Source organism: Nycticebus coucang, chromosome 20 (genome assembly GCF_027406575.1).
Source record: "Nycticebus coucang isolate mNycCou1 chromosome 20, mNycCou1.pri, whole genome shotgun sequence".
In the NCBI taxonomy this organism is placed as follows: Eukaryota; Metazoa; Chordata; class Mammalia; order Primates; family Lorisidae; genus Nycticebus; species Nycticebus coucang.
Window position 1 is genome coordinate 27,643,889 of NC_069799.1, and position 72,089 is coordinate 27,715,977.

The following is a 72,089-nucleotide window of genomic DNA, read 5'->3' on the forward strand; positions in this document are numbered from 1 at the left end:
AGAGGGGAGAGAAACTGGAAAGTACAGGTGTAGTAAGTGGCTGCAAAAGGGGATAAGTACATGGAGGGGAAACAGAGACAGGTATTGTGCTTCAAATAACCTTATCACAAGTTTATTAGCATGTGATAAGGAGCCTATGTGAAACTTAGTAAATGTGGAATGTAAATGTCTTAGCACAATAACTAAGAAAATGCCAGGAAGGCTATGTTAACCAGTATGATGAAAATGTGTCAAACGGTCTATGAAACTAGTGTATGGTGCCCCATTATCACATTAATGTACACAGCTATGATTTAATAAAAAAAAAAAAAAAAAAGACAGAGGAAAGTCTTTGTTTAAAGTTTCCTGATTATGGCTCGGCTCAAGCGGCTAAGGTGCCAGCCACATACACCAGAGCTGGCAGGTTGGAATCCAGCCCGGGCCTGCCAAACAACAATGACAACTACAACCAAAAAATAGCCGGGTGTTGTGGTCGGCACCTGCGGTCCCTACTTGGGAGACTGAGGCAAGAGAATCGCTTAAAACCCAAGAGTTGGAGGTTGCTGTGAGCAGTGATGCCACAGGCACTGCCATTGCCACAGGGTGACAGCTTGAGGCTCTGTCCCAAAAAATAAAAATAAATAAAAATAAATTTCCCTGATTATGAACAACCTTTAATTTAAAATAATCTTTATACCAAGGAATCACATTTCGGGGTGAAATTCTCTTAGCTCCTTCACCCTCCCTCTGCCTTCCTGATGGTGGGACAGGGACTTACAAAGACAAAAGGTCTTCCCACCTTCCTCTCTGCCTTTCCCGCCTGAGGACAGGTTCCTTCATGACCCTGCTCAGCAGCTCAAAGACAGCAGTACCAGATTCAGGAAGGGGCTTGCAGTTCCTCTGAATTTACCTTCCCACCATCTATCCACTTTCAAAAGCCCAAATGACTCTTTACTTTGTTTTGTCACTTCATGGGACTTACGGTTCTTTGTTAAAATACTATGTAAGCAAGGCCCCTGAGCCACTGCTTCCAGAGAGTTGCTTTCCTGAGGCAGTTGCTTTCTCCAGTGGCATGATGAACATGACAAGTATAAATAAAAATGCATATTTTTATCGTGTTAGTCTGTGTTTCATTACTAGTAATATGTTTCAGCAATGAATTTGTTGAGAAAAGAAAGTATTTTTCTCCCCTTCACAGGTATTATGTCCTCTTCATCCCAAGCCCTATTCTGCTGAACCATTTTCTGGGCATTCCACCTGGCTGGTTTTCTCTCCCTTTGCAAAAGACAAAACAGAGAAGAATAGGTATAGATGCTCTTCTGTTTTCCAAATACTGCCTGCACTCCCCACTTGGAGGGTGTGGTCTCTCTCAGTCACCCCTGTTCCTCTGCTTCCTTGCTCACTTGAATCCCCCGCAATCAGGATTTTTCTCTCACTGCTCCCCCAAAACTGCTCTGTCATGTCCTCGTGGCCTTCCAATCATCTGTCCTCATTCCTAATCACCTTGATCTGTCAGCAGTATCACACAGTTGATCCCTCCCTCCTCCTGGATTGACTCTTGTCACTTAACATCCACCACTCTGATACATACATGCTTTCTGAGTTCAACCACAACCCTGGCTTTTCACATTTGTGTAGCCTCAGGCTGAGCATCTCTTGGGCCTCTGGCAGCTCCTTCACGGTTTCAGGCAGTCTCTTGATTTTAACTGTGCTGTCAATCCTCAAATTTGTGTATCAAGCTTGAATATCAGCTGTGTGCAAAAAAATTGCCCATTTGAAATGTGCATGCCCTCATGTAGCCAGCATGTGAAATTTAATGTGACCCAACTTACCCGAACAGCATTCCTGACTTACCCACCAACTTTATAGAGTAAACAAGTTGGTTAGACATGAGCAGGAGGGGTGGCAAGCAACCCCAGGGCATAAAAAAGCCTACAAAACTTTACTGAGAAACTTTTTTTGAACAGGAGGAGGGGAGACAAACAGCCTGAGTGCAGATAGGCGTGAGATCCCAGGACACCAAGAAGGAAGCTGAGATAGAGACAGACACTCCAGTGGGCACCTCAGATGGCAGGCTCCTTCCTCACCAGGTGCAAATGATCAAAGCCAGGGGTCTCCCCTGCGGAAGGCATTTCCATTTCCTCCTAGCTTCCAGTAACATTTTTTTGCTTTTCTTTTACTTCCACTTTGTTGGCCTTTTCTACTTTTTGCCTTGTCACCCCCTATAGTTCTTACAGGCTGGTACACAAGAACCAAGAGGGATTTGGGACCCGGCTGTAACAAATTTCCCTTAGTGTAGTCTCTCCCATCCATCCTTCCACTTGCCCTGGCTGGAAACCTTCATTTGACTTTTATCCCTTTCAGTTCCCATATCTGACTTACTTTTCAGCAAAATCGTCTGACTCTCCCTGAAAATATATCCAGAATCTTATGCAATTACTCTTCATCACCAGCATTGTTTGTTCCTGAGGAGGAACAAACAAAAAGTGCTGCTATCTTTCACCCAGATTGTTGTAACGGTCTCTGTGTAGCCCATCCATGTCCTCCCTGCCCTATTCAACAAAGCTTCCAAAGTGAAATTGTTAGAAAATATAGCAGTTTACACATGGAACACAGATGTACTGTGAATTGTTCCTGTAAGGGAACACAACACTGTGATCCAACAACCAGCAGATTCACCTCTGCTGATTTTTACCGAATAGGATCAATTACTCTGCTAGCTTGCTGCTGCTGTTTTCCATCTCTGCTGTAGTTGATTGATTTTGCTTTGTGCTGTGTTCTCTCATTCTTGGGAAAAATCATTGAGATTATTATCTTAAAGCAACCGGGAGATATTTAATATCAACTGAAAATGATATCTTTTTCTTTTTTGTAGAAACAGCGTCTCACTTTGTCACCCTCGGTAGAGTGCTGTGGTGTCACACAGCTCACAGCAACCTCCAACTCCTGGGTTTAGGCGAATCTCTTGCCTCAGCCTCCCGAGTAGCTGGGACTACAGGCGCCCACAACAATACCCAGCTTTTTTTTGTTGTAGTTGTTGCAGTTGTCATTGCTGTTTTAGCTGTCTGGGGCCAGGTTCGAACCCACCACCCTCGGTATATGGGGTTGGTGCCCTACCCACTGAGCCACAGGCGCTGCCCTGAAAATGATTTCTTAAGAAAATGTTTGTACTTGCTGCCAGGAACACAGTACTGGGTGTGTCACATATATTGAACTGTATAGTACTTGATTTCCTAAATAAAGATAAGAAATAAAAAGAAAAGCCAAAGCCTTGGTGGTTTTCCCAGCCCTGCTTGTACTCTCCTCCCATTTGTTTCCAAACTCTTGGTCTACTTACCTTCTGTCCACTCTGGCTCCTTAGAATTCTTCAAACTATCTGGGAATTCAGTTCTATTCTGCTTAGCACGTTTGTAACTGTCTCCATGAACATTATATATTTTTTATAAACTCCTCCCTTAACTGACTACTTGAATGGTGGATTTGCTGCAGACTCAAGAGTCCAGATTAATAGAAGAAGGCTTTAGGAAAATACACATATATTGGTTCAATAAAAGGAAGAACATTCTAAAACTCAGGCTTGAAGTTGTTTGGAATATTATCACTTGGTTAGAGATTATACACATATAAGAGAATAATGCTTTGATAGGTGAAGTAGCTATCCATGTGTTTTCTAAACTTTAATTAGCTGGAGTAGCTATCCTTGTGTTTTCTTACCTTTAATTCAAGGCCAGGCTCTGTGGCTCATGCCTGTAATATTAACAATCTAGGAAGACAAGGAGGGTGGATCGCTTAAACTCAGGAGTTCAAGACCAGCCTGAGCAAGAGCGAGACCCCATCTCTACTAAAAATAGAAAAACTAGCAGGGACTTGTGGTGGGCACCTGTAGTCCCAGCTACTTGGAAGACTGAAGCAAGAGGATTGCTTGAGCCCAGGAGTTTGAGGTTGCTGGGAGCTACGATGCCACAGCACTCTACCCAGGGTGATAGAGTGAGACTCTGTCTTAAAAAAATAAATAAAAAATAAAATTTAATTCAAAGATTTTGTAGGCAAAAATTATTTTGAACTAACTTAGGGGCAAGCTTTTTAACAAAATGTAAATTCATTTCTTTTTCAGTATAAGTATTGCCTCTGCCCAGGGACAAAGAGGAGTGAATTTTCCAAGATGCCTTAATGAAGGCTTTACTTCCAAAAAGCTACCAACTCTTTCAAAACCCACTCAAATAATACATCATTGCTTACATATGGTGAGGATTTGTTATATGAGAGACTGAGTAATCTACAGAGTCCAAGAATTCTAAACCAACAATATAAATGTTTGGAAGAGTTATCATCAAATATATTATCTTTATTTTAAATTTCTTAGACAGTAAGAATGGAGATCACTCAAACCTTATATCTCATTGCTTGCTGTGTTCTCCATGTATTTACATGGTGTGAATTGGGGCCATTTACATGCGGTCATTATTAATAATAATTTTCAATGTATTTCTAGTAAATTGACAGGTGATTTAGTACTTCTTAGAATTTATCAATGTCCAAGGGTAACCTTGGGCAAAATGATTGTTTTTAATTTAGAACCAATCTTTGGACTCAAGGTACTGTTGAATTGTTTGAAACAACAAGCCACAAAACCAAATAACCAATCTAGCAATATATAATTATTCCTTTCAAGTCAGACACATATTAAAATTGGCAGATATTTTGTTACTATCTTCATAAGCATCCTTCAGAATTGCAGAGAAATCCCTCACTTGTGAATATTGTCAAGTTGAACACACAATGGAGATAAGGAAGCTTCAGAACAGTTAGCACCTGCAGACAATTGAACAAAATGTCTCCCAAGATTTGGCCTGCCTTATCTTTCTTCCAGGTGCATTTTGTGATTGGGGAGCTGAAGGTTTGGATGAGCACTTTTTGTGTACCTATCAGGTTCCAGACACTCCATGTATAAAATCCCATATAAGCCTTATAAAAGAACCATTTCAACACGCAAGGCACAGGCAGAGAGGCTGACATAAGTCCAGAATCACAGGTCTATTTCAGCTTCAAACCATTGTCTTTCACCTTAATTCACTGCTTTCAGGATAGTTATAGAAACTGCAAGTGTTTATTAGTAGAGTCAAACTGCAGAACATCAAAAGAAATAGGAAAATATTAGTTATAGGAATGATGAAAGGTTTCTAGCCCTGTAACTCAGGAGATCCTGACAGAAACAGATGAGGAAGAGACCTGATAGCTGAGTTGAAGAGAACTCCCTCCACCTACCTAAGTTGTAAGGCAGGGCCAGGTGGAGGTGGTTGCTCAGGAAAGCAGGGGGATGGGGAGAGTGCTGGGCATGTAGCAACTTGGACTGATACTTCTTACCAGCATATTCATCTAGAAGACCTGCTTTAAGATAAATTTTATGTCAACATTTTTTTTTTTTTAATTCTCATTTCTAAAAGACCCAACTCAGACTGGGTGCAGTGGCTCACACTTGTAATCCTAGTACTCTAGGAGGCCAAAGTGGGTGGATTTCAGGGATTAGACAGGAGCCTGAGCAAGAGCCAGTCCCTGTCTCTACTAAAAACAGAAAAACTAGCCAGACTTTGTGGTGGGTGCCTATAGTCCCACTTATAGGGAAGATGAAGCAAGAGGATCGCATGAGCCCAAGAGTTTGAGGTTGCTGTGAGCTATAATGCCACAGCATTCTACCCAGGGCTATAGATTGAGAATCTGTCACATAAAATTAAATTAAATTAAAATAAAATAAAATAAAAACCCTGTTCAAATCATATTATGTTCTTTACTTCCACATTTTAAAAAATTTGTTCTTTTTTAATATAAAATTGAGGTTAAACTTTGTAATTTTTTGAATGCTTTGCCTCTTTTTGTATGCACTATTGGAACCTCTCCCTCTTCAAGTATCACCATGAATTGTTTTTTTCTGCTTTTCCTTCCACCTTGCCACCATTTAATACAATAAACATGCCTCTCATTTTTCTTTAAATCTTATACAAAGCAGAAAACAATACCCCTTCATGAATCTCACGTTTTTTTTCTTTTCTTTTTTTTTCCCTCTCATGGTATAATGTAGTGTTTGTATAAGACCCTTGAATTCACAGATATTCTTATCACGGGCATATATATATACAAGGACTAGGTGCCAGTACATAGTTTCAAATCAACTTGGTTTATTACACTAGCACAATATGAAACACTGGGTCTATACTAAGTCACTCACTGTGAGGGTGTGGAGGTCTGTGTACTGGGAAAAATGCCCCCTGTGCCTTTCTCCTGTGCATTTGACAGAGAATAGAGACAGAATAGGGGTTTTGAGATATCCCTGAAAACTCACCGGAGAACTTTTGATAGGCCTTCCTTGAAGGAGAGGCCAGAGAAGCCTAGGAGGTGTGTTTTTACATTAATTAATTAGAACAATGGAATCCATGTATTGAATGACTTGTAGAGTCTGAGCTGCCTGTATAGTTGGCAGAAACCCCCACAATTTTGCTATCTCACCCCACCCAACTTCAGCCACCTAGAGAATACCACAGGATAGACAGACTTCCTAACTCATAGTGATCCACAGGGCTTCATACAGAAAGAACATGCATGAAAGAACAGCAAGATCTAGATATCATATCCACTGATGACAACCATAAAAGTCTGGCACTGATGCCCACTGCCCAACAATAAAAATTAAACTTTTTAGCATAGCATGCAAAGTTAGCCATTATCTGGTCTCCCTCAACTGACATCTAACTATGGGCAGTTCTAAGACACATCAAGGTCTTTCATCTTCTGCTGAACTTTGCATGTGCTATTTTCTCCGACCAGATTCTTTTAGAACTATAGAAGTATCCAGGGAATCTCAGGCCTCCTGAGGACTAAATTCCAACAGAAGTTCGTTGGTGAATTTTCCTAGACCTCTCTCCGCCATGCTTATATGTGTCTTCATTCTGGTTCTTCCCTGGTACTTGTAACTGGTAATACATGTACGGGTCTTCTCTGCATTATTACTGTGCCCATGAGCCACTTCTTTCTTTCAGCAGGACATGAGCTCCAGGCTCTTCTTCTTTTTTTTTTTTTTTAATTTTTTAAAAGTGCTTTTTTTTTTTTTTCCGTAGAGACAGATTTTCACTTTATCACCCTCGGAAAAGTGCCGTGGCATCACACAGCTCACAGTAACCTCCAACTCCTGGGCTTAGGTGATTCCTTTGCCTCAGCCTCCCGAGTAGCTGGGACTACAGGCACCCACAACAACGCCCAGCTATTTTCTTGTTGCAGTTTGGCCAGGGCTGGGTTTGAACCCACCACCCTTGGTATATGGGACCAGCGTGCTACCGGCTGAGCCACAGGTTCCTCTTCTTAAATGGCTCTGTGTCTTTCACCCCATACCTGATTTCTGGCTCCTAAAACTGTTTACAAAACAAGTAAATAGATAACTGTGGCCAGCCTGCAGAGCACACGAGGAGCATCCTCCAACAGTAGACCTAGAGTGATAGACAAGATCTATTCACTATGTTTGCTCGGGTCTCAAATTTCCCATGTCTAAAATACAGTGGGGTTTATGCCACTTCTTTCAGAGAGTATAAATATTAGTTGGGACATGGCATTATTAATTTATTACTGTAATAAGTTAGAAGCAGGCCAGTTGTGAAGGGACTTTAGAATAAAAATAATAACAGGAAACATTTTTCTCCTGAATCAATCAAACTATGTTTAAAATGTAAATCACTCTTTAAAAACATTATTACATACACATATATATCTGTTAAAATGCATAGTGCTACTCAGATCTTTTGTACATAGAAAGCAGGACAAGGTCCAGTATTTATTTCTCTGTATTACTTTCTTGTAGGCCTCTTGGTCCCCTCTCACTGTCACGAGTCACCAGGAGCTGTCACTGCACTTTCACTCTGAATTCCTCCCATGGAAGCACAGAGGTGCACTAAGCCCAGTGCCCCTTTACCCAGTAGAGAAAACAGGCCATGCCCATGGGGAACATTACATAATGTTAGTTCAACCTTACTTCAGTATAGTCTCTGGGGAAAAAATAAAACAATAATTGCAAGTTGTACCCTTCCCACACATCAATAGTTGGATGGCTACTACCGATGTTGCAGGAAAATAGTGAATTAAAACAGACAGACACTTAGACCAAAAATATAGAGGAAGGAACCTTTAATTGCCAGTGAGAACTCAGGTGTTTCAATGCATACAATGCTGAATTCTGGGGAACAGTTCTTTCCAGACTCTTGTAAACCTTTTTTTCTTCAGCTCATTATCAGTTGCTTAGTTATATTTACAGATGTCAGAACAAAATAAAAGTTTTTAAGTAGCAGGAAAAATCACTAAGAGTATAAAGAGTTAATGATTGTATTTCTCAAGAAACCAGGGTGCTGCTATTAGTTACAGAGTCTCTCTTTTTCTTTTCAAGTTATTTTAGCTCAAAGTTTGTTCTTATCTTTGGAGGAGTTCTTCTGCAGCTACCTGTTGCTTTCTCAGGATCATTAAGAAGTATGGGATTTATTTCTCTTTCCTCACTGAAAAACCAAAAAATAATAAATGTTGGTGAGGATGTAGAGAAATTGAATTATAGACTTAAAAATGGTTAAGATGTTAACTTTTTTGGTTATGTGCATCTTATCACAATTTTTTTAATGGGAGAAAAAAGTGCAAAATATAATTACTAAAATTGCTAAAAACAGAGGGCTTTTTGAAAACCACAAGCAGAGAGGAAAATGCTGAGTCATTGGCTGTTGCTTTTGAGGTTTACAAAGACTTCTTTTTTTTCTCCATTGTGAAGTGGACTGAATTTCTGGTTGTGGGTCTGGGAGATTGTGAATCCCCAACACTGAGGCAAAGGGTGTGGCCATAGAGAGCTGAGAGCCTCTGTGAAAAGGGTTCAAGGTAGGGAAAAAAATATTGCTTCCTAAAGGAACAGTTTCAGGAACCCAAAGCCGTGACGCCAGAGAAGTTATGAACAAGAGCAGGGAGGAATGGTCAGAGGATGGTAGCTTCCATATTTCAATGCATTCATAGGATGCCAGAGAAGGCAGGACACAAATGAAGAGGAATATTAGAGAAGGATGGTGGAGAGGCAGGTGCTTAGCTGGAAAATTTGGAACTCAGCAATCTGTAAGAATCAGAGGGTGGAGGCAGGCTAAGGATTAAGGAGAAGGGTGATCAGAAAGTGATTATATCAGCATAAATAAAAAGGTACATTATTCACTCCTAAAAGAAAGACACAAGAAAGTATAAATTTAAGTTAGATCATCACTATTAAACAAGAAAGTGCCCAGGGAGGCAGTGCACACAGGATGTGTAAACACAGTGCAGTGACATTTACTTGCTGTATGGATGTGCTGTTAGGGAAAAGTATTGTTCTAGGAACAGTGGTACAGGCCTTGTCCCTGACCTATCAGCGTGAGAGACAAAAAAGCTCAATATGAGCAACTCTGAAACCAATGAGAGGAGAAGTGAGCTCACTTCTTCCACCTCACCTTCTCAGAAAACACTACAACCCCCACACCATGACTTTTCCTTTTCTTCCTAAGAAGTCCTAGGAAGTCTGAATTCATGTGATACTGGTTACCAGTTTTCCCATACATGGGAGCAAATATATTGCTTTATTATGTCTCAAGATAAAGGCTTGTAACATTATGTATGTAAAATGAAGAGAAGAGGAAAAATAAGGATCTCACATTTAACGAAGTTATCAGAATCAGTACCATTTATCATAGAGCTAATGGAGGAGAGAATTTCAAAGGTGATCATACTATGTTAAATGTGAGATCCTTATTTTTCATTTTGGCACTGAAAGTACCTATCAAATGGCTTAAGCTCTCTTTAATAAAAAAAAAAAAACTTATTTAAAATCATAAAACAGATAACAAGGACTTGTGAGGTATGTCAGAGAAACAATCCTTCAAATCACCATGTAGCTCCCCCAGCTATACAGAAACAAGATAAATATCCAGATGAACATTGGCAAATGAATTTCACTTATCTCCCTAAAGTACATGGTATGCAATATTTGCTGGTATTTGTAGATACATTTACCAATTGGGTTGAGGCATTCCCTTGCAGGACAGAAAAGGCCAAGGAAGTGATAAAGGCTTTTGAACATGAGATTATCCCTAGGTTTGGACTCCCTCGGAGTTTGCAAAGTGATAATGGGCCGGCCTTTAAAGCAGCTGTTACACAGGGAATGTCTAAAGCCCTGGGCATAAAATGTCATCTACACTTCCCTTGGAGGCCCCAATCTTTTGGGATGGTAGAAAAAAATGAATGATAAAATCAAAGGACAGTTATGAAAGCTAACTCAAGAGACTCATCTCCATTGAACTAAATTACTTTCCATTGTTCTCCTTAGAATAAGAAATTTACCTCAGAAACTCAGTTATAGCCCATTTGAATTATGATAAGGAAGACCCTTTTTAACTAATGATTTATTATTAGATCAAGAAACTACAGAATTAGTAAAACACATTACTTCTTTAGCTAAATTTCAACAAATCCTTAAGAACCTCCCAACTACATTCTCACATTCAATACTAAAAGAGCTATTCTCTCCTGGAGATCTAGTCATGATCAAAACTCTTTCCTCCAATATTAACTTCCCTAACCCCAACTTGGGAAGGTCCATTTTCTATTATCTTGTTTTCTTCTATAGCTGTTAAAGTTATGGGAATAGATTCCTGGGTACATCATTCATGAGTAAACTCCTAGAACCCACTACCTCCTATAGAAGCAGACCATTAAGAGAATCACCACAGCCCACCTACACTTATGAGCCTAAAGAAAATCTGAAGTTATTGTTTAGAAACCAGCAGGGAAAATGTTAATATAATTTTCTCTTGAATGCACTGACTTTATTATTTCCAACCTGACACCAATAGCACTGTAATTAACTCCCTCCCCTCACTGTTCTACCCTTACCTTTTAATATGCTAACCAGATTTGTGTCTTGCAGAGATGATGTCATCAGGCCACAAACAGTAATGATGATTCCAGTCCAAGACCTGATTCTATTATGGACCCCTGGATTGCCCTCCCTCTGGAGAAACCCTAACTGTCCCTTAGATCATCACCCGGTCCAGCAGGAAGCAGTTAGATTGAATCTAGCAACAGTTAGGTTGCTAGCAACAGTTTTTCCCTAGCAACAGTTAGAGTTTCTACTTGGAGAGGGAGGATTGATATAGGGTTCAACCCACCCCCCATTCAAGCCTGGACAGGGGACCCCAGTTTTTCTAGGCTTGGGCAAGTTCATGAAGGGAGCACCCTGACCTTTTACCCTGAGCTGGAGGGTCTGCATTCATTCCTTTGTCAATAACACTCATTAACAATGAAAACGTGTTTCTATTTGCCAAGTCCTGACCAAGTGTAATTCTCAAGACCTTATACCCCAAAGAACCCACATAGAGACTCCTCGGTTAGTTAGTTCTTTTCCCCAGCCAGAAGCTCTGGTGCCTTTTATTTCTTCTATATTCCTTTCTAATTTCTAATAAAAATCCTTGCCGCTGATCTGTGGTCTGTGGCTTCATTCCTTCAATCCCCAATACCAAGGACCTACTGAAGAGAGAAATTCTGGTATCAGTTACATAGTTTTATTTTACGTATTTTAATCCAGAAAATGTGCATTGTATTTGTTAGGTGTGAGTTTACCTATTCCTTCCCCACCTCACCTACTTAAATTCTGTTGAGTTTTGCTTCCATATGAGCACACAGATGTTCATCAAACAGTTCAAATTAGTACTGAGTAGGTGTGGTGTTCGTTTTTCTATTCTTGTGATACTTTACTTAGGAAAATGGTCTCCAATTCCATCAGGTTGTTACAAAAGATACTATGTTACCATGTTGTATGGCTGAATGGTATTCCACAGTATGTTTACAGCACATTTTATTATTCCATTCATCTATTTATGGGTTGTTTTCACATCTTTGTAATTGTGAATTGTGCTGTAATAAACATTTGAGCGCAAGTGTCTTTATGATAAAATATTCCACCCACTTTGGGTAAAAACCTAGTGGTGAGATGGTTGGATCAATCGTTAAGCCTACTTTTAGTTCTTTAAGATATCACCTAACTCTAGTGAGAATGGCACACATCAATAGATGCTGGTAAGGATGCAGAGAGAAAGGAACGCTCTCATGGTGTAAACTAGGACAGCTTCTATGGAAAGTAGTATGCTATTTCTTCCTTTTTATGTTTTCAATTAAATATATCTGCTACATGCCAGGACTTATATCAGTCACGTATGTTACCCATGTATCTATTAGCTGATTTAGTTCTCTGAGCAGCCTTGTAAGAGTGGCATTAACAGCATCCTCATTGCAGGTCAGAGGAAAGGCAGCACACAAAGGTGGCACAGCTTGTCTCAAGCCTCTTAGGAAGTGACACAGCCTTTAGCTTGTAGCCAGGGTCTATTTTTCTATTGCTAAGCCCTCTGCTCTTTTGCTTCTTTTCCTAATGTCCAATCTTTCATATTTTTCTTACACAGACCTGTTTTTTCTCAAAGAATCTATTTTAGTCATCCACTTAACCTATAAGCAGAAGGCCTTAAAGTTCTTTAGACTCTGGCTGCCACCAAAGCTTGATGCTGAGACTCTGTCCTAAGGACCCACAAACCTCACAGGAGCCACAAGGGCCTCAGTCATCCAGCCCCACCTCTAACTGCAACCACATCTGCTGCCACTAGTCAGGCCCCACCTTCCAGCCACCTGGCCTCCTCCATGTCATCTTTGTATATATGAGTCCCCTTTCCCCCATCTAAGTTCACTTTGTGCCCTTTGTGCCCTCTGCCCGGCTGCACAGCCTTGCAGGGGCTCCTTCCTGCTCACCAGTTTGTGTTCACTCACCAGATGTTAGTTCAGAGCACCTCAGAAGTCTGACCTTGTCCCTAAGACTAGTTCAGAGTCCTATGTTTTATTCCTGCAGGACTGATGAATGACAGTCCTCACAGTTACTAGTTTGCATGATTTACTAGCATGGTTCCACGACACTCTCTCTCAGCTGATTTTTTTTTTTTTGTTTTGTTTGTTTTTTGGTGTTGTTGAGACAAGATTTACTCTGTCACTCTTGGTAGAGTGCCATGTTATCATAGCTCACAGCAACCTCAAACTCTTGGGCTCAAGTGATCCTCTTGCCTCAGCCTCTCAAGTAACTGGGAGTAGAGGCACCACCACAACATCAGGCTAATTTTTCTCCTTTTAATAGAGATGGGGGGGGGTGTCTCACTCTTATTCAGGCTGGTCTCAAACTCTTGAGCTCAAGTGATCCACTAGTCTTTGCCTCCCAGTGTGCTGGGATTAGAGGTGTGAGCCACTGCACCTGGCCTGCTACTTGATCTTAAGGCTCCTTGAGAGATGGGGCCATGTCTTTTTGCCTTACCCAACTGCCTTCTGTACCCAGCACAGCATCTAGGACACAGTGGCTACCAGCGCACAAAAATGTGTAGTGAGAAACAGGCTGAATAATTTCCCACACACCTCACCCTCATTTTAACCCACCCATACTGAAATTATTTATGTATTTATTTATTTATTTTTTATTGTTGGGGGTTCATCGAATACTGAAATTATTTTGCTGAAGCCACAGGCACTGCCAGACACTTGTCTACTGGCTAGATGACCTTAATCACCTCCCAGTACTCATCCTGATTCAGCCTCCCCTCCAGGGATTTGACATCCCCTCTAATCATCTTGCTGCTGCCTCAGCCCCTACAGGTGCAGGACTGAGGGGCTTAGCTTGGATTATTCTTTTAAATGACTATCATAGTCTACAACTTTGTCACTTCCAAGATATGCATTACAAGAGTATAACCATGCATGTGTTTGTTATAAGGCTCTCACTGACTTGTCCATATAGTTAAATACTCATAATTGTCACTGGGCTATAGGCCTATCATTATTATACACACGACTATATAGGCATATCCCATCAGGTAAATGTCATTCCTTTATCATGAGCTAATTAGTGTAAGAGGAAACAAATGAAGTTTGAAAAAAAATATTTTTTTAAATATTATCATGCCATATAAACAAAAAATATTTTAAAATAATGTACATGGAGTAGTTCAGTGAACCATAGAAGGAAGAAGCTCAGGAATTCTCCAAACATACTGACAGAGAATATAAGGGATTGCCAGCACTTTTAACGCACAAGAGGGATTCCAGTTGGAAATGCTGTTTCCTAAGGCCTGAGGTTAATAGTGTTAATTTCACCCTCAAAGTGAAAAGTGCCAGAGTTGTAACTTTTCCCAGGGAGTGGCACCTTTGAACTTTTGAACCCCAGCCAGCAGACGACAGCCATCCTGCTTGTCTGAGACTGCGGGGACTCCTTCCTTCCCTGCCAGACCACTAGGGACGATAGCGCGAGCGGCAGGGAAGGTCGCACTCTTATCTTCGGGGCCAGGCGAGGCCAGGAGAGGCCAGGCTGGCCATGGCCTCGGCGGCGCCCGAGGAGCGGCTGCAGCAGGAGGCCAGATGCCCCGTGTGCCTGGATTTCCTACAGGACCCGGTCAGCGTCGACTGCGGCCACAGCTTCTGCCTCAGGTGCATCTCGGAGTTCTGTGAGAAGTCCGAGGGTGCGCAGGGCGACATCCACGCCTGTCCGCAGTGCCGTGCCCCCTTCCGGCCCACGGGCTTCCGGCCCAACCGGCAGCTGGGCAGCCTAGTGGACAGCGTGCGGCGGCTGGGGCTGGGCGCGGGGTCCGCAGGGGCGCGCCAGTGCCCGCGGCACGGTGAGGACTTGAGCCATTTCTGCGAGGAAGATCAGGCGGCGCTGTGCCGGGTCTGTGTTACCTCCCCAGAGCACAAGAGCCACCGCACCGCGCAGCTGCAAGAGGCCGCGAGATGTTACCGGGTGAGAGCCCCCTCTGCGCTCCTTCGGTGGGCGCGCCTGAAGAGGTGCCTGCCATTGGGGATCTGGAAACGCTGCTGTGACAGAGGAGTGGGCTGAGCTAGAGTTGTTAAGTGAGCTGCCCAGAGACAGAGCCCAGTGATACCACGCAGGACTCCTGAATGACCCTCTTCTCCTCCACCCTCCCCGCCACCTGCCTCACATCTCACAACTCAGATTGGGGTCTCCTGGCCTTTGCTCCTGGTAACCCTGTCAGGGGACCTCTGCTCAGGAACCCAAATACACTTATTATGTAGACTTTCTACCTATCCCCTAAAGCCCTTCCTGATCTTTTAATTGGTGCGGGTTTTATTTTTTCTGATGCTGACAGTCTGGGTCTCACAGCTAGAGGTCTGGTGGGGGAGGGCTATGTGGCCCAATTGATTCTTGGTGAGAATTACGCATCTTTATTGTAAACTTTCCTATTAATTCTCATTTGTACAATGTTTTGCTTTTTCATGTTTCTCTCCCTTTGATTAATATCATCACCAAAACACCCTTTAGGTTTGGGCCTTTGTTCAGAGGAGCATCAGGTTGGGCCTCTGATCACCTTTTGAAGCTTTGGGCAGGCACCTATCCCCTGGTTGTAGGAATCGAGTAGCCCACAGGCCACTGTATTGAACGGATATTTGGGGACTAATGATTTGAGCATCGTTCATGAAGAGGTGTGTCGGTGTATTTGACCCCCCCAAAGTGGCAGTTGTGGAACTTTGTGTGTAGAATTCTTCCTACTGGAGCTCTTTAAGAGTTCTTGGACATATTCTGAACGCATTTAACTTCCCAACATCTAGAATAGCTACTAGCACAAAGGAGGTCAAATTCATCTTTTGTTTTTAAATTCATCTTTAATCTACTGACGTATTTTACCAAAGAATTATCGCACTGTGATACATTGCAAATGCTAGCTAACTTCCTTAAAGTTGTTATTTACTTACATAGCTTGATTATTTTAAGTTAAGATTTAGGATAATTTCCTCTCAACTTCTCCCTTGATCTCTCTGAAAATCTCTCTCTTGAATTTTCTTCTTGATTTTGGTTGTCATCTACAATATTCAGGTACTCAATACTTTCTATAAAGACTTTTACATTATCCCCCCCTTTAATAAAGAAAGTACTACATAGAGCATGGCTAGTGTAACAACTTCTAACGATGTTATGTATATTTTCAGTAATTCTTCAATTAAATACCAAATAAATATCATCTAACCTCTTCTGACTGTCAACCAAGACTTCTGGGGCCCTAAGTTATGTTTCTGTAGCTCTAGTCTTAACCAATCATGAGATCCAGCAAAATTAGCCTAATCACTGTTGTCCCCAAACATGCCACATTTGTTTTTTCATCTCCTTGCATTTGCTCAGTCTGAGTTTCTTTGGGCTCCAGTCTTTGTGAACATCAAAAAATAACCACTTTCTACTCTTTGTCACATGCCATCATGAATGCTGTTGCTATTCTAAGAACAGCATTGTGCTATTCTCCTTTAAAAACAATTGATGTACAATGAATAACTTTGGGAATAGATTTTTTGTAATTACTAAAAGCCTATTTATGTGTATATCCTTGTGGATATTCTCAGTAGACTAAATACATATATTTACCTCCAGCAAGGGTCTTATTTTTCTTATTTTAAAATATATCTTATTTTATTGAGATAGAGTTTTACTCTGTTCCTCCAGGCTACAGTGCTATGGCATCAGCCTGACTCATAGCAACCTCAAACTCCTGGGTTCAAACCATCTTCCTGCCTCAGCCTCCCAAGTAGTTAGAATATAGGTACCTACCAAATGCCTGACTACTTTTTGTTTGTTTGTTTTTTAGTGGAAACAAGATCTCCCTTTTGTACAGGATGGTCTCAAACTCCTGAGCTGAAGGGGTCCTCCCCACTCAGCCTCCCAGAGTGCTAGAATTAGAGGCATGAGCCACCCTACTTTGCCAAGAGTCTTACTATTAAAGAGGAATTTAGTTTTTATTGTATTATATGTGTACTCATTGTAAGATTTACAGCTTACAGTATTTTTTTTCCATTTAAAATATGTTCACCTACATATTGTTTCTTCTGGCTCAGTAATAGTATTGATGCTACTAATTATAAATCCCTTTATCTTCATAAAATAATAAATAATTTTAAGAAGCAAAATATACAGAGATATAAGAAATATTGTCACTCATCAACCTACAACCATTACATGAGATTTCTTCTAATAACATTTTCTTATAACTCTACCTGCTTTTTCTACATTCATTACAAGCACATTTATTTCCAAAATTGGTGTTACGTTTTATAAGATATACTTGTTTGTTTGACATTATCAATAATCGATATTTCTTGTCATTATTCTGCACCACCTTATTTTAATTAATCCAGTTAATATAAAACAATTTTCTCACTACCCTATTTTTAACATTTTGGTTAATTACATTTATAATTTTGTGAATAATGATGCAATGAACAACTTTTTAAATTTTTCTTATTTCAAATTAATATGACAGAACAAATTTTTAGGTTACATTGTTCTCACTTTCAAGGTAAAGTTCAAGTTGTAGGAGAGCCCCTCACCTAGGGGGATGTGCTAAATAATTTCACATTGTGCACATTAGGTGACATACCATTAAATGTCCTACCTCCTCTGCCATTCAATGTCCTCCCTTCCCCTCCCCTCTTCCTTCTCACCACTCCCCCTTGCTAGACTATATTTGTGATCTATCATTCATATGGGTGTGTAAGTGTTTGCATATTGGTTTCATATTAGTATTGAGTCCACTGGATACTGTTTTTACTCCATTCTTGAGATACTTTACTAAGAAGAATGTGTTTCAGCTCAAAATATATCCAGGTAAATATAAAAGACGTAAAGTCTCTATCTTTTATATGGCTGAAGAGTATTCCAAGGTATACATATACTACAATTTGTTAATCCATTCATGGGTTGATGGGCACTTGGGCTGCTTCCATGACTTTGGAATTGAGCTGCAATAAGCATTCTTGTGCAAATGTCTTTGTGGTAAAATGATTTTTGTTCTTCTGGGTAGATACCTAGTAATGGGATTGCAGGATCAAATGGAAGGTTGACTTTTAGTTCTTTGAGGATTCTCCATACTTCTTCCCATTAAGTTGTATTAGTTTGCAGCCTCACCTGCATGCAAAAGTATTTCCTTCTCTTCACACCCATGCCAGAATCTGCAGTTTTGTGAGTTTGTGATGTGGACAGATCTTACTGGAGATAGGTAATATATCAGAGTGTTTTTTATTTACATTTCTCTAATGATTAAAGGTGATGAAAATTTTCTTCTTTTATTTGTTGACCATTCATCTTCTTCAGAGAAGTTTCTGTTCAAATATCTTGCTCACATAGAAATGGAGTTATTTGCTCTTTTCATAATGATTAATTTGACTTTGCTGTAGATTCTAGTTATCTAGAAAACAGTATCCTGTCAGATTTAAAACATGTGAAATCTCCTATTCTGAAGGCTGTCTGTTTGCTTTGGTTGTAGTACCCTTAGCTGTGTGAAGTTTTTTAGCTTGATCAAATTCTAGTTATTTGTTTTTGGTGTTGCTGCAATTGCTAGAGGGGGTCTTCCTCAAAATATATTTTCCCAGGCCAATATCTTCAAGCATTTCCCCCCCATTCTCTTCTAGAATTTTTATTGTTTCATGTCTTAATTTTAAATCTTTTATTCAGTGAGAGTCAATTTTTGTCAACAGTGAGAGGTATGGGTCCAGTTTTAGTCTTCTACAAGTGGCTAACCAATTCTGTATGCACCATTTGTTAAATACGGATTCTTTCCCATAATGTATGTTTTTGTTAGGCTTATCAAAAACGAAATGACCATATTTGGCTGGGTTCATCTCTAGATTATCTATTCTATTCCATAGATCTATGTCTCTATTTTTGTGCCAGTACCATGCTATTTTGATCACTATAGATCTGTAGTATAACTGAAGTCTGGTAACATGATGCCTCCAGATTTATTTTTCTTTCTGAGGAATATATTGGCTATTCAGGTTTTTTTCTGGTTCCATATGAAATAAAGTACTATTTTTAAAAATTATTTAAAGTATGACATTGGTGCTTTGATAGGGATTACATTAAATCTATAGATTTCTTTGAGTAGTATGGACATTTTAACAATGTTGATTTCTCCCAGTCCTGAGCATGGTATGTTCTTCCATTTGTTAACATCTTCTGCTATTTCATTTCTTAGGGTTGGACTGGCTCTAGCTCAGCAGTTCCTTCATCTATTCAGTGCATCTTTCATTTCTTAGGGTTTCATAGTTATTTTTTATAGAGATCTTTCACGTCCTTTGTTAGATATATTCCCAGGTATTTAATCTTCTTTGGCATTACTGTAAAAGCAATAGATTATTCAGTTTTCTTCTGGGCTTAACTGTTGGTATATATGAAGGGTACTGATTTGTGGGTATTGATTTTGTGATCCATGACACTGCTGTATTCCTTGATCACTTGTAAGAGCTTTGTAGTCGATTCTCTGGAGTTTTTCAAATATAAGATCATGTTATTCCCAAAGAGCAAGTGTTTGACTTCCTTTGTTCCCATTTGAATACCCTTGATCTTCTTCTTTGCTTGATTGCAATGGCTAAGACTTCCAGAACTATGTTGAATATCACCGAATGGGCATCCTTGTCTAGTTCCAGTTGTGCATGGAAAGGCTTTCAGTTTTACTCCATTTAATATGAAATTGGCCGTGAGTTTGCTGTTGATAGCCTTTATCAGTTTAAGAAACATCCCACCTAACCTGTTAAGTGTTCTTATCAGGAAAATAAGTTTTATATATCGAAACTCTTTTCTGCATCAATTAAAAGAATCAAAATGCTCATTGTTTTTGATTTTATTTATGTGGTGAATTATATTTATTGATTTAATATGTTGAACCAATCTGTAACTCTTGGATAAAGCCAATTCGGTGGTGGTGTATAACTTTTTTAATGTGTCACAGTAGTCTGCTTGCTAAGATCTTATTGTATTAATATTCATCAATGATATTGATCAGTGTTTTCTTTCTTTGTTGGGTCCTTTCCTGGTTTGGGAATCAGGATGATATATGGTTCATAGAATGTGTTGGGAAGGATTCCTTCCTTTTTCTGTGCTTTAGAATAGATTATGTTATATAGGTACTAGTTCTACTTTGAAGGTTTGGTTGAATTCTGTTATGAAACCATTTGATCCCAGGTTTTTCTTTTTGGGGAAATTTTATATAGTTAATATCATTTCAGGGCTTGATACAGGTCTAATTTAAAATTTTTATTCTTTCTGGTTGAGTTTAGGAAGATAGCTTGCTTCCAGGTATCAGTCTCTTTCCTCTACATTTTCATATTTCTGAGAATAGAGTTTTTTTTTTTTTTGTAGTAATTGTTGAGGATCTTTAGTATTTCTGTGGTATCTACTGTTATTTCCCCTTTATTGTTTCTGATTGAAGTTATCAGAGATCTTACTTTTCTGTTTCTGGTTAATCTAGCTAAAGATTGATCAATTTTATTAATCTTTTCAAAGAACCAACGTTTTGTTTCACTGATCTTTTGAATGATTCTTTTCCTTCAATTTCATTTAATTCTGCCCAATTTTCATTATTTCTTTTCTTCTGCTGGGTTTGAGGTGGATTGTTTTTCCTTTTCCAGTTGCTTGAGATGGCCCATTAGGTTGCTGACTTGCTCTCTTTCTGTTTTCTTGATTAAGGTTCCTAATGCTAAAAAACTTCCCTCTTAGGACTGCATTTGCAGTATCCCACAGGTTTTGATAGCTTGTAGCTTCATTATCCTTTTGTTCCAGAAATCTAATGATTTCCTTCTTAATCTCATCCTTAAGGTTATTTAGATCCCATGTGTTTTTTGAGTATGAAGATTTCTGTTGTTGTTAAGTTCAACTTTTATTCTGTGATGGTCCAAAAAGATACAGGGATAATTTCTATTCCTTTGAATTTGTTGAGGTTGGTCTTGTGCCCTAAGGTGAGATCAATTTTGGAGAATGATCCATGGGCTGATGAGAAGGATGTGTATTCAGTTTTATTAGGATGAAATGTTCTGTAGATGTCCATTAAGTCCATTTGTTCTAGGGTCAAGTTTAAGTCCATTATTTTTTTCTTTAGTTTCTTCTTGGAGGATCTATCCAGAACTGCCAAAGGGATATTTAAAATCTCCAACTATTATAGTGTAGAAAGATATCATATTGTTCAGATATGTTAGGGTGTGTTTTATAAATCAAGGAGCATTCAGGTAAGGAGTACAAATGTTAATTATTGAAATCTCTTCACGTAGAGTGTTTCCCTTGACAAATATGTAGTGTCCATCCTTGTCTTTCCTTATTTGTGTTGGTTTAAATACAATTGCATCTGAAAACAAAGTTGCAACCCCTTCTTTTTTTCTGATTTCCATTTGCCTAGATTACTGTTTCTATCCCTTGACCCTGAGTCCGGTTTTATCCTTTAAGGTAGGTGTGTTTCTTAGAGGCAGCAAATAACTGGCCTGAGTTTCTGTATCCAGTCAGCCACCCTGGGCCTCTTTACAGGAGAATTTAAACAATTCATATTAAGTGAGATAATTGATAGGTATGGTAGTGTTTTGTCATCTTATTTTTCAGAGATCCAGTGCATGTTTTTAATCCCTTTCACCATTGTGGAACTAGATTTTGTTCTTGAAATTCTGGGTGAGTTTACTTTGGTGATGGACCATCATGCTAGTCATTATGAAGAATAAGTCTGAGTAGTTCCTGTAGAGCTGGTCTACTTATGACAAATTTCCTTAACATATGGATGTCAGTAAAGTATTTGATTTCTTTATCACAAATTAAATTCAGTTTATCAGGATACAGAATTCTGGGCTGAGAGATGTTTTGTTTTTGAAGGTTACGAAACAGTGACCATCCTTTTCTGGCTTAAAAAGGTTTAGTAGAAATATCTGTGGTTATCCTGATTTTTTTTTGTAGAGACAGAGTCTCACTGTACCGCCCTCGGGTAGAGTGCCATGACATCACACGGCTTACAGCAACCTCTAACTCTTGGACTTATGCAATTCTCTTGCCTCAGCCTCCCAAGCAGCTGGGACTACAGGCGCCCGCCACAACACCTGGCTATTTTTTTGTTGCAGTTTGGCCAGGGCTGGGTTTGAACCCGCCACCCTCAGCATATGGGGCCAGTGCCCTACTCACTGAGCCACAGGCACTGCCCTTATCCTGATATTTTTTCCCTTTGTAAGTAATATTTTTATTATACCTGGTGGTTTGCGGGAGTTTGAGAAAGTTAATTACAATGTGTTTAGGAGATGCTTTGTTTGGATTGAGTTTTGCTGGGCTTCTGAAACTATCTACTATCTGGATTTCTGTATCTCTTGCAATGCTTGGTAAATTCTCCTCCATAATGTCTTACAGTAGAGCATCTGTACCTTTTGGACCATCCTCTTCTTTAGGAATCCCTATAATCCAGATGTTTGATCTCAGGAAATATTCTGTTCTTAGTCTCCTTTATTTCTGCCTCTTTAAATGCTTGGGATAGTTCAAAAGCCTTGTCTTCAATTTTTGAAATTCTTTCGTCTCCTTGTTCAACTCTATTACTGAGGCTCTCTGTTGTATTTTGAGGTCTTCGAATGTCTTGTTCAATTCTTTAAGCTCTCTGTATCTTTCCTCATTATGTCCACATCCTTGGTGACTTTGTCTTTGAATTAAATTATTTCTTGAGACGACTTTTGAACTACTTTTTGGATTTCTGTTTCCATCTTTTCTTCCATTCTATTTGTCTTATTTACCATTCATATTCTGAATTCTATTTCTGAGATTTCAGCAAAATCTCCATGGGTGGTATTTTCTGTTATATCTCCTTTGCAATCTCTTGGAGGAGTTGATCTACTCTTATTTTTCATGTAACCAAAGTTCTTCTGCTGGTTCCTCCCCATGAATATTTTCAGCTGTTTGGCAATTAAAACTGGCAGGGTGAGACTGGATTTGGAGGCCCCAGAAACTGGAGCTAACCAACCCTTTGCCAATGAATTGTGGCTTATGATTGTGGCTTTTCCTTTACAGCCTTTCAAAGGTCCCTTTCAGAGCTGTAGCCAGAGACTCTGAGGTCTGGCTTGGTGAGATAATGAAAGCACCTCTTACTTAATACCAGCCTGCCCTCTATATAATTCTAAGGAGTTGCAGTAGTACACTAGAATTTCAGCTAGGAAAAGATACAAGCCACTGTGCCCTTTTTTCCCTCCCCCTCCAGAGTAGCTGGAGGAGAGGAATCCACCTCTCTCTGCTGCAACACCACCAGTGCTCGATTTTGGAGAGTTGCTGGGTGGACAGCTCAGGCCGAAAGTTCCAATCAGATTGCTCCAGGCAGTGCAAGCACTGCTCAGCCAAGAGAGTTCAAAGGGTCACCAAGTGTCCAGAAACAGATATCTGTGGGCAAATCTGTCTGTAAATTCCAAGGGAGCTTGATAAAGGTCTTTTCTAGTGGGAAAGGGAGTCATGAAAGTTCACCACTCTCCTCACCAAATTTAGAACTGAGGTGCCACCGTTTCACCCCGGCACCAGTTTCTGAACACCCACTATTTCCCTGCACACCACTGTTTCCATGCATACCACTGTTCCCACACTACTGTTTGGTGGCCCATACAATACCTAGATGTCTCAGGGAATTCATCAAACACTTTGGCCTCTGTAGGGGGCAGTCCTTCAAGTAGGCAGGATGGGGGGAAGGTGAACAGTGTGCTCTGGATTGTGGAGAAAGTATTTGTACATGTTTGTGCCAGGCAGGATGACATTTAGCAGATGGTACCTCCTCACTGGAGGAGAGGACGGGGTTTAGCAGCTTTCTCCAATGAGGCAATGTAAGAGGTCCTTTGTTCACTGTTCAGTGGCCCTTCCCAGACCTCCTGCTTGGGAGAGGGTGTCTCCCATTCCCTTGGCAATGGGCTCCATACCTGGTCTTTGTTGTCTTTCTTCCTCTTTCCTGGACTTGCAGCTTATCTCAGAAGCGATGATGTGCATCTCTCTTCTGTGCTCAACTACCCACCTTTGTCTTTTCAGAGTCCACTTCTGTCCAATATCTTTCCCTCTGGACAGAAACCTCTGGCAAAAGCTGCTTCTAGTCAGTCCTCTTGACTCCTCCCCAGAATGAAAAACTTTTAGATAAATCTTTGATTGTATCTTTTAGTAACATACATTTATGTTATTGAGGTCAAGCAATTGTATATGCTTGCTGGGGACTGTTTTAGTTGATCTTTGTATATCCTCACACATCTGGTCTCTGTAACAATTTTGGCACATATTCCCAAACAGGTACAGCTCCAGATGGCTCTGGAACTTGTGAAGAAAGATATAGAGGTGGTTTTGACTCAGGAGACCAATGTGGGGAAGAAGATAATCATTTGGAAGGTAAGAAAATATTGAGGGTTCAGGTTTGCCTGTCCGAATGATGCAAATTTGGGTCAGAAAGTCATTTTTCCACCATCTCCCATTCTCCAACACTGCTGCTCCATCTACACAGTTGCTCAAAACAAGTGTCTCAGCACTTTTCTGCATCATCCCATCCCCTCACATTATATGTAGGGTTTGTTGTGTTCTTTTTGCCACTCTTGACACTACCCAATCCAACTAATAAATAGCTTTACTAACTTCATCTTATTGTAAATCTCATTATAGTATCCCTATCATCTAGAACAGAGTCTCATACCATTGCTCCTAGTTTAGAAAATATTTGACAGATAAATGAAATAATCTTTCACAACTTTATAACAGATGAATTGCAGCTAATAATGATCACTTACATACACAAAGGTGATCTGAACTTTCATCCTCTTTTCAGTCATCCAAACCCTTTTCTCTACAACTAACCAGTTCTTTCTTTCATTTCTCCTACTTATTTTGTTAAAAATCCCCTTTGCCTGAGGGGATTTTTCTTGGCTCCTCTCATGGAGACATTTTATAATATCTGGGGGTTTGGGTTTTTTGTTTGTTTGTTTGATTTTATTTGTTTTTTGACAGGGTCTCAGTCTGTTTCCCAGAATGGAATACAGTGGTACAATTATAGCACAGTGCGGCCTCAGACTCCTTCGCTCAAGGGATCCTCCGCCCTCAGCCTCCTGAGTAGCTGGCTCAACAGGCATATTCCACCACACCCAGATATTCTTTCTTTTATTTTTTAGAGATGGGTTGTCACTTAGTGGTGCAGGCTGGTCTCTGACTCCTAGCCTTAAAAAAATACTGTATCGGGCGGCGCCTGTGGCTCAAGGAGTAGGGCGCCGGTCCCATATGCCAGAGGTGGCGGGTTCAAACCCAGCCCCGGCCAAAAAAAAAAAAAAAGAAAAAAATATTGTATCCTTGTCCTACTGAAGTATTGTCTGGCCTGGAAATATTTTTTTTTGTTGTCACAACTGATGGTATATGTGTGTGCGAGGCGGGTGTAATGTGATACTATCACATGGTAGAGCCAGGAATGCTTCTAAATGCCTTGCAATGCACAAGAGTCCATAAACCTCCCAAGAAAACAATAATCTTGTCAAAATGTCAGTAATGTTAAGACAGTTATAGTTTCAACTGTGCATGGAAACTGTGAATAGTTCTATACATGTATACAATGTATTATTTACTACGACATCTAGGATACATTTTATAAAATATTCCTATTCTTTTTCCTTCTCCAAATAATCCTCTTATGCTAATCCTCTGTATTTTTTTAATTGTTCCTTATTTTCCTTAAAAATTTAGTCCTTTGCTCTATCTTCATACAGATAGGTACATAAGGACCATTTTTACTGCATTTTTTCCTGGAGCAAGTTCATATTTTCCTATCAGTTTATAAATTATGGTAAAGTTAAATATTGATTAGTAATTTTCTTTTTGCCAAGCTAATAATCCAAGTCGTTTGTTTTCAATCCTGGCCTGACTATATAGTTATTAAATCCCCAGAACCAAGATCTGCATTCCTGCAGTTTAAAACCCTGTACTGATTATTTTAAAGTAGAGGTGATATACTAAGATGAAGAATGTATGTATATGTGCCAAATGCAGCAAGGTTTTATAAAAATGAACTCTAAATTTGACAAAAATAAATAAAAATAAACAAACAAAAAACCTTTTTTCTATACCTGCAGATATAATTGTAGTGCTCAAGAGGACGGTGTGAAGGGAAGATGAATTGCAAGCAAATCACCTCCCACCACACCATCCTCATGCCCCAATTACAGCTCTACTGTTCCCAGGCTGAGTCATCTGCCCCGGTCCTCAACAGCACAGTCTCTAATATGCGGGATAGTTGCTCAGATTTACATGTCAACACCATTTAGAAATCAGAATATGAAATGCAGAGTTGGCTGATATTAAAAAGAAGCCACAATTACATGAATCTAGTGATTTAGAAAGTGATAGAAGGAAGTAAAGATGGAAAATGAGAAGAAGGAGTTGAGTCTTATGGGCTCCTTAGAGTTTGTCCTTTTATTCAAATCAAGAAATTATGTTTAAAAACAGTGCAGAGAATCCAAGTTGTAGATACTTTGGGAGGATGATTTTCCTGTCAAGTGAAGTTTAAATTTAGTTTCCTATATACTTAATGGAATACAATTTAAGCATAATAAGTCTTGCAAAGTCTGTTCCTTAGGCTATTCAAAAATTGTAAACATGAGATTTGGGCAGACGTCCTGATTAGGTGGCCTGAGAGTCACTTAGTTCTTTCTTGACTTTCTAGAGAACATTATTAGCTTTATTGTAGGGGTTCACAATTGCCATATTATAAAAGAGCTTCACCTTCTAATATCTAAGCCCTTTTGAATTCATATTCTCTAATCTCCTCATAATTCCATTGTTTCTAGAGCTTCCAGTGACTAATCTAATAGTAAACAGTAACTTCTATAGTGGGACTCCTTCATGATCGTCAATTTTCAATAGTTCAGTTTTCAATATTTAGCTCTAATCCACTTATTCATCTCCTCCCCCTGCCACATTTTATACATGATACTGACACTGAATAGAAAAATAAAACAGTATTTCTGAAATTCTGAATTTGAAAACTCTACCAGGCCACTTCTCATATGAATGGATTCTGGTTTCCACGTGTAGTTAGAACGCAGCCAATCAGCCAAGAGGAGTGCAGACATTGCCTTCTCCAGCTCCTCTGTCCCATACATGAAGGCAGGAGGCCCTGACACTGTGCCTCAACTGCCAATGACATGATCCACTGTGTCACTCCAGGAGAAAGTGGAAATGCAGAGGCAGTGCTTGAGGTTGGAGTTTGAGAAATACCGTGGCTTTCTGGCCCAGGAGGAGCAGCTACAGCTGAGGCAACTGGAGCAGGAGGAGAGGGCCACTCTGCAGAGACTAAGGGAGGGCAGGACCCGGCTAAGTCAGCACAGCAGGGCTCTGCGGGACCTGGCAGAAGAGCTGGAGGACAGGTGCCAGCGCCCAGCCCTGGCTTTGCTGGAGGTGAGTCCAACTGCCAGGAGGGCAAGCAGATGTGCACTGTGGGGACTGAGACAAGGACAGTGACTTTCAGAGAAGACACTTAGGCCTTTATGTTCTCTAGGAAAAAGACATCCTAGAATTTACCCAGAAGGCATCTTAATCCTAAATCTTAGCATCAGAATCATAAGAGATTATAGAGAATTGTATAATTCACATTGAAGGCAAAAAAATTAAAGACCAAAATTTATTTAATGAGTTATGAAAACTTAAACAGATAGAGAAAGGACAAGCGCTACACAATGCTGGCTGAGAAGTGCTTCTTTTTTTTTGTAGAGACAGAATTTCACTTTATGGCCCTCGATAGAGTGCCATGGCATCACATAGCTCACAGCAACCTCCAACTCCTGGGCTTAAGCGATTCTCTTGCCTCAGCCTCCCAAGTAGCTGGGACGACAGGTGCCCACCACAACACCCGGCTATTTTTTTGTTGCAGTTCGGCCGGGGCCGGGTTTGAACCCGCCACCCTCGGTATATGGGGCCGGCACCTTACTGACTGAGCCACAGGTGCCACAGCCAGTCTGTCAACCAATGACCTTTCTGTTTTGAGACAGTCCAAAAAAGTCTTGGGTAACTCACATCAGTGTAAATAGCCAAAAATTTTAGTAATATTTTAAACTGTCCAACTTGAAATTCTTTCATTACATTGTAAGCAAACCCTCACTTCCTATCCCAGTGGTTCTCAACCTTCCTAATGCCACGACCCTTTAATACAGTTCCTCATGTTGTGGTGACTTCCAACCATAAAATTATTTTCGTTGCTACTTCATAATTGTAACTTTGCTACTGTTATGAATCGTAATGTAAATATCTGATATGCAGGAGACCCCCAAATGGGTCATGACCCACAGGTTGAGAACCGCTGGCCTAGCCCATATTGCATGTCCATTCCAGGCATGGTGAGGAGAGAGTACCTGGACACCCATGTAACCTGCTCCCAATCTATTGAGGATTAGAGAGCAGAAACAAAAATAACAGGTGAAAGTAAATATTGTTTTTAATCCTCCATGGAGACATTCTATCCCAAGTGAACAAGGGAAACTGGTAGTTGGTGATGGATGCATATTGTCTTAAAAAATCTAGCCGCAAGAGAAAATAATTTGGGCACACTTCTTTCTGTCTCATTCTCAATACCTTATTCAGGGAATTCTAAACTAATTCATTTGTGTTAATAGCTGACCCACAGATTCCATCTTGTCTGATTTAGTTCTTGACGCTTAAAGTGCCATGAATATAATTAACCATGCTAACTATCTGTATAAAATTCATAGGTACAGGGACTAAACAATACTAGTGACACAGCAGGAGATCATTAAATGAATTAATTTACAAAGCATTTGAATTTAATTTGTTTCATTTTACCTTCAAAATATCTACAGACAAGTAAAATTTGGCATTATTGGTATCATTATTATTATTATTGCTATGCTCATTACCTTGCAAGCAAAGTATGGGTCAGAAAGGAATTAATATTCTAAGTAGCAAACAGCAAATGAACACAGGAACATTGACACTTTCTTTTTTTTTTTCTTTTTGAGACAGAGTCCTATTTTGCTGTCTTGGGTAGAGTGTCGTGGTGTCATCATAGCTCACAGCAACCTCATAATCTTAGGCTTGAGCAAAATCCTCTTGCCTCAGCCTGCTTGGTAGCTGGGGCTATAGGCTCCCACCACTATACCTGGCTGGTTTTTTTACTTTTAGTAGAGACAGGATCTTGCTTTTACACTTCTACCTTAGCCTCCTACAGTGCTAGTTGAGCTGCCACACCAGGCCAACACTTTTAGTAGTAACATTTATTGCCTTACCTCACCGTATTTCACATAACTCATTTACGTTTAGCATTTCTTAGCACCAAATAAATGTTAAAGTAATTTACAATACAAATCTTAGGAAGCATATATTCTTCAGTAATTTATATTTACTTTTATGCTGTTGTTTCCTGTTCTTCCCCTCCACCAGAAAGCTATATTTTAACCCCAATGGCCATGACCAAGGCCTGTCATTTCTATACTGGGTAAAGTGAATTTTTCCCCTGCTTTTATGCCCTGTCAAAATTTATCAGACTGGTGACTATTTTTTAGGAGGAGAGGAGAAACGTATTCCAGATATGTTTATTTATTAATAAATGTACACTTGGGCGGCACCTGTGGCTCAGTTGGTAAGGCGCCGGCCCCATATACCGAGGGTGCCGGGTTCAAACCCGGCCCCGGCTGAACTGCAACCAAAAAATAGCTGGGCGTTGTGGCGGGCGCCTTTAGTCCCAGCTACTTGGGCGGCTGAGGCAAGAGTATCTCTTAAGCCCAGGAGTTGGAGGTTGCTGTGAGCTGTGTGATGCCATGACACTCTACCGAGGGCCATAAAGTGAGACTCTGTCTCTACAAAAAAATAAATAAATAAATAAATGTACACTAATTTAATAGCCTTCTTTGAGGTAAAATGTTGCTAAATATTAATGACTTCTTTTTTTATGTACTTAGGTGACTACTCATATGAGTAGTTCTGGTATGCTCATTCAAAGAATTAGGGATCTGGGTTTTTGTTATAAAGACCTTGAGGAAAATATGTTACATCTATACCTACCACTGTTACTAACATAAATTCTGTAAATATTTAGAATCTATTTTAAATTCCAAATGCATCTGCATCAGGCACAGAATGTAACTCTATTAAAATAATCCAAATGCCATAATCACCGATTCAAAAATAATTAAATTGATAGATGTTATATGAATTAACCTATACTTTATGTAGTCTGATTCTTTTTCTAATTAGGACTAATTAGGTTATTTCAGAATCTTGAAAAAATTTAATGGCAGCCCATTTTTGGCTTTGATGAAAAGAGATTTATTGTCCCCTATAATTTTACCTTAGTCACTAATTATTTCCAATAATTCCTAAAGAAATTTACATGATATGTCCCCAATCTAACTGTTAAAAGCAAATTACAGTTTTGACTCACACCTGTCTGTGTTTCTCTTTCACTCTCAGGGTGTGAGAGGAGCCTTGAGCAGGTATGTTTCCTTTCTGAATCATGGAAGGGATTGGGAGAGGCAAAGGAGGGTGGTGGATAACCCTACTGTATGACATCTGACCATTCTATGCTCTTCTTAGAAGTAAGGCTGTCACACGGTTGGAACCAGAGACCATTCCCATGGAGCTGAAGACAGTATGTTGCATACCTGGGATGAGAGAAATTTTGAAGAGGTTTCAAGGTAGGTTGTGAGTTAGAGTTTGGGAGACTGTGATGCCTGGGGCTTGGCTGTCATTGCCGTTTATCACTCTGCCAGGCAGGCTGTAGTAACAATAGAATACAAAGTCTTCCTGGCCAAAATCAGCAGAGATTTCCCTTGAGTATGTGCCATTGGTCTATTACTAGATGGGACCTGGATTGTGGGGACTTCTCTGTCATACCTTCACCTCCTTCCTGGTACAGGAAACCATGGAAAAGGGGAAGGTTAGGTCAATCTGAGATAATCAAAAGGGTTGGCATCCAGTTTTCAGGAGTTAATTTAAACAAAAATAATGGGAATACCCCTGGAAAACACAGACTCCAAAGAAGTGGTGTCAGTGTTCTGGAGTTCAAAATTAAAATCTTGTTTATATAGGCAGAAAACAAAGAAATGTAGTGGCTTTATAACATTTTCTATCAAAGAATGAGTATTGTATAGGAAATGCTGAGTTACAACAATTGGATTAATTATAGCTTGTTTCTATTTCCTTTCCAGTTTAAAAGAATGTATTTAACAGTTCATCATAGACAGTGTGATAGTTGTGGTATCTTTGTTTGAAAGAGTAAAGGGGGAAGTTAATCTATAGTGATGATCCACACTGAAGACGGGAAGGGGTCTCCCTGGTACCCTTAGTAATTTACATTTTATAAAGCCTTATTAATAAGGATGAAGACTAATCTGTAAACAAAAACAAAGGTTACAGCTGCTGTCACATGACTCAAGCCCCATAATCACATTCCTTTGTGGCTCAAAACATTTAAAGTTCCACCAGCTTATATTTTGATTACTTATTTTCATGGTTTTTAAAGAGACAGGGGAATTCACTTACACAAGTCATGCAACACAGCACCTCTGGTCAGCAAAATGTGTGGGGATTTCTACCAGTCACGTCTCCAGCAGACACTCCAGCTGGGTGTCCTCTAATTCAGTTTGATTCTGACATTATAAACCTGGAGAAGTGTCAGATCTGACAGATTGGAGGCCACATTCCACAAGACTTCCCCATCCACAAGACGCCAGTCATGTGAGCATAGGTTATAACCTGTCTCAACCTTCAGTCCTTCTCCTCCCTAAAGGTGTGTGTGGGGGACCAAAAGTTCCAACACTCTAGTCTCAGGGTTGGTTCCTCTGGCAACCAGACCCCATTGTAAGACTTTCTAGGGGCTCCCAGCCACTAGTCATGTCATTAGCATACAAAAGTCACTCTTTTCTCTAGGGAGATTCCAAAGATTTTAGGAGCTCTGTATCTGGAAACAGTGTGATGACCAAATATGTATTTCACAACGTCACAGTTAAGGTGACTCAGGCCCTCTCTTGAAGGCATGCAGGCTAAAGGGGGCCTGTGGCTTCCCTGAATATTTCACAGTTGTGCCAAACTATAAGCTGTGCCCAGGTGTAAGGGTCTAGGGAAAACTTCCCCTTCACCCTCTGAAGGTTCACTGAAAACCCTGAACCAAGGCAAATTAGTAGGAGAAAAGGTATAAAATATTTTAACATGCAAAGCATGGGGAAATCACAGGAGCATGATTACCCAGTAATCAATGGAATATATACAGATGCCAATATACCCTTCTTGGTTGGAGGAGAGGGAAATGGGGAAATGTGGATGATTTTAGGGGATAGTAAATGATTGTGAGAATTCAATGGACTTGGAGGGTATACAATGACCTGAGAGAGTCTTTTTTTTTTTTTTTTTTTGTAGAGACAGAGTCTTACTTAATCACCCTAGGTAGAGTGCCATGGCATCACACAGCTCACAGCAACCTCCTCCTCCTGGGCTTAGGAGACTCTCTTGCCTCAGCCTCCCGAGTAGCCTGAGGTCCCAGTTTTCTTGCTGGTATGAGAGTGAGACTTTTGTCTCAAAATAAATAAATAAATAAAGGAGCAGTGAGTATAGAGGGAAGGAAAGAAGAGACAACTGGTATCTTTGGAAAAGAGAGATTTTTTTTCCAGAACAAATGGATTCCTGAGTATTGAGTGCTACAGAAAAATCATTTGTGATGAACTCTGACAAATATCCCTTTATCAATGTAGAGGTCACTGGGAAGATGGACCTGGGCAGTTTGGTTTGAGTGTGGTCATTTCAGGATGAGCAATAGACTTTAAGAGAGAAAGGGTAGGGAGAAAAGTGGGAGGCAGACCTTATCAAAAGCCATTTCACACATCTCTTTTGTTACAAATGAAGCAGAGAAATGTGCTGGAGCAGGAATGACACCTAAAGACATCGCATTTGTTAAATACACAATTCCATGGAGACCTACTGTTCAGTTCCTGTTATTTACTACCTGCAGAGTTTGGGGAAATCTTATAAACTCTTTGACTCTGAATCTCCTAATGTGTAATGTAGGGATGATAATGGCCATGTTTTCAGGGTTGGTACATGAGTTAGTATATGAGATGATATGTGCGCAAAGTCTACTTGCATAACCACTTAGCTTTAAATATCAATGATTTCACTGGAGTAGTTTAAAGACAAGAAAGAGCAATGGTGTTAGCAGTAGCAGTAATGGCTAGTATTTGTTATGATATTAAAATAACTACATTAATTAATTTACTACTTTTGAAAGCTTATAAGGGAATGCCTGAATATTTTATATCCTCTGTTCTTCACTGAGGTTTCATATCTAGGTGCACATGTTTTTTTGTTTTTTTTGTAGAGACAGAGTCTCATTGTACCACCCTCGGTAGAGTGCCGTGGCGTCACACGGCTCACAGCAACCTCCAGCTCTTGGGCTTACGTGATTCTCTTGCCTCAGCCTCCCGAGCAGCTGGAACTACAGGTGCCCGCCACAACGCCCGGCTATATTTTTGTTGCAGTTTGGCCGGGGCTGGGTTTGAACCTACCACCCTCGGTAGATGGGGCCGGCGCCCTACTCACTGAGCCACAGGCGCCGCCCTATCTCCCAGTTCTAAAGGTCAGACATACTGGTGGAATCAGCTGGCTCCTCAGCTCAGGGTTGCACCAGGCCAAAATCAGGGTGTTGGCCATGCTGGGCTTCTCTGAAGGGCCTGGGCAAGAATCCAGGCTCATACAGGTTTTTGACACAATGTAGTTTCCTGCATATTGTAGGCCTGAGGTCCCTGTTTTCTTGCTGGTATCAGTGGAGGCCCACTCTGTGCTCTAGAGACCACTCACTTTCCTCCTCACATGACCTTTCCACTGTCAAAGCCGGCAATGACCTATCACATCCTAATCTCACTAGGAGAATGTGCCACCAACCAAGTAGCCAGAGAAAACTTTCTGATTCCCAAGGGCTCATGCAGTTAGATCAGACCCACCCATATAGTCTTTCTCTTGTCAAATAATATAACATAATCATGAGGCTAATGCCAGGATGTGAAGGTCATGGATCCATTTTAGAGTCTGCCCTCAGTAACATAACCTTGAAAGTAGTGGATTTCATTTTAACAAATTTTTCTCATAGAGTGTAAGAAAAAAAATTCCTAAGGGGTTTATAAGTTTGGATATAAGCCAGGTACTGTGTTGCACACCTGTATTACCAGCTAAGGGGGAGGCTGAGGCAGGCAGTCCCTTGATTCCAGGATTTGGGGGCTGTGGTGCACCATGATCATGCCTGTGAATAAGTTACTCTCCACACTAGCCTGAACAAAATAGCAAAACCTGGCTGTTTTTCAAAATTTCTTTGTATGGGGCGGTGCCTGTGGCTCAGTCGGTAGGGTGCCGGCCCCATATACCGAGGGTGGCGGGTTCAAACCCGGCCCTGGCCAAAACTGCAACCAAAAAATAGCCAGGCGTTGTGGTGGGCACCTGTAGTCCCAGCTACTCGGGAGGCTGAGGCAAGAGAATCACTTGGGCCCAGGAGTTGGAGGTTGCTGTGAGCTGGGTGAGGCCATGGCACTCTACCGAGGGCCATAAAGTGAGACTCTGTCTCTACAAAAAAAACAAAAAATTTCTTTGTATGTATATGAAAGTAATCCTAAATGACTGTCCATTTGTCATGGACAAATGGATGGTTATGTTTATATGGGGGAAATAAATGAGCTCTGGATTATGCAGTAGTAACTTTGGAATGCCCCACAGAGTAATGATGAACATGCTCAGTGACTTGCCAGAGGAAATACTGATTTGTTTTCTCTAGGAGCTGTTAGAGAAGCATGGGCAACCATGTGACTATTCTCAGTGGCTTCCTGAGTTTTTTTACACATCCTTTCCATCCTTTCACATGTTGCACAAAATTCTTTCCACAGTTGATGTAAAGCTGGACCCTGCCACTGCACATCCTAGCCTCCTCTTGACTGCTGACCTGCGCAGAGTGCAGGAAGGAGAAGTGTGGAGGGATGTCCCCAACAACCCTGAGCGATTTGACACATGGCCCTGTGTCCTGGGTTTGCAGAGCTTCTCCTCAGGGAGGCATTATTGGGAGGTGATTGTGGGAGAAAAAACAGAGTGGGGTTTGGGTGTCTGTCAAGATGCAATGCCACGGAAGGGAGAAAGCACACCGTCTCCTGAGAACGGGGTCTGGGCCATGTGGCTGCTGAAGGGGAGTGAGTACATGGTCCTTACCTCTCCCTCCGTGCCTCTTCTCCAGCTGGAAAGGCCTAGGTGCATTGGGATTTTCTTGGACTATGAAGCGGGTGAAATCTCATTTTATAATGTCACAAATGGCTCTTACATTTACACATTTAGCCAGCTGTTTTCTGGCTTTCTCCGGCCTTATTTTTTCATCTGTGACATGATGCCTCTTATCTTGTCACCTATGACAGAAGCAGAGTCAGGAAATATGGCATCCCAGGTTCATTATGACCCTGCCTCTAGTGTTAGAGATGAACATTCCTAAAATTCTGTTCCTAATATAGACTTAGCCTAACAGAGGTTCCTAGAATGGAGAGAAGGCTGTAAATATGCCAAGTTTCAACACATGTTCCCAAGAGAAAAGATATGAAGTATTTGCATATATGGAGGGACCCTTCAACGCTGCCGAGTATAATAATTTTGGAAATTTAGCAATCTCATCAAACTCTATTTGCTGATGACTCCTCACACTTTCTTAATGGGTCTTCTTTCAAATTAATGACCTTGTATTACACAAAGATTTCTATACCTTCATTATAATTTCTCATTTCTTTCAAGATCCTTTCATTCCAAATCTTCCATATATTAAGAATCAGAAATAGCCATTCTTAATCAGAACCAAAAATTTTTTTTTTTTTTTTTTCTGAGACAGAATCTCACTCTGTGCCCCTGTTAGAGTGCCAGGGCTTCATAGCTCATAGCAACTTCAAATTCTTGGGCTCAAGTGATCCTCCTGCCTCACCCTTCTGAGTATCTGGGACTACAGGCATCTGCTACCTTCCCCAGCTAGTCCATAATTTATTTACCCTCCTTTTTCTTACATTCTTTCTCCTCACTCTTCTCATTCTCTTTTTCTCTGTCTCTGTCATTCTCTCTGTTACCCTCTCTCTTTCTGGTTTATTAATTTTTGTTTTCATTTTTACTTATTATTTGGTCAAGTGAGAATCATTTCTTTATACCATTCCTATGACTATACTCAATCTTTAAATTCTCTTTATTTTGGGAATGAATTTTTGAAGATTAGGAAATTGGTTCCTCTGACTCTAATATCGTGGATTCCTACCTAGTCTTTTTCTTTTATCTTTGGGTACATTATTTGTGATGTGGGGATTCCTCAGAATTTTGATTCAATTAGTCCTTTGACCTAAATATTTATTAGTTATGAGAAGTCAAACTCATAACCCCTTTCCCAGTCTCAACTACTTTTCATTGTTCCTACATGTGAGACAATGATATTGGCCTTACAGAGTTATGGTAAATATTTAAGGGCATAGTTGACATTTTCAGTTTAAATTCAACTTTTCTATTTAAAAACAATGTAAGTATAGGTGATGAAATAATAATATTTAGCTTATTAAATATTAAATTAATTGTTCTGACCCTTCCAACAAAATTTCTTCCTTTCCTTTTTTTTTTTTGAGACTGAAACAGAGTCTTACTCTGTGCCCCTAGGTAGAGTGCTGTGGCATCATAGCTCACAGCAACCTCAAACAGTTGGGCTCAAGTGATCTTTTTGCCTCAGCCTCTTAAGTAGCTGGAACTACAGGTGCCTGCCACAACCTGGCTATTTTTTTTAGTAGAGATGGGATTTCGCTCTTGCTCAAGCTGGTCTCGAACTCCTGAGCTCAAGGGATCCACCCACGTTGCCCTCCCAGAGTGCCAGGTTGACAGGCATGAACCACCAGAACTGGCCTGCAACAAAAATTCTTAAAAGGCATCGAAAGGTAACTTCACTGCCATCTTCTCTGTATCTGTGACTCATAAATAATTGCTAAATTAATGTTACAATGTTTAAATGATCAATGCTTCAATGTTATCCATTTAATGGTGGCTCATGACTGTATTCCAAGCACTCTGGGAGGCTGAGGCAGGTGGAGGATTGCTTGAACTCAGTTTGAGACCAGCCTGAGCAAGAGTGAGACCCTCGTCTCTACTAAAAATGAAAAACTGGGGCAAGAGGATCGCTTGAGCCCATGAGTTTGAGCTGTGAGCTATGACACCATGGCTGGCACTCTACCAAGGGCAACAAAGTGAAACTCTGTCTCTAAATAAATAAATAAATAAACAAACACATATGAATTAAAGGAAAATTAACATTATCCTGATAATAAGCTGCCAAAGTTTTAATCTTCCTCTTCTTTAACTTTCTACCGACATCTTTTACTTACCTTTCAATCATGTTACTAACAATTTGCTTTTAATATTTTTTTAATTCTGATTGTAAGTAAGCACTTTCCCTCTCTGTCTCTATAATTTTTAAACAGAGGAAATAACACATCTGTACAATCCTCATGTTGATGTCTTACAAAACATGTATGCTCTGGGCCCCTCTGATGCATGATGGCGCAGGGGTTGGGAGGAATGGGCTTTAGCTCAGCATTACAGCCCCCTTTCCACGGGATCAAAAGGGGCTGAGTTCTGGTCTAAAATCCCACATTCCAGGTGGGCTCCACCCATTCCCTGGGACAAGGAAGCCTTCTGGGTGGGAAGGAGATTTCTACACATCCTTTTACTTCAGAGAATGAGAAGAGAGTCTCAGGGATACCCCTCCCTACTGTATAACCTAACACCCTGGTCTCCCCTTCTGCCTTGAATCTTGTCATCTAATTGTGCATTTTATTATGGTTTATGTAAGTCATTAATGTCTTTCTTCATCCCTTGCTTTCTAAGCTTCATAAGGCTTTTTGTATCTCCTATTAAGATTCCTTATGTTTCCTTTCTAATTCCTAAGATTTCCACTATTCCCTCTGGCATTCAGCTTTGTTACCTGTAAAATCCTCCAAATCCTACTTCCTGACCTTTCCTGTCCTTTCTCATGAATGCTAGTCTTTTATATTCACTTGTCCACTTGACATCAAGTAGACGTTTTAAACTCAATGTGCCTATAAACTAACCTAAACCTCTCCCGGGTTTGGCCTTTACAAGAACAGCAAAGGCACAGGCCTCTCTTATCTCAGAAGACAGCAGCTTCCTCATCTGACTGCCAAATATCAAGTGACTCCTTTGCCAATCTCACCATCCCACACCCAGTGGGCCAGCATAGCCTTCAGTCTCTGCCTTCAGGATGTATCTAGGCTTTGGTTAGCCCTGAACACTCTGCCTCCATGCCATGACCTGAGCTTCCACCCCTCCTCTGGATGCCACATTCACTTCCTGACAGTGGCTCTGTCTGGGCTCCGGCTCCTCTGACCTTCCTTTCTCAACACTGGAGCTGGGCTGACCCTTTTAGCACCCAGGACAGTAGTATCATCACAGTGACCTCTCATTCAATTTAAAGTCAGATTCTTCACAATAAGCCCTCAGACTCTAGAGGATCTGAACCCCAATCCCTTCTCTGGTTCCTCCCCTCCTCCTCGTACTTCCTTTCCCATCCTGCTCTAGCAGACCTGGCCTCATGGAGGCCTTTACCTCCTCAGCTGTGGCTTCCACTTCAAATGCCCTTTGCCCTGGTGTCCCTCCACCTCATTCCCTTTCCTCCTTCATGTCTGCTGAGCTCCACTTTCTCAGTGAATGCCACATGGTCTACCCACCCCAGGGCCCACCCAGAGCCACTTTCTGTCTCCCTCACTTGGATAAATGGAGGTTCTGTTGTTTCCCACATCACATGTGTCAACTTCCAATGGATTACTTTGTTCTTATATTTGTTGGGTTTATTTATTAATTTATTTTTTCCCTTTTAATGGTAGAATGTAAACACCATGAGGGGGAGAGATTGTTGTGAATTGACAGTGATATGTTCACTGATAGATCCCAAGCACCACAAACACTGGTTCATGTGTAATTACCACTCTAGAATAAATGATTGACTATCTGGAAAGCAAAATTAAATGATGGATCTGAAGGTGTTTTGTGAAATTTAATATATATTATAGTGATATAATATAATAATAATTCTTGTTATTATTCATAACTAGACATCTACTGGCATATAAAATGTAATGGCAAGTACTAATGAGTAAAATTGATTTTGGAGTGTAGAGAAAATTTGAATAGAAGGCTGAATTTGTAGACATGATAGATTTTAGTGATGTAATAACTTGGCATGCTGAGCGTAGTCCCATTGAGCCATCTGGGTTTTGATTCCCTGGGACAACAGTTCTCAACCTGTGGGTTGCAACCCCTTTTTTCAATTTGTAACAATGTAGCAATTAGGAATGCTGAGAACCACTGCCCTAGGACATCACAGAGACACCTTTGAATGATTCATTGCCTACTATTCACTCCATAAGTCATGTCTCAAATGTTATACTTGCTAAGAATGTGAGAAAATTTATACAAACTTATATGGACTGAAACTACTTCTTTGAAAAAAATAGCTTTAAAAATCTTTTTTATTTATTTATTTTTAATTATTATTATTGTTATTATTATTTTTTTTTAAGAAAAAGTCTTGCTCTGTTCTTGAACTCTTGAGCTCAAGGGACCCAGGCTGGAGTGCAGTAGCAGGATCATAGCTCACTGCAGCTTTGAACCCCTGGGCTCAAGGGATCCTCCCACCTCGCCCCAAAGTAGCTGGGATTACAGGTGCGCACCACTACACCTGGATCTTCCATGTTTTGTGTGCCTTTTCACCGGAGCTATGCATTGAGCTGCTCCCTCTACAGATGGGTTGGATGTCTTGAGTCTGCTGTTCTCCCCATCACTTCTCTGCATTCCTCTGTTATTATATAGTAGGACTTTTTCTAGCTCACATAATAATCGTGCTTTTCCTTCCTGACATGTCCATAATCACTGCTCTGACAAATACTAATGAAATTCTTTTCCTCTCTCAAAAGAATATTTTAGGTTGGGTGTAGTGGCTCACCCCTGTAATCCTAACACTCTGAGAGGCTGATGAGGGAGGATCCCTTGAGTTCAGAAGTTCATGACCAGCCTAAGCCAGAGTGAGACCTCATCTCTACTAAAAATAGAAAAACTAGCTGGGAGCTGTGGTTGGTGCCTATAGTCCCAGTTACTCAAGAGGCTGAGGCAAGAGGATTGCTTGAGCCCAAGAGTTTGAAGTTGCTGTGAGCTATGACCCTTCAGCCCTCTACACAATGTAACAAAGTGAGACCCTGTTTCAAAAAACAAACAAACAAAAAGGAATATTTTAAAAATCAACCCCAAAAACTAGATTCTAGTTTTTTTAAGCTATAACCTCCATAACTATTTATTAGGACCTATGTCTGTATTTCCAGAAGACTGAATGATTTATTCAAATGACTAATTTGATCAGTTTGTTATTGAACAAAGAGACTCCAGGTGCCTGTCACTGTCAGCCAGTATGCAGAGACTGGGATAGGTCCACAAAACTTTGTCAGAAGGCTAACAATTCTGGAGAACAGTTAATCTCCTAAATCAATAACCTTATACTACTCAAGATATACACTTTTAGATTATTGCTGAATTTACAAGACAACAAGGAGACATAAGGTGAAAGTCACATAGGACCAAAACTGGCCAGACCAGCAGTTTGATCTCAGCCCCAGCCTGACTGACTCCATCTTATTCTCACTACATGCATTCTCAAGTTCATCCCACCTACCCCTGCCCCCAAATCAGGTGACTGATTTATCAAATGAAGTAAAGAAATAAACCTCATTTTTTTCTAGTATGTTGAGAAGGCCCTAAAGAGAGAAAACTGGGAGCTAGTTGGGAATGAGAAGTAAAATAGACTCATTACCCAGCAAAAGTAACAGAATAATTTTAGAGTGATGAGTTTAAATCCTAGCTTCCCAAAGGGCAGAGAAATTGGGAACATGGGGATTTATTAAACCTGTCTGCTCTCAAAGCGTGGACCCCTCAGTGCCTGCTTTCACTGTGCTCCTGGGTCCCTCTGTGGGCCTGTTCTTCTATCAGACAGAGAGGAGGACAAGAAGGCGGCGGTGTGTAAAACCTTCGGTCTATAAATTTGCAAATTCTACACATTCACTTATGTGAAATATTCTCTTCACTCTCCAATTCTATGACTATATCTACTCCAAAGTATACAAATAATCATTTTGATAAATTTCTTAGTCAATCGACACAAAAAAATTAGTCTGATTTTTCTCTGATGTTGCCTGGCTGATTGTATGGACTCAATTTCTATTGATGATGAATTTATTAAAATTTCCTGCCTTGTAATACGATTTTTATCTTCACAAGAACATTAAAAATATGGTTACATGTACATAATCTAAGCAATGATATTTTCTTGATTTCTTCCTAGTTACTTTTTGAAAATAAAGCATTAACCCATGTATGTCAACATCATCCTTTCAAATCAGAAAATAAAAAACAAAACAAAGTGGGTCATCCTGTAAGTTCCTTAATTTAATAATAAACTTACTATTAATCAGTACACCTATGAATTTATTCCACTATCTAGGAAAATGGGTTATTTCTTTATACACATAAAATTATTAGTGAAAAGAAAATGCCACACAATTTTTGCTCTATTTTGAGTAGATATAGAGAGAAATAAACAAAACACATAATTCTGTTTTAGGTAGAATGGGATGGATTACACTTCAGCTTTTTTTTTTTCTTTTAGCCACATGATAATTACTGGGAACAGGGGAGGGAATAAAATGGCCCATCAGTATTTATGCCTGTAGAAAAACAATGGATTGAGTCCCTCATTTGTATTTACATGAGGAAGTAAATTCTTTTTATAACAAGGGACTAATTCTCATTTTATGTCTGGACCCTATGGGAGATTAGAGAAATTGGTGTGATGCACACCAACAACATGCCTCAATGCATGTGTTCATGATCCCTATGGATCTGAAGTTTCCCCAGCACTTGAGGAGATGAACCAGACAATGTCAAGGTCCTGCTCCAATCTTTCCTCAAGAGAGCTGCATAATCCTGTAATTGCTGTAAACCCTTTGGCACAAATATTGTGATCGATTGGATATATAGAGGAATAGGTGAAGCCTGAGAGACACGTTCATTTTTACCCACTTCTGGAATTGCACCTGGCTGCAGCACCTGTGAGCACCCAAGAGGTAGAAGATACTGCATGATCTGACAGAGGTCCTCTCACTAGAGCTGTTCCTCCTGCATTCAGACTCTCAGTGTCACCCAGCAGCATATAACCAAAAATGGTGAGTAGATTTGTATGTATTTAGAAGCTCAACTGAGAGTTCAGCACTTCACAGTTGGTTTGTTACATACAGAAGCCCTGAAGGGATACAAAAGCAGAAAATGAAGAACATCCTCCTTGATCGTAGAAGATTTACAGATAGTGACAGACACACCGAGGCACAAAGGTAAACACAACACATGCATCACAACTCATCATTTAATTACAACAAAACTATACATTTACCAATGCAAAATTATTTTTAAAAAATGAACTATAGATGCGCTGAAGAGACAATATGTGCATGAAGAAATAAAGGGCTTGGGGTCACCAGATGAGGGGGTCTTTATGAAGAGGCCTGACCCAAAGTCTATGTCGAGGGACTGAGGAACTCTGGGAGGAGCCCTCCTGAGTAAACCTCAGTTTTTTTTTTTTTTTTTTTTTATTGTTGGGGATTCATTGAGGGTACAATAAGCCAGGTTACACTGATTGCAATTGTTAGGTAAAGTCCCTCTTGCAATCATGTCTTGTCCCCATAAAGTGTGACACACACCAAGGCCCCACCACCCTCCCTCGGAAGTAGACAAAAGCTGCTTGTTAGACATTAGCACTGATGAGGGAGGACGTGGAGAAAGTCAGATAGTAGGTCTTCACCTTTGTTTTTGCAAAACCATGGACCTTGAACCAAATCTCTGCCTTCAGAATCAAGAAACCTTTGGAATCCATAGAATCTTTACCATAATTATTATTGCCACACCTCAAGTATACATTCTCCCTTGGATGCCAGTTTTCTGATCACACAAATAACTCACATGCCATTCTCGTGATTCTCTAGATGTCTCAAGAAAGAAGCAAGTCTTACACTAAGAATCAGGGCTCTGATTCCCCTACAAAGACACACAAACTAAAGGGGTTTTTGTGGTTTTTTAAAATTTTGAGACCAGAGTTTATTTTATTTATTTATTTATTTTTCTCATAAGCCTTTGTTTCTCAAAGTGAACAAGAAATCACATTCCACCTTTTAATTTTGCTTAAAAACTTCCAGCCAAACGTATATAAAATAGTGATATCTCTTACTTTATGAGTTTCTTTTTCCTTTTAAGTTATTTTTTTAATCGTAACTGTGTACATTGATGCATTTATGGGTTTCGGTGTACCGATTTGATACACAATGTGAAATGAGGAAGAGTTCATTTTTTAAAAAAGATTTGTCAGGCCGAAGTAAGAAACAGATCTGAAATGTGAGTTTTATTTTGACAAAATAAAGCTATAATCATGCCACTGCCCTCCAGGCAAGACAACAGGAGACCTGTCTCAATAAATAAATTTGAAGTTTGTTTTGGTATAAGGAATAGAGAAGGGATCCACACTCCCTCTCTCCCACAAATGCTTTGTCAGTTACTGTGTTTTAGCTATTATATTTTCAAAGTATGTTGTTTAGATGTATGTTAAGATATTTTCTTTTCATTAGGTATTTTTTTCCCTTCAGAATTTCTCTGCCTGGATTCATGGGTTTATTTTCCAAGTTTGTGTTTGCATGGCAAATCAACATTATTTAACATATGTAGAAACACATGTATACACATATATGTGTACATATACACACATATATTCATATATATGCTAAAATTTTATATATTTTACCAATATACATATTTTCCTTATTTTGAACATCTCAAAACATGTCTGTAAAATACATAGAGCAAAGTTTTGATATTACCATTTTAGATGAGAAAACTGCGAAAGGTAAATGAGCTTTCTGAGATCTTATAAATATGTGACATTGGCTAAGCCTTAGCCACTGAAGGACTATAACCAGAGAGTTTGTCACTGTAGATCAGCATATATGAATCTGTCTCTATATGCTGTGAGACTTGTTTATCTCATCATATATGTTTTTCTTCAAATGTGACGTAGTATTGAAGCTGGAATTTGGTACAGATTTCTCCACATATGTATGGTTTGTTGCATCAAAGTCATATTATCTGTTACAATTTTTTTCCCTCAAGCAGTGTATAGTACTGTGGAAGAAAAAACTATATACTTTATCTTCTTAGTACCAGACCCAAATAAGAAAAAGAGATATTTTATGTGTATGTTGCTTTAGGAAAATTATCATTTCATATATTAATTATCTGCATAGGTAATTAAAAATTACCTAAAAATAATAACTTGTTCTAGGCTGTGTGGCTCACACCTGTAATCCTAGAACTCTGGGAGGTCAAGGCAGATGCATTTCTTGAGCTGAGGAGTTCAAGACCAGCCTGAGCAAGAGAAAGACCCTATCTCTACTAAAAATAGAAAAACTAGCTGGGCATGGTGGCACATGCCTATAATCCCAGCTACTTGGGAGACTGAGGCAGGAGGATCATTTGAGCCCATGAGTTTAAGGTTGCTATGAGCTATGATGCCACAGCACTCTACCCAGGGTGACTGAGTGAGACTCTGTCACAAAAACAAAAACAAAAACCTCTGCCTCTTTCTACATATGACATTTTTCTTAACACACACTTGTTTTAGTTTCCTTTCTTACAAGTTTGGAGGTAATACGAATTGTGCCAATTCTATATTACTGTTGTTGGGTTTAAGAATAAATAAATGTAAAAAGGAGAGAAGAATGCCTGGTTTATAGTAAGTTCTCCCTTAATATAGCCTATTATTAGTACCAATATTTCTGTTCAGGTGCAGTAGAGATGGACAGAACCAATGAAAGCTCCCCAAATCATTTCATCCTTTTGGGGTTTTCTGACCGTCCCCATCTGGAAAGGATCCTCTTTGTGGTCCTCTTGATTGCATACCTGCTCACCCTGGTTGGCAACACCACCATCATCATGGTGTCCTGGCTGGATCCCCACCTGAACACCCCCATGTACTTCTTCCTTGCCCACCTCTCCTTCCTGGACCTCAGTTTCACCACCAGCTCCATCCCCCAGCTGCTGTATAATCTTCATGGACATGACAAGACCATCAGCTATGTAGGCTGTGCCATCCAGCTCTTTCTGTTCCTGGGTCTTGGAGGTGTGGAGTGCCTGCTCCTGGCTGTCATGGCGTATGACCGGTTCATTGCTGTCTGCAGGCCCCTACACTATATGACTGTTATGCATCCCGGGCTCTGCCGGGGCTTCGTGTCAGTGGCCTGGGGCTGTGGAATGGCCAACTCTTTGGCCATGTCTCCAGTGACCCTGAGATTGCCCCGCTGTGGGCACTTCAAGGTGGACCACTTTCTGTGTGAGATGCCAGCCCTGATCCGGATGGCCTGCACCAACACTATGGCTATTGAAGGGACTGTCTTCGTCCTGGCCGTGGGTATTGTGCTGTCTCCCTTGGTGTTTATCCTCATCTCTTATGGCTACATTGTGAGGGCCGTATTGCAAATTTCGTCAGCATCAGGGAGGCAGAAGGCTTTTAACACCTGTGGCTCCCATCTCACTGTGGTCTCCCTTTTCTACGGAAACATCATTTACATGTACATGCAACCAGGACACAGCTCTTCTCAGGACCAAGGCAAGGTCCTCACTCTCTTTTACAACATTGTCACACCACTCCTGAACCCCCTGATCTATACTCTCAGAAACAAAGAGGTGAAGGGGGCACTGAGAAGGTTACTGCTGGGGAGCAGAGAGGTGGGAAAGGAGTGAGGGCACCTCCAGGGTTTCTCCAGCCTGTCCATCAACTCTGTCTAGGCCCAGTGGTGGCATCTGGAACTACTGGTCTAGATTTTGTCTTAGCCAACTTATTTTCCTCTTCCAACTATGTTTTATGAGTGAATGCACAACACATACTGTCCACAAACCCCTCTATAAAGCAGATATGATGAACAGTGAGCTAAATAGCTGTACAGATGAGTTTCCACCAATTTATATCAGTGTGCCAAGTAGGAAACAACTCTTCCCAATCAGAGCTTTGTTTTTGTTGCTGTTTGTTATAAATTCATTAACTTCAATGCTAGCCATTTTAGTCAAAATGACCCTAAATCTGTCACTGTTTTTGATGTGGACCAAGTGCCTCTCTGCATAGAGAGGAGGGTGGCCAGCTCCTTGGACATGTCTACAGTGACCCTGCAGTTGCTCAGTTGTGGGTACTGCAAGGTGGGTCACTTCCTATATGAGGCGTCAGCCCTGAGTCAGTTGGCCTGTGTCAGCACTGGGCTAAGTCAACATTGAACACTGGAATTAAGGACAGCTCAAAGTTTTCTCTTTTTCTTTTTCCTTCCCTTCCTTCCTTCCTTCTTCCTTCCTTCCTTCCTTCCTTCCTTCCTTCCTTCCTTCCTTCCTTCCTTCCTTCCTTCCTTCCTTCTTTCCTTCCTTCCTTCCTTCCTTCTTCCTTTCCTTTCCTTTCTTTTCCTTTCCCTTTTCCTTTCCTTTCCTCTCTCCTCCCTCCCTCTTTCTCTCTCTTTCTTTCTTTCTCTCTCTCTCACCCTCTCTCTTCCTCCCTCCCTCTCCCTCCTTCCTGCCTTCCTTAACAAATGTTGTATTATTATTATTTCAAATTAATATAAAGATACAAAATTTCAGATTATATTGTTCTCACTTCCAAGGAAAGTTCCAGTTATATAAGAAACCTTTGGCCAAAGGGCATGGGATCCACCCATACATTGTGCCCATTAGGTGAGATCCTTCCAATTGCCTTCCCTCATTCTACCAATCGTCCTCCTCCCTCATCTTGCCACTCTCCTCCTCCTTCCTTCCCCTGTCCCCATACTAGACTATATTTGTGATTTATTGTTCATGTGAGCATGTAATTATTCATATGTTTGTCCACATTAATATTGAGTACATTGGATATTTATTTTTTCCATTCTCATGATATTTTAACTAAGAAGAATGTATTTCAACTCCATCCAGGCAAACATAAAAGATATAAAGTGTTCATCTTTTTTGTGTCTTAATAGTATTCTATGATGTATATATATTTACAATTTGTCAACCCATTCATGGATTGGTTGGCATTTGGATTGCTTTCATGACTTTGCGATTATGAACTGAGCTACAATAAACATTCTGGTGCACATGTCTTTGTGGTAAAATGATTTTTGTTCTTCTGAGTAGATACCTAGTAATGGAATTCCAGGATCAAATGGAAGATCAACCTATAAATAATGCTATCTATTTTTGTATATTCTGAATATTTTGTATATACTTTGACCTGCTTTCCATTTTTATATATTCTGCTGATTTTTTATCCATATTAGTATTTGTTTTTTTCTCTGATGTGATCTTAATATCTGCTCTTGATCTTTGAGGATTCTCCATACTTCTTTCCATAAAGGTTATATTAGGTGGCCATCCCACCAGCAGTGTGGAAGTATTCCCTTCTCTCCATATCCATGCCAGCATCTGCATTTTGGGTACTTTGTGATGTGAACTAATCTTACTGCGGTTAGGCGATATCTCAGAGTAGTTTTGATTTGCATTTCTCTGATGGTTAAATATGATGAACTTTTTTTGTGTGTGTTTATTAGCCATTCATCTGTCATCTTCGGTGAAGTTTCTTTTCAAGAGCTCAATATTTTCTATTTTCAAGTTCTCACTCAAAACTTCTCACCAGATCACATAGTTTTTTGTTTGTTTCTTTTGTTTTTATTTTTCCCCCTCAACCTTTAGCATTTTCCCCAAAGGTTCTGGATAAACCAAAAAGTTAACCTATAAATAATGATTCATGGATCATTTAAACCTAAATCTAAGATCGAGATAAACTAATACAAAAATGACTTCTTGTTTTGCTGTTATACAAAAGGAAAATAATATATTTCCCACCTACATTTTGTAGATTTGTATGTTTTTGCTTTATATTCATTGAATCTTGTATTTTGGAATAGCCAACTCTCCATTTTTTATTAGAATACAAATTTTGCTTTTTATTTACTTCCTTATAAATAAATATGCAATCTCTGTAGGCTTATGAAAACCAGAGAGAGGTAGAATAAACAAAGAGCCTGGAGCTGTTATCGGTTGGGAAATTGTTTTGGAGCCTGTCATATTTAGATATTCCTTCATTAGACAACACATTTGTTTAACACCACAGCAGAATGCAAACTTTACTGTGTAACAGAGTCCTCTGGAGGACTTTACCATACAGACTTCTGGGCCTGCTATCTATTTTTGTATATTCTGAATATTTTGTATATCCTTTGACCTGCTTTCCATTTTTGTATATTCTGCTGATTTTTTATCCATATTAGTATTTGTTTTTTTCTCTGATGTGATCTTAATATCTGCTCTTGATCTTGATATCATTTTACTATGTTATATCTCAGCTGGAAATGAGGATGGACTTTAGCAGCTTTTAAAATAGCTCATACCCACCAAAGAGAATAAAATGGAATGAATTGATAACAAATGTGGAAAGACTTTTACTATTTGAAATATACTAACTTCTGTGGGAACTAGGTCTCCACAGATATGATCAGTGTAATCTGAGGGTTATCTGGGGACAGTGAAGTAAAGCCGCACTCCAGAGACAGACTTTACAGAGCAAGAGTGTGGCTATGCCAAGTGTCCCAGGAAAGAACTGCCAACCTGGGATTCATTAAACTGCTTGCGCCTTCCTCCTTTTGCCTGTATCAGGTGACTAGTAAGTGTTTGTTTCTTGTGTGCTCCCTTTCCTTAGCAGAGCCTATCTTTTATGACTAGAGGAAAAAGAAGGCAAAGTTATCTTTTATTTGCTTGAAAGCATACAACCAACAAATTAAAGATTTTGATTAATTTCTTTGACCAGTTTTAAGAAATGATACAGTTCATCATTTTATGTGCGTGTAATTACTAGTTTGATAGATGGAACCAAGCTATCAAATTACTTTATCATTTTTTGTCAGAAACTCAATGGAAGAATTAGGAATACATTTGCATAAATGAAAGTGAAATAACAAGATAGATTTTTAGTTCAAATTTACCCAGAGCTAAACTGCTAATGTATTAATTAAAGTAGTAATACATGTGCTGATGCACAGATGCAAATAGGAGGATGGTTTCATATCTGGATTCTCTATTCTGATCTGTAGGTTTCTGTCTCTGTCTTTGTGCTAGTACAATCTTTTTTTGGTCACCATAGCCTTGTAGTATAGCTTGAAGTCTGATAAAGGGATGCCTCCCAATTTGTTCTCATTTACCTAAGGTTGCATTGGCTATTAAAGGTCTATCTATTTTCTTTTTTCTTTTTTTTTTTTTTTTGTAGAGACAGAGTCTCACTTTACCGCCTTCAGTAGAGTGCCATGATGTCACAGGACTCAGCAACCTCTAGCTCTTGGGCTTCCGCGATTCTCCTGCCTCAGCCTCCTGAGCGGCTGGGATTACAGGCACCTGCCACAATGCCCGGCTATTTTTTGGTTGCAGTTCAGCCAGGGCTGGGTTTGAACCTGCCACCCTCGGTATATGGGGCCGGCACCCTACTCACTGAGCCACAGGTGCCACCCAAGGTCTATCTATTTTCTCACGTTTAAAATAATGTCTAATTTTCAAAGTCATGTTGGTTTATGAAGGTTATAATTTCTATACAGGTTTTTGCCCTATATCTAGTTTACATATAATTCTATAATCTATATCATAAAATGATATCAGCAGGGGCCCTTGATGTCTGCCATTCACCTACCTAATCATATGAAATGCCCAGATTCTATCATGAACCATGCTAAGATAAATTTTAAAATCTCTACTGTTCAGATATATAAATAGGAGCTTTCTCTTGATCAAGTTTCTGTTGTTTTTCTTGGCCTCCCAGCAAGGAATGAACAATTATAATTGTGTTCCTTTTTTTTTTTTTTTCAATGCGTGTATTGATTCTATCCTTACTGTTATTTAAAGACACAGACACTTCAAAACAATAAGATTACTGAATCCTGATTTTGACCATGAACTTTATTTTTTTTTTTTTGAGATGGAGTCTCACTCTGTCACCCTGGGACTACAGGCATATGCCATTACACCTGGCTAGTTTTTCTATTTTTAGTAGACATGGCATCTTGCTCTTGCTCAAGCTGGTCTCGAACTCCTGAGCTCAAGTGATCCACCCACCTCAGCCTTCCAGAGTGCTAGAATTACATGACCATGAAATGTGTGATGATTTGATAACTAAATTGAAATTTTCTTCTCAAGTTTTATGAATTTATGTTTTATATTACAAATCAAAATTAGAAACTTTTGATGAAAACAATAACAGGATTCTTGTTTTTGTGAGATAGTCTCTACCTTGGTAGAGTGCTGTGGCATAATAGCTCACAGCAACCTCAAACTCTTGGGCTTAAGCGTTTCTCTTGCCTGAGCTTTCCAAGTAGCTGGGACTACAGGCATCTGCCACAACACCTGGCTATTTGCTGCTGTTGTTGTTGTTGTCATTGTTGTTTAGCAGGCCCCAGGCCAGATTTGAACCCACCAGCCCTGGTGGATGTGGCCAGTGCCTTAAGCACTGAGATATGGGCACCAAACCCAATAACAGGATTTTAAAAATGAAAATGGAATAGTATTTTCTTCAGTTTTCAAACTATTTTCTCTGATTACAAAGCAAATTTCACCAAAGTAATATAGAGTGTTATAAGTTTGAAAACCTAAATAGTTATAGAAAACCTAAAGTAATTTTATGCAAAGTACTTCTAACGTTTGTCCCTTTAGAAACTGTGTCCCTTCCTACCTTCATTTTTCTCCTTTTATTGTAAGGCAAAGTTTACAAATGCCATCATTAGTTTCATAAATATCCTCTGAAGACTCATTTATACTACTTCATCTACCATTCCAGTACTCAAAATAAATTATAATCTGGGTGCAGGCAATATTATTTCTTCGTGTCGCTTTAAAATATAATTCCATGCACTAAGAAAAGATAGGAACTTAGCAGTTCCCAGTTCAGGTACACAGAGTTCTTGCTTGGCATGATTCCAACATGCATAAATGTCAGTTATCAAAGTATAATTTAACAACAGCAGTTTCTCAACAGCAAGTTTGCATTTCAGTTGCCAAAGAATTATTAACTGTGTGTAGTTTCACAAAGTAGAAACAATCACTGCTAGCCAGCTCTTCAGTCCACAAATCACTACACAAATATCAGAGGCAAAATGGCTAATGAACAGTGATTGCTTCTTTCAGAGTTTGCCTGTGGTTGGTCACTGTGTATCTGTCATTCATTTCACACACAAACAGCAAAGTTCATAGTTGTGTTGCCTCCTTGTCTCCAGCTATAAACCAAGCTGCATTTTAAAGAAGTAGAGAAATGAGAGAAAACTGACCAATAAGGGGCACGTGCAGCAAGGCACACAAAAAAGATAACACTGGAAATAAAATTTGAATAGAATTTAAATGGAGTCACAGAAGAAATAGCTGATGTGGGACTATTGATATTGCTTCCATTCTAGAAACTAGAAATGCAACCAGAGAAATTTTATTAAAACAAACTTACCAACATAAATGTAGAAAAATGGAAAGAATGAAGATGTGTATGAGGAAGTGACACTGGTGAAAATCTTCATATTAAAGGGACTTTGGGAGATAGTTCATAACATTGAAAGTACAAATGATAAAATGTTGGAAGTGGATTTAAACTTAGAAAGGAGTAAGACAAATTGCCAAGGCATGCAAATTTCTTTAAATCGTAAGTTTTATGAAAAAAAAAGAACAAACACTATTTTTGACCAAGAAATATGACACATCATTTATAATATTTCTACTGTTTTGAGTTACTGTCCGTTATATAACTATGAGCTTTACTACTTTTTTATTTTGTAGTGCATTTTTAAGAGTTTTTAATACTTTGAGAAAAAGTATGTATAATTTAGTTTTTGTTAGAACAGCTAAATGATACATACTTGTCAGGATCCCACTCTGGGGGCAGGATCCACTAAGATCTGTGGAACTGGTGGCAACTGAATGAAGAAATATAGAGTTAGAAACGATGGCAAAGAAAGAGACATGAGACAAAGAATAGAATTAAAGGTGAGAACTCAGAGGTCCATTGCCCATTTGTGGGCTTCTGGCAATGGCCTGAGTGTTTGCTCCACTCTTTTATTGGAGTCTGTTTGCACATAGGGTAAGATGAGGGAGGGAACAAAGACCCCAGCAGTTTCTATGTGTGAGTATATCAGCTCCTATTATTATTATTTAAGCGTTTGACTAGCCTTGAGAAATCTGCAATCGGAGCCTTGTACATATTTTTTCTTTTTTCTTGATTTATCTATTCAATGGTCTATTTATTATATTTACCTTTTAAAGGGACCAACTCTTCATTTCACTATTCTTTTGTGTTGTTTTATAGTTGCAATTTCCTGAGGTTCTACTCTGATGTTTGATATTTCTTGTCTTCTGTTAGCTTTAGGTTTGGTTTGGTCTTGTTTTTCTAGTTCCTTGGGTTGTGTGTTTAGGTTGTTAAATGCATGTTGTGGCTTTTTAAAAGGAAAGGCATGAGCACCACTTTCCATGGAAGACTGAGTGTGATAGGAAATGTGTCAGGAGGAGAAACTGCTCCCAAGTACACTGACTTGGTGGTCCTCCATGGAACTCTAGCCTTCCCTGAGTGGTCATGGCTTGGCAGCCATGGGGTAGAGGAGAAGGAGGAGAAGATTCCAAATGGTGGAGACCTGGAGATTTGGCCTCCGCTGTCCTGAGGGGCCCTCGTGCATGCTGCACTCTCCTCTCAGCTGAGAGTGGCCTGCCCTAAATGCCCAAACTCTGGGAGTACAGCCCTTCCCCTGAGACCCACCAGTTTTCCAAGGCTGCTGTGCTCTGAGCTGAAGCTGGGGAATGTTAGCAGTGGATCCAGAGATGTAGAGATCCAAAGGCTGAGGTTCCTTTTTGGGGACAGCTGCAAAAAAAATCACTTGGATATGAAGGGAGGGAACTGAGCTGTACCCTCCGTGCAATTGCTGGGCACAAGAAGCATGGCATTGTTGGGGGTATAGCCCTCCTGACAGTCCGGGCATGGTTGTCCCATAGCACACTCATGATTGGAGCTCATTCTTGGGAGTGGGGGTGCTGTGTCTGTAGCATGCATTGCATGGAGGAGGGGTGATCCTGTGTCTGTGACCTTCCCATGTTCACATGCTGATCGTTCTGGAGTGGAAACAGCTTTCTACTCTACAGACTTTGTTGTGTGCTCATTGTCACAAGCCAAAAGTTCTTTGGTGAAGAACAGGGGGTATTCCTCTTTGTCCCAAAAAGTATTCGTGGCACTTTGCCCATTCCCTCAGGTGCTCACTCTTTGGTCAGAATTCCAGGAACTCTGCTGCTCCTCTGTGTCCTTGTTCCTTTATAACCACGAAGGTTGTCACACTCCAGGTGGATACTGGGGAGTGTTTATGTGGGACTCATTGACAAGGAGACTGAAGGGCTGTGACTTTGTAGGCAGGATAGAGGCACACAGTGGGTCCATAAGCCATGTAGTGTCTGTGCCCTTGGTTTGCATTTTTTTCTGCCACCCTACTTCATAAGCTTTCCGAGTTCTATACATCTTTAGTTTTCTTGGCTGCTAATGTTCTCTTCATTCTTTCTGTTGTGTGGTGATTTTTTTTGTCCCTTTATTGTAATGAATAGGTGTCTGAGAAAGTAGAGAATGTGATCATATGCACTTGGCATACTCTCTGGACCTGAGATCCCCACATAGACAAAGATTTGAACAGTGGACTTGAGCAGAAATGAGAAAAGTGAGACGTGGGCTTTTAAAGTCATGTTTATTTCCCTGGGCAGTGTACACTTAGGGTATTAGATCCAGGGACTGACTCCACTGCTGGGATGCTCTTATGGTGATTATCTTCTCCCAAGCTCCACATTTCAGACGTGTATGGAATGATGTCACCACAGACCCTGAAGTGGTTCAACCTGTGGTTGTGGTGTTCTGGGTTGACCTAGAGAAGAGAATGTAGGATCAGAAAGAGGTCTGTGGTATGTTTGGATTTGGAGTTGATGAACTTGGGCTTTCATCAGCCCCCAATCTCCTGGTGTGGCTGCACTGTGAGATGGAGGTGACTACATTTACATCAAACAAAGTTGTGAGGTTGAAGGAGAATTACCTATGCTAATTTCTTCCCTCCCTACCTTGCTGCCTACAACAGGAGCCATACCTGAAGACTCTTCCCCCAGTAGAAAGTGGGTTCTGTGATTAGAGGGGCTGTGTATGTCTCAGTGGGTCACCAGGACCTAGGTTACTGTCCAGTGCACACCAGATATTCAGTATATGTTTGTTGAAATAATGAATTTATTGTTGGACCACATAGAAATTTGAGTTAAAGTGAGTACTCTGACACATAAGTCTCAAGGATACACCTTTAGCAAACGTCATCAGGGGCCATGAGGCTGAGAGCTGCTCACTGAATGTGACTTCCCAGTGTCCCAGCATTGAGGTTGGAGATTTTCTGCTTGTTTGATGTGAGGTACTGGCATGGAGCCCCAAGTTGGATCTGATCAATCCTCTTCTGTTCCTACCCACAGCTCTCTGAGTCTCCAGCTCAATTACATCTAATGGTCACACTCCTGGGTTATACGTAAGAGTGAGTTATACACTCTTATTACACCAGAAGCACCACCTGAGGGCACTGTCCCAAGGTTCAACAATCAGGGAGCATGTGCAGACCCTTTGTAACCCCAGAGTGACAACTGACCTGGGGCAAGACGTCTGTTATCCACAAAGCCTAGGATAGTCTGAGGAGGGCAGGCCTGACTGGACCAGTCACACTTGTCATTCCTGTCATAGTGAGCCTGCCACAGGTGTCCTGGAAAGTCAAGGATGCAATATTGTAACATGAATTGAACCCAGATGAGCTAAGCCTTTATGCCTTAAGAAATTGGAGAAAGGTACCAGGTATAGTGGCTCACTCTTTTAATCCTAGCACTCTGGGAGGTTGAGGAGGGTGGATTGCTTGAGCTCAGGATTTAGAGACCAACCTGAGCAAGAGTGAGATCCCATTTCTACTAAAAATAGAAAAACTAGCCAGGCATAGTGGCATATGCCTGTAGTCCCAGCTATGTAGGAGGCTGAGGCAAGAGGTTTGCTTAAACCCAAGGGTTTGAGGTTGCTGTGAACCCACAGTGACAAGAGTGAGACTGTCTCAACAAAAGAAAAAAATAGAATGGTGACTTAGTTTACTTCTGGTATGTGATATTTTCTAAGTTGTTTAATTATATAACTTAAGTGATTTCTATCTTCACTCCAGCCTGTTACCTTATCAACTCTCCTTCTCCCTCAACAAAGAAAGATTATCACCTTGACCAAACTCTATACAAACTCCCTGAAATCCTTTTTAACTAGGCCTCACTTTTAGACATCCATGTTCACCTCTGCCCTGACTAATTTTAGGAAAAAATCCTGCTAAATCAGTGCAATCATTATCCCCACCCTCAATATCCAATCCTCCTTGCTGTCCTCACTATCCCATCGAGTTCCTCACTCTCCAACAGCATCCAGGGTGAGACCTGATATCCCTGGCTTGCCTTCAGGAAGAATCTGGTTGGGGAAGTTTAGACAGAATCCCTCCCTACCCTATGTTTCCTCATGGTTATTCTCCATCACTGGCCAGATCGTCCCTGGCAACTGGGTCTTCCTGTCCCCTTTACTCTGCCCACATTCTTTTTGGAGGCAGATAATTCAGGCCTCAAAGCTGACATACAGGCATCATCAGTGATGTAGTGACAGAGGCTCTATGCCAGACACTGTGCAAGGGACCCGGGGTGGAGCATCTAGTGTGACAGACATATCCTTGCTCTCTTAGAGCTCACAGCCTAGATCAAGACAAAGAACACATATGGGGTTACAGTGGACCTGATGCTGGGAGGCAGGAACACACCAGTGAAGAAGGGGGAAGGCAAAGGAGCTTGTGAAGGAAGGGGTGTTGCGGTAGTGGGCAGTGAGAGGAGGCCTCTCTGGGTACTATGCATGGGCTGGACCTGGGGAGAGGCAGGGGATAAGCTCAGATCAGGAAGCAAGAGGAAATATTCTGAGGCATGGAGGAGTTTTGCCAGTATAGCAGGGCAAAGATTGAGGAGGAATGTTCTAAGAAATGTGAATTAATATCTTTTGCAACAATCTGGGTGGAACTGCAGACCAATCCCCTAAGTGAAGTATCTCAAGAATGGAAAAACACTATTACATTGAAGCTAACTGATGAGCACACATAAGTACAGAGGGGAGGGAAATTCAGTGGAAATAAAGCTGGGGAAAGGGGGAGGGAGGAGGGAGCAATGACCTACTTAACGTGTACAATGAACACTGATGACAGGCACACCTATAGCCGTGACTCAATTACTAGAAAAGCAATCCATGCAACAAAAACCATTTGCACCCCCTTAAAATTTTGAAAGAAAAAAAGAAAGGGAGAGAGGAAGAGAAGTAAAAATCTATTTTTTTCTAAGTATCTAATTGATTTAACATCAATTTATTTATTGAAAAATAGTCCTATCTCCATTGTTCTGCTATCCTACTTTTGTCTTAAAGTGTCATGTGTGTGACTTTCTGGAATCTATTCTATGCTGTTTGTTTATTTGTCTATTTCTTAAACATACTACACTCTCTTAACTACTATACTTTTTTGTAACAAGTTCTGATAATCTAGTATGTAAGAATGTTGTCTTAGGAAACTCTTGGCTATTAGGCCCTTTGTATTTTCATATAAATTATGACCAGCTTGTGAAGTAAGTTATGTATGTTATATGTTGTGATCATGATTTAGGTTCTATGAATCTAAGATATCAGTTAAAAAAAATACCACCTGTTCATTTGATGCTCTCATCTGGTAGTATCTGGATACCACCTGTTCATCTGATGCACTTATCTGGATATGTCTTACCTTCTACACTCTCCTGCCTGTCCCATCTTGGGTGGAAGCAGCTGACTGGGCTCAACCCTCAGAGCTTTGATGACAGCACAGTGGTGGGTCCTTCCCCCTTTTGTCAGGAGACAAAATGGGCAGAAAGTTCCTGGTATGGTTCTGGAATATGAGTTTGTAGAAAAATGGAGTCTGGGTGAAACCAGACCAAAAAAAAAAAAAAGCAAAAAAACCCCACCTATGTCCCCATCTGTATATACCAGGGGCCTTGTGTCCTCTGTGTGAGTTCTCAGGGGTCACCCTTTCTTATACTCACTGTACTATCAGCAGGAGCTGCCTTCACTGGGAACTGACTAGATGTTTCAATTCCTCACTGTCTTCTACATTCTCTGTCATTGTCCTGCAGTTTATTTTGTAGTTCAAGATCAAGTTCCACAGAGAAGCCAGTTATAGATGTGGAGGACCACTCAAGCAAGCTGATTAGGAGTGAGAGGGAAGGAGCAGACTGTGCATAAAAGGAAATGGTTAGAGGTATCTCTGGCACCTGCAGAGAATTAACAAGATGGAGATGGAGGAAAAATACAGACAAAATACAGTAAGATAACCAGGCTCTGGTCTTGGAAAGGGGTCCTGTAACTTACTGAGGCTGAGCATCGGTTTGCCATTGTCTTGCATTTCCTGTGTCCACCAGGTCAGGCTACTCTGGAACCACAGTCCCTGTCATTCTGAGATGTTACAGAGCTATCCCAGTAGAAGGAAAACCCTCTCTCCAGGATGAGATTTGTTAATACAATCATGGGAGTATGTGGGGATGGGTGGGGGTGGGTGGAGACTAGAGGGCAGGGAATTAGACTAGAATGCAGGGCTGGGGGGAGGAGTGGGGGCTGAGAGAATGGAGGAGTGGCGGAGAGAACAACAACCATGGGGGTGGCAAATGAGAGCAGGTTTGGAAGAGAGAGAGGAAGAGCTGGGCATGGTGAGTTTTAAGGTGGGGTAGTGGGGAGGGAGGACATTACTCACAGAGGGAAAACAGGTGGGGCAGAAATCAGAAAAGGTGGGATAGAACTGAAGAACAGACTGAGGTTGAGCAGAATGAGGAGAAATGGGAGGAAGGAAGGTGGGATAAGGGCAGTGGGAAGAGACAGAAGGAAGTGGAGGCTGGGGTTTAAAGAGGTGAAGGGGAGCTAGTTTTCTCATCATGATCAGCAGCGAGGGTTATAGTTACTCACTGGTAACAGATCAGTCACCGTGAGTAACTGAGCTGAGCCCAGAACTGCTGCAGCATTTACCTCACACATGTCCTGACATCATCCACTGACTGAAAGCTCATTATGACATGTGCCACTCCCTCAGGCCTAGGCCCCACAGTCAGGAAATGGTCATAGTTCCTAGGACTGAGAGTGATCATGGGAACAGCAAAGAGAAGAAACAGGGCTCCAACATTAGTCTCTGTTCTTGGTACACTGTGTAGTTTTGTCCAGTGCCGTATCTCCTCACCTTCTGACACTTCAAAGCCCTTTCACATCATTTATGTCACAGCATGAATTTTCATGATTAGAGAAGTTATATCCACTTTATCAATGAAGATGCTGAAGACCAGAGAGGGAACCACCACAAGCAGCCAGTGGATGACAAACCAGGTGGGACTAGCATTGGGCCAAAAGGAGGGGGCCAGTGGGAAGCAGCACAGAATGACACAGAGCACTGACCAGCAGGATTACCTCCTCCTGTCCCTCGGGGCAGGGTCATGCAGGGTTGCTCCAGGGCAGAACTTTCCATTGTTTACCTTTTGTCTAGTGGTTTAATGTCTACTCTTAACTAGAACCAGAAACGTAGGACCAAAGCTGGTGGGATGACTGCCCTCACCTGAGTGCCTGATACGTAGATTTAGACTTTCTTGCTCATACCATGATGGGATGCCAACTCCATGTCAGATAACTCAAGAGGCTACTGCACCTTCCTTTTCTCTTGTCTGATGTAGCAGCCCTCTCTACTGAGCATTCTCATATCATAAGCCCTTTTGTTCCTCTGGGGTCTACTGTACTCTTGTTAAAATTCATGTTGCTTGCCACACAGAAAGCCAATTAATGAGCCAATGAAGATTGGCAATGAAGAAAGCCGATGAAGATTGTCATGGCAGAAAGGATTTATTTCAGGAGATGCAATCTGCCAGGAGAGGGAGGTACCAACCAACAGGGTCACGGGTTTTATGGAGGTGAAAATAAATAATGCATAAGTCAAGAGAACACCATTATGCCTTTGGGGTGAAGTACAGGGCACACAAGCACAGTGAGAATTCATTCTAGTACACATATTGCATGAACAGAAATTGGTGGATAAGGCCCTCCCAGGGCAGAGATTTTAGTATTATAATGAGCTAGGGATTAATATTGGTAATTGTTTCAGTGGGTCCTTGGGTACAATCTATGGTAGCATATGGCTTATCTTGTCTTTTCTGGACAAACAGCTAGGGATTAATATTGATCATTGTTTCAGTGGGTTCTTGGGTACATTCTATGGTGGCATATGGCTTATCTTGTCTTTTCTGGACAAACAGCTTGTGTAAGGCTCTGCAATTATCTCAGGGCTGCAAAGATGTTCCACTCTTCTGGCAACAGAACATTACAGAAAGCAAATCAGAAACATAAGAGAAGTATAAAAAATTATAAAGAAAAGTTTTCTTGCTTACAGAGCCAGTTACATTATCACCATAGTATTCTGATTTTTCTTCTTTAACCCAACATTCTTTTCCTTTCATACGTCACAGAACTTTCACTTGTATTCTCTGGAAGTCCAGCTACTTGATTAGAAAACTTCCCTATTTCCTTCGACTGTTTCTTTATTAACAGTTCTTGAATCTCCTGGTTTTAACTGTAACCTGGATTTCCCTTGGCTTCACTTTTATCTCAGAGAGAGACTGCTCATTCTCTCAAATTCTAAAGTACTTCAGGAAGTATGGTTTATAGTTTTTCTGTGCTCCTTCTAATTCTGTGAAAACCATTATTCCCTTCTCTACTAGAAAATCTTTTGTTCCTTAAAATTTTGTGCTGCCCACCATGATTTCCCTGGCACTGTCACCTTCAGATCTCCTGGATGCTGGTATTCACTTTTTCTGCAAAAGCTTCACTTGACTGAAACTTGTATTTTTTAGTTCATCATCCTGAGTCACTTCAATGTCCATTTAGATGTCCTGATTCCATTCTTTGGCTTCTCCTTTTCTTGATTTTAATTTTAACTTTTAGTAAATCTTCATTTTCAATAAGTTTCATTTTATTTTTAACTGACACAACACTGTACATTTTATTAGGTATGTTGTGATGTTTCAATACATGTATACGTTGTGTAATGATCACATCAGGGCATTTAGCATATCCACTACCTCAAACTCTTATCACTTCCTTGTGACGAGAACATGAAAAAAATCTTCTCTTTGAATTATTTTGAGACTTACATGTGCAATGTTGTTAACTACAGTCACTATACTAAGCAATACAACACCAGAACTCATTTTTTCCATCTAACTGCAACTTTGTACTTATTAACTAATCTCTCTCCCTCCCCACTCCCTCCCTCTCTCCATCGCCAGCCACTATTCTACTCTGTACTTTTGTGAGGTCAACGTGTTCAGATTCCACAAAGGAGTGAGATCATATGGTGTTTGTCATTCTCTGCCTGGCTTAATCCATTTGACATAATGTCCTCTAGGTTCATCAGAGTTTAATTTTTGTTATAGTAAATATTCTCTTATTGTGTATCTATGCTATATATTCTTTACCTATTTATCCATTGATAGACACTTAAGATGGTACTGTCTTGTGGCTATTATGAATAGTGCTGCAACAAACATGGGCATACAAATATCTCTTTAACATACTGATTCCTTTTCCTGCTGGTTTTATGGCTTCTTTGGCAGTTTATTAAAATTTCATGGTTTTTTTTTTTCTATTTGTTTATTATTTCCTTTTTTATTTTTATCCTTCCTCTCTCTCTCTCTCTCTCTCTCTCTCTCTCTCTCTCTCTTCCTTTCTTTCTTTTGACAGAGCCTCACTCTGTGCCCTGGGTACAGAGTGGTGGCATCCTTGCTCATAGCAACCTCTAACTCTTGGGCTCAAGTGATCCCCTTGCCACAGCCTCCTGAGTAGCTGGGACTACAGACACCTACTACAATGCCTGGCTAGATTTTCTATTTTTTAAATAGAGACAGGGTTTCACTCTTGCTCAGGCTGGTCTTGAACTCCTGAGCTCAGGCTACTCATCCTCTTCTGCCTTCCAGAGTGCTAGGATTACAGACGTGAGCTGCTATGCTTTGCCTGTTTATTATTTCAATAGATTTAGGAGTTCATATAATGCTGAAATTAGTATACCCATCACTAGAGTATTGTACATTATACCTGATAGGTAGACTTTTGATCACACTTCTCTGACACCACTCTATCTATGCTCCTTGTTTCGCTCCCACTTATAAGTGAGAACATGTAATATTTGTTTTTGTATTTTTGAGATACTTCACTTAGGATGGTATCTCCAGTTCTATCCAAGTTATTGCAACAGACATTATGTTGTTCATATATATATATTTAATGGCTGAGTAGTAATTTATGGGGTGTGTGACATAGACACATATAATCTATAATATTTTTTATGCACTTAGTCCACCAGTTGATCCACATGTAGCTTGCTTCTATTAATTTATGCAGACAAACTGGGGACTGAAGACCCCATTCTTGGCAAGGAAAAACACACCTAGAAAAAGGAGAAAATAAAAAATTAAGCTGATTGAGGTGGAACAAAGGAAAATCAGCTAGTTTACCTTTAAACCAGCCACTACTAAATTTCTTACCTGAGCAAGTTTCCTGCTTCTCCTGGAAATCTGGCCTGTTGAGGATACATCTTACAAGCATCCCTGCTGGGGCTGTGAACACTGTGAAGAAAATAATGGCCACAGAAGATGCTGTGGTAAGGCCTGGCAAGATACATTAACTTGGCTATTTCCTGCCCAGTAAACAACCAAAGCAAATACCCACTGTGAAAATTTGTATTAGCTGGAGCCAAGATCAAGGGAACAGCTCAATCCCTGAAATATGGGTAGAAGGGCTTATATCCCTTATCACAGAGGAAGACCCTCTGTGGTGGTGATGAGAGGAAAATTCTTATCTCCTACGGATTATTCAGAGGAGATTGGCACCAGTGGTGTTTTACTCCACAGTGAACTAGTAGGATTAACACCCCTCTAAGAATCTGTGTGTGTGTGACCTCAGACTGGAGGCTGCCCCCACACAAGGCTTAGGTTCCGGATTTCTCGAGACTGCTCAGATTCTTAAGGTTAATGATTATAGAAACAATAGTAGCTGATATGCTTGCTCATAGAAACTACTGGAGTTTTTGTTCCCTTCCTCAACTTACCCTCTTGGATAATGAGTAAATAGCCTTCAATAAAAGCTGAGTGAAACTGACACTGGAGGCCACTTGCTATAACCCCGCAAAAGGGCAGTGGTCCCCTGTGTTCCCACCTTTGAAAATTCTATTCTGTGTGTCTTGTCTCTTTGTCTCTCATCGTTCCTAACTATTTTTCTTTAGTAGGTCACTGCCAGATTCACAGGTCTTAATGAACCATCCCCCTGAGGTGGGACCCAGCAAATTTATGTTTTGAATTATAAATCCGGCTGTGATAAACATTTAGATGCAGTTGTGGTTTTGATATAATGACTCCTTTTCCTGTGGGTAGATAGCCAGTAGGAGGATTGCTGGATTGAACATTGGTCTATTTTTAGTTCTTTGAGGAAGCTCCATATTGCTCTTCATAGAGGTTATACTAATTTACATCCCACCAGCTGTTTATAAGTGTTCCATTTTCACATCATTTGTGTCAGCATCTATTGTTTCTGGACTTTTTAATAATGGCCATTTTGACAATAATAATGTGGTTTTAATTTATATTTCCCTGATGATTAATGCAGCTTTTCGTATTTGTTGGCCATTTTTATATCTTTTTTTTTGTGAATAATGTCTATTCATGTACATTTCCCACTTTATCTTGAGGTGATATTTTTTCTTGCTAGTTTTGTTTTTTTTTTTAAGTTCTTTGTGGATTCTGGATCTTAACCCTTTGTCGGATGCATAGTTTGGAAATACTTTTTTTCCATTCTGTAGGTTATCTGTCTGCTCTGTTGATCATTCTCTTTGCTTGGCAGAAACATTTTAGGTTCCATTTTATTAATTTTTGTTGTTGCATTTGCTTTGGAGGCCTTAGTCTTAGTTCTTTGCTGAAGCCAATGTCCAAAAAAGTTTTTTCTGTTTTCTTCCAGAATTTTTAGGGTTTCAGGTCTTACATTTAATTAAGTCTTTAATCCATCTTGAGTTAATGTTTATATATGTGATATAGATGTATATATATAGTATAAGAAATATATATAAAATAAGAAATAGGGATTCAGTTTTATTCTTCTACAGCTAGTTTTCCCAGCATTATTTACTGATTTGGGTACCCTTAGCCTCTGTATGTTATGTCTGCTTTGTCAAAAATCAGATGGTGGTAGCTATGTGGCTTTATTTCTTGGTTCTCTATTCTTCTCCATTGATCCATATGTTTACCTTTATAACAGTCTCATGCTGTTTTAGAAACTATAGGCTTGTAATATAATTTGAAGCTAGGTTATGCGATGGCACCAGATGTGTTCTTTTTTTGTTAGGATTAGTTTGAATATTTGAGCTCTCTTTTGATTCCATATGATATTTAGGATTATTTTTCTACATTTTTGAAAATCATGTTATGTTGATTAGAACTGCATTGAATATATAATTGTTTTTTTGCAGTGTGGACATTTTAACAATGTTGATTCTACCAGTCCACAGCATGAGATGTTTCTTGTTTGTTTGTGTCATCTATGATTTCTTTCATCATTGTTTTGTAGCTCTCCTTGTGGATATCTTTCATAACATTTGTTAAGTATATTCCCAGATATTTTATATTCTTTGTAGCTATTGTAAATGGTCCTGCGTCCTTGACTTAACTTTAAGCCTGACTGTAGTAGTATATAGAAATACCATTAGTTTCCACACAATTTGTGTAATCTGAGACTTTACAGAGTTTATCAATTCTAAGTGTTTGGGGTGGAGTCTTTAGAGTGTTCAGGATAGAAAATCATACTGTCATCAAAAATAAATAGTTTTACCTCTTCCTCCCATCTGTCCAGTTTAGATGTTCTTTATTTCTACCTTTTGCCTGATTTTCCTGGCAAGGACTTCCACTACTGTGTTGAAGAGAAGTGGTGACAGTGGATATCCTTGTCTCATTCTGGATTAGAGGTGGACTGCTTTCAATTTATCACAATTCAGGATGGCTGTAGGTTTGTCATATATGGCTTTTATTATTCTGAAGTACGTTTGTTCTATGCCTAGTTTGTTGAGAGTTTTTATCATAGGGGGTGCAATATTTTATTGAAAGCTTTTTCTGCATCTATTGCGGAGATGATCTAGTCTTTGTTTTTAATTCTGTTTGTGTGGTGAATCACATTTATTGATTTGCATATATTAACCACTCATTGCATTTGGGAGAAGAAACCCACTTGATCATTTTTTTTTTTTTTGATGTGCTGTTGAATTCAATTAGCTAGTATTTTGTTGAGGATTTTGCATCTATGTTCATAAGGGATTTTAGCTGTTGTGTCCTTTCCTGACTTTGGTATCATAGTGATACTGGCTTCACAAAATTAGTTAGACAGCATTCCCCCTTTTCAATTTTATGGAAGAGTTCTAGTAGCTAAGGTGCCTGTTCTTTGTACATCTGGTAGAATTCAGCTCTGAATCCTCTTTGCACCAGGCCTTTAAGGATTTCTGTTGCTTTCTGATTCAAGGTTTTGAGGTCATGTGATTTGAGAATTTATTTATTTACTCTAGATATTTTCATAGGGGTCACACAGATAATAGTTTGTATTTCTGTGGTGTCAGTTATAATATCTCCTTTTTAAATTTCTGATTGAGCTTGTTTGAGTTTTACCTCTTCTATTCTGTTTACTCTAGCTAATAGTCTATCAGTTTTATTTGTTTTTCAAATAACCAAATATTTGTTTTGTTGATATGTTGGATTTTTTTTTTTTTTTTTTTTGTAGAGACAGAGTCTCACTGTACCGCCCTCGGGTAGAGTGCCGTGGCGTCACACGGCTCACAGCAACCTCTAACTCTTGGGCTTACGTGATTCTCTTGCCTCAGCCTCCCAAGTAGCTGGGACTACAGGCGCCCGCCACAACGCCCAGCTATTTTTTTTTGTTGTTGCAGTTGCAGTTTGGCCGGGGCTGGGTTTGAACCCACCACCCTCGGCATATGGGGCCAGCGCCCTACTCACTGAGCCACAGGTGCCGCCCTATGTTGGGGTTTTTTGTTTGTTTGTTTCCGTTTCACTTAGTTTTGTTCTGATGTTTGTTATTTCTTTTCTTCTGCTACCTGTGAGTTTGGTTTGTTCTTTTTCTAGTTTCTTGAGGTGTGAAATTAGGTTGTTAATTTGTGATCTTTCTGTCTTTTTGATATAAGCATTTAAGACTATGAAATGCCCTCTTAGCACTGCTTTTTTTTTTTTTTAATCTTCAAGATTTGGGAAGTCTAAGTTGTTATGTCATTTATTTCCAAAAAGCTTTTGATTTTCATCTTGATTTTGTCATTGACCCAATGATCATTCAGCAGCAGATTGTTTAGTTTTCATGTATTTATGTAGTTTTGAGAGTTCCTCTTGCAATTGATTTTAGTGTTATTCTACTGCAGTCTGAGAGACACATGGTATGAGTTTGATTTTTATACTTTTCTGAGACTTGTTTTTTTAAATATTATATAATCTATCTTGGAAAATGTCCCATATGCTTATGAGAAGAATGCATAGAGTGCAATTTTGGGGTGGAATGTTCTGTAAATATCTGTTATGTCCATTTTTTCTAGAGTCTTCTTTAAGTCCATTTTTTTTTTTATGTATTTCCTTGGATGATCTGTCATTTCTTTCAGTGAAGTGTTGAAGTCACTAGCTGTTTACCTTATGATATTGCTATTTATTTCCTCACTTACATATAGTAGAATTTGTTTTATGAATCTTAGAACTCCTGTATTAGGTTTATATAAATTTAGGATTATCCAATCTTCTTATTGAATTGCTCCCTTTATCATTATATGATTATAGTTCTTGTCTTTCATTTTTACCATTATTAATTTAAAGTATATTTTACCTGATATGACAATTGCTACTCCTGCTTGAAACTTTTGGTTTTCATTGGTGTAGAATTTTTTTTCACCCCTTTACTTTGATTCTATGAGAATCTTTGTGAATTAAGTGAGTTTCTTGGAGATAGCATATAGTTGGGCTGTGTTTTATTTCTTAAACATATTCAACCAATCTGTGTCTTTTAAGTGGAGTGCTAAGACTGTTTATATTCAATAGTAGTATTGATATGTGAACTACTGTTCTGATCATCATGTTTATTATTGCCTACTTGCTTTTTTTTTACTCTTATTTTTCTGTCTTGCAAGAGCTGTGAGTTTAACTTTTGAGTGTTTTTATACTGGTGGTTATCAATTGTTTTGTCCCATGTATATACAGAGCACTGTTAAGCATATCTTGTAGGGCAGGTCTAGTGGTGACAAATTCTCCAAGCCTTTGCTTACCTGGGAAAGACTTTATTTTTCATTAGTTAGTTAAATCTAGCTTTTTTAGGTTACAAAATCTTGGCTGGCAGTTATTCTCTTTTAAAAAGTAAAATTGAGATCCCCAATCCCTTCTGCCTTATAAAGTTTCTCCTGAGAAGCCTGCCATTAATGATGTGTTTTCTTTTATAGGTTACTTGATGTCTTTGTCTCACAACTTGTACAATTGTTTCCTTCACTTCAACTTTGGCCAGACTATGTGCCATGGTGACACCCCACCAAAAATCTTCTAGGTTTAATGGCCTTTTATTATCTGGGTGTCTAAATCTCTAGAGACACCAGGGAAATTTTCCTCCATTATTGTCACAAATAGTTTTTCATGTGTTTTGTTTTTTTTCTCCTTTAGGCACATCTATGACTTTTATATTAATTCAGTTTACATAGTCATATATTTCTCTGAGTCACATATTTCTCTAAGTGACTGTTCATTATTCTTTATTTTTTTCCCTGTATCTTTGATTGACTGGCTAAGTTCAAAAGACCTAATATTCATGCTCTGAGATTCTTTCTTTTTTTGCTTGATCTAGTCAATTGTTGAAGCTTTCTATTATATTTTGGCATTCTCTAAATAACTGTCTCATTTCCAGAAATTCTGCTATGTCATTTGTCCTAATATTACCCATCTCTTTATTGAATTTTTATTTCATATCTTGATTTTGTTTTTAGTTTCCTTATGTTGTTTTTTAAAATATTTTTGTTGATTACATTGACCTTACTTGCCATCCAAATTTCATTTCAAGTGTTCCACCATTTTTCTTTTGGATGGAGTTTGTTACTGGAGAACAATTGTCCTGCTTTTGGGGTCTCAATACAGCCTGTCTTTTTATGTTTCCAGAGTTCTTATGCTAGTTTCTTCTCATCTGAAACCTCTTCTTCCAGCTCAAGATGGATATTTTTGTGATAATTCTATTTTCTGCTGGGAATTCTGTTGCTCTGTAAAGAGATGTGGAGGTTCGTCAATAGCACACATAAGTCAGATTTCAGATACCTCAACAGGAGAAGGGGGCAGGAGAAGGGGGTTTTACTGTGAGACCTTAACACTGCTGTGCTCCTGTATCTCCCCATTTACCTGTGGTTATCACAGGCAATTGGCACATGTGTAGTGAGCACTTGTCCTGCTGTGGTTTAGCATTAGGGTTCAGGGTTGGCAAATGGCAATGAAATTTGTCCTGCCCAAGTTCAGTAGTGACAGAGCTTATCACTGTTTGTCAGTCTTGGCACTTGCCCAATCCTGGTCTGCGGTAAGTTGGTAAGTGGAAATGCAAGCATTTACCCCACCCAGATCTACTGCTATCAGCACCACCCAGGTCTGTTGCTATCAATGCCACCCAGACAATGGTGGTTCCTGTTATGCTGCTCAAATGGCAGGGTTGGATACCCAAAGCCACAGGTGTTTTCTTAATCCAAGTGCTGCAGTAGCTGTGGCTGGGCAAGGCTTCCCAGTCAGAAGAAGAAGGCAGTTGGTCTCGAGGCACTGCTTCACTCAGGTCTCCCAGTGGTCTTATCCAGAGTGCAGGATAAGTCCATCCTCTCCACTCCCTCTGAAGGCCATTGGGTAATTGGGAGGTGGCAGCAATAGACCTGACCCCCAGGCAGACACAACTTTCTCAGGCTAGAAACTCATAATAGCACCAGCTACAGCATCCAGGATTTCCAGGCCAGCAAGATGTCACTGTGTTTTCCCTCAGTGGCCAGGCTGTTGTCCAGTCTCCATTCATCTTCCTGTCAGTCCAGCAGCCTGCTGTGGTGGAGGAGCCACCCACTACCTGACTGCTGTGTCCACTGGGTAAGTGTGGAGCACTAGGATTCTGTATTTTGTACTTTCTCCACCTGTAGGCACCTTCCTTGTGTACTCCAATTGTCCCACTTCTCTCTCCTTCACTTTGGGAGCCTTACTTTGCCTCTTTGCTCATTTCCAATCCTCTCTCTTAGACAACCAATCTGAAAGTGATTATCTACTCACCACCTTTCATCCTATACTTGAGAGTGGTGTTTGCAAGCTGCTTCTAGCCTGGCCCTCACCTCCTGGTTCCATTTTTCAATAGGGAAATATCCAGTTGTAGGGTTGCTAGATCATATGGTATTTATTTTTAATTTTTTGATGTCCCTCCATACTGTTTTCCATAATGGATCCAGTAGTTTACATTACCACCAATAGTGTATTAAGGTTTCCATTTCTATAAATTTACATCTGCATTTGTCATTTTTAAAATCTTTTTTGTAGTAGTCATTCTAATTGACACAAGGTGATACATTTTGGCTTTGATGTGCATTTCCTTAGTGATTATTGGTATTAAACATTTCTTCACATACCTCTTAGCCATATGCAAGTCTCCTTTTGAGAAGTGTCTATTTAGTTATTTTGTCCCTTTTTAAATCATATTACTTGTTCTTTTTATTTTTCTGTTGTTTCAAATTCCTTGTATATTCTGAACATTAACTCTTTGTCAGATACATAGTTGCCTGTATATTGCCAAAGACCAGCTACTTATGGTTATATCTTGTATTTTTGATTACATGGGAATTATCCTCCTTCTGAAATCTTATTCAGAAATCCTGTTCTTGATCACTACTTTCTGTCCTTACAGTGTAATCATTCTTTTAATCTCAATTCCCTGGGGGCCTCCAATTCACTGATCATTTGTTTCTCCCTATCTATCATATCTAATTTCCCTGCTACTTCTATTTCTGTCCTTACACACTTTAGATTTTATAATTCTATATATATATAAATATGTATATATGGTTTTTTTTGAAAGACATAGTCTCACTCCATTGCTAGAGTGCAGTGACATTATTATAGCTCACTGTAACCTGAAACTCTGGGACTCAAGTGATCCTCTTTTCTCAGCCTCTCAAGTAGCTGGGACTGTTAAGTCTTATATCAGTTGGATGTTTTTAACTTGGGTCCTTACTCTAATAGCTTCTATTCATATGTGAGAATTGTACGTAAGTAGGATGTTTGTAATTTTGGGACTACCTGTACAAGAATGAAAAATATGATCATTGAAATAATAAGAATATCTTAGTGAATTGGATAAAATTGACATTAGATTCCAATGAGAGGGAAAAAGTTGATGGGGAATTATCCAGAGTTAGCTCAAAGAGATGAAAGAAAAGTGGAGAGATATGTAGAATAGAAAATAAAACTACAACATATGTTTATGAATGAAGAGGAAATATTTGAAAAAATAATGGCTGAATTTTTTCTGGAAATAACAAAATTCGCTAAGCCTCAGATTTGGACACACAATAAATCCTTAGCAGAAAAGGTCAGAAAGTCACAAATAAGACAGAATAAAGTTGTAGAACATTAAAGACAGAGATCTCAGAAGCAGTAAAAGCAGATAAAATTCTTAAAACAAAACAAAAACATATGAAAGAAGAGAGTGGAGTGGTATCTTGTGCTAGGAGGAAACAACAAGTAATCAAGAATTTCTTACCCAGCCAAACCATCATTCAAAAGTGAGAGCTAAAAAAGGGCCAATAGTAAACAAGGGCTGAGAGAATTCACTATTAGTAAACACTCATTAAAATAATTAACAAAGGATGAAAAGAAGACCAGAACAGAGAGGGTCAGGAGCTGAGATGGGTTAAGGAGTAAGAGCCAGGAAATCTGCTGTCAAGAGAGGGCACACTTCAGGCTGTTCCAGGCTGTGGAGGTGAAGGGAGAAGTGGACCAGAAAGAGACGCACCTTCTTCCTGCAGTGAGCCTCTGCTGCCCTCTGCTGACATAGTTCAACATTACATTGTGTCAGTTGGTAAAGGACAAAATACTTAAGTATTTATAGGAGCCAGCTCCAGTATCAAAGAACAAGACAATGTGATGTATTATGTTTATACATTTACATGTGATGAACCAACATTGTAACCGTGAGATAAAACCAACTTGATCATGGTGTATAATTTTTTTGATGTGTCATTGAATTCTGTTTACTAGGATCTTTTATCAATCTTTGAGTCAATATTCATCAATAATATTGGTCTATAGTTTTCTTTCTTTACTGGATCCTTTCTGGGTTTGGGGATCAAGGTGACAGTTGATTCATAAAATGTGTTGTTAAATATTCCTTCTCTTTCTATGTTTTGGAAAAGGTTGTATAATATAAGTACTAGTTCCTCTTTAAAGGTTTCATAGAATTCTATTCTGAAGCCATCTGGTCCCAGACTTTTCTTTTACATAAATAAAAAAAGAAATAACATATGATTATCTCAATTGATGCGGAATAATCTTTGGATAATAGCCAGCATCCTTTAGTGATCAGAACACTTAAGAAAATAGGCTTAAATGGGACATTTCCTAACTGCTATAGGCCATCTATAGCAAACCACAGCCAATATCATACTGAATTGAGTAATATCAAAAACATTTCCACTTAGATCTGGAACTAGACAAGGATACCCATTGTCTCCACTACTATTCAATATAGTAGTAGAAGTCTTAGCCATTGCAATCAAGTAAGAGAAGGCTATCAAGGGTATCCAAAGGAATCATAGGAGATCTTCATGGTATAATCTTATACCCCATGGACACAACTACAAAATTCTTAGAAGTGATCAAAGAATACAGCAGTGTCTCTAGATACAAAATAAATATTTAAAAATCAGTAGCTTTTATATATATACCAACAATAGTCAAGCTGAAAATATAGTCAAAAGCTCTATTGTTTTATAGTAGTGCCAAAGAAGATGGAATATCTGGGAATTTATCTAACAGAGGACGTGAAAAAAAAACACTCTATAAAGAGAATTATGAAACTATTAGAAAAGAAACAGCTGAAGATGTTAACAAATGGAAATACATACCATGTTCATGGCTGGGAAGAATCAACATTGTTAAAATGTCCATATTACCCAAAGCAATCTATAGATTTAATGCAATCCCTATCAAAGCACCAATGTCATACTTTAAAGATCCGAAAAAAAATACTACTTCTTTTTATATGGAATCAGAAAAACCCTTGAATAGTCAATATGTTACCCAGAAATAAAAATAAATTGGGAGGTATCACATTACCAGACTTCAGGCTATACTAAAAACTTATAGTGATCAAAACAGCATGGTACTGGCACAAAATTAGAGAGGTAGATATATGGAATGGAATAGAGAACTAAGAGATGAACCCAGCCACTTATAGTCATTTGATCTTTTTTTTTTTTTTCTTTTTTTTTTAAGAGACAGAGTCTCACTTTATGGCCCTCGGTAGAGTGCCGTGGCCTCACACAGCTCACAGCAACCTCCAACTCCTCGGCTTAAGCAATTCTCCTGCCTCAGCCTCCTGAGTAGCTGGGACTACAGGTGCCCGCCACAATGCCCGGCAGTCATTTGATCTTTAATAAGCCTGTTAAAAACATTAATTGGGGCCAGGCACAGTGACTCACACCTGTAATCCCAGCACTGCGGAAAGCTGAGGAGGGAGAATTGCTTGAGCTCAGGAGTTTGAGACTTACCTGAGCAAGAGTGAGACCCTGACTTCTAAAAAAAAATGGAAAAACCCAGCCGGGCGCTACAGCGAGTGCCTATAATGTCAGTGGCTTCTGGAAGTTGAGGC

At 39.8% G+C, this 72,089-nt stretch overlaps 1 protein-coding gene across 5 annotated transcripts; it reads left to right on the top strand.

The window, feature by feature from the left end:
• Window positions 1-14,108: 14,108 nt before the first annotated feature.
• Window positions 14,109-46,256, top strand: LOC128573044 (olfactory receptor 2W3). Of its 5 annotated transcripts, XM_053573263.1 has the most exons (6): window positions 14,109-14,830; window positions 24,137-24,232; window positions 27,044-27,274; window positions 30,299-30,321; window positions 30,422-30,522; window positions 34,750-35,948. In XM_053573263.1, the coding sequence occupies exons 1-6, from the start codon at window positions 14,408-14,410 to the stop codon at window positions 35,337-35,339; spliced, it is 1,464 nt and encodes a 487-aa protein (XP_053429238.1). In that variant the 5' UTR covers window positions 14,109-14,407; the 3' UTR covers window positions 35,340-35,948. The 5 variants fall into 5 exon arrangements, with proteins under 5 accessions (XP_053429238.1, XP_053429237.1, XP_053429240.1 ...); XM_053573262.1 differs by lacking the exons at window positions 27,044-27,274; window positions 34,750-35,948 and adding an exon at window positions 44,805-46,256; XM_053573265.1 differs by lacking the exon at window positions 27,044-27,274.
• Window positions 46,257-72,089: the final 25,833 nt, after the last annotated feature.

Coding starts and splice junctions, on each gene's coding strand:
- LOC128573044 (XM_053573262.1), top strand. CDS start 14,408: ATGGCCTCGGCGGCGCCCGAGGAGCGGCTGCAGCAGGAGGCCAGATGC. Junction 14,831..24,136: donor AGGCCGCGAGATGTTACCGG/GTGAGAGCCCCC, acceptor ATTCCCAAACAG/GTACAGCTCCAGATGGCTCT. Junction 30,322..30,421: donor GTGAGAGGAGCCTTGAGCAG/GTATGTTTCCTT, acceptor TGCTCTTCTTAG/AAGTAAGGCTGTCACACGGT.